This window comes from Pteropus medius, unplaced genomic scaffold (assembly GCF_902729225.1).
Source record: "Pteropus medius unplaced genomic scaffold, Ma_sr-lr_union100, whole genome shotgun sequence".
In the NCBI taxonomy this organism is placed as follows: Eukaryota; Metazoa; Chordata; class Mammalia; order Chiroptera; family Pteropodidae; genus Pteropus; species Pteropus medius.
In genome coordinates this window covers 49,775,381-49,847,469 of record NW_024340849.1, presented here as the reverse complement: position 1 = coordinate 49,847,469, position 72,089 = coordinate 49,775,381, and the positions used below count along the sequence as shown (strand labels likewise).

The 72,089-nt window shown below is 39.6% G+C and overlaps 2 protein-coding genes across 6 annotated transcripts in view; one reads left to right on the top strand and one right to left on the bottom strand.

The window, feature by feature from the left end:
- SPIRE1 (spire type actin nucleation factor 1) overlaps nt 1-35,746 on the top strand; it is a 195,359-nt gene extending 159,613 nt beyond the window's left edge. For 2 of the 4 annotated variants that reach the window (XM_039846272.1, XM_039846293.1), the window contains 9 exons: nt 1-119; nt 7,956-8,046; nt 22,296-22,438; nt 24,785-24,958; nt 29,153-29,290; nt 29,878-29,948; nt 30,501-30,528; nt 30,624-30,760; nt 32,350-35,746. The exon at nt 1-119 is cut by the window's left edge and continues 54 nt beyond it. In XM_039846272.1, the coding sequence (XP_039702206.1) occupies nt 1-119; nt 7,956-8,046; nt 22,296-22,438; nt 24,785-24,958; nt 29,153-29,290; nt 29,878-29,948; nt 30,501-30,528; nt 30,624-30,760; nt 32,350-32,608 (1,160 nt within the window). In that variant the 3' untranslated portion in view covers nt 32,609-35,746. The remainder of the gene's footprint in view (nt 120-7,955; nt 8,047-22,295; nt 22,439-24,784; nt 24,959-29,152; nt 29,291-29,877; nt 29,949-30,500; nt 30,529-30,623; nt 30,761-32,349) is intronic. The other 2 variants (XR_005649344.1, XM_039846281.1) reach the window with 2 other exon arrangements.
- Nucleotides 35,747-49,696: 13,950 nt separating this feature from the next.
- PRELID3A (PRELI domain containing 3A) lies at nt 49,697-66,570 on the bottom strand. Of its 2 annotated transcripts, XM_039846258.1 has the most exons (7): nt 66,284-66,570; nt 58,463-58,631; nt 57,450-57,539; nt 55,509-55,579; nt 55,298-55,400; nt 53,490-53,577; nt 52,304-52,384 (listed from the first exon to the last, which is right to left on the bottom strand). In XM_039846258.1, exons 1-6 carry the CDS (start codon nt 66,313-66,315, stop codon nt 53,524-53,526), a joined length of 519 nt encoding a protein of 172 aa, XP_039702192.1. In that variant the 5' UTR covers nt 66,316-66,570; the 3' UTR covers nt 52,304-52,384; nt 53,490-53,523. The 2 variants fall into 2 exon arrangements, with proteins under 2 accessions (XP_039702181.1, XP_039702192.1); XM_039846247.1 differs by lacking the exon at nt 53,490-53,577 and having other exon boundaries at nt 49,697-52,384.
- Nucleotides 66,571-72,089: the final 5,519 nt, after the last annotated feature.

Sequence of the window (72,089 nt, the reverse complement as noted above, 5' to 3'; positions counted from 1 at the left end):
GAGGTTTAACGTCACAAACGAAAGAAAATGGGTTACGTGTGGCACAGCAGGTGCCAGCGCAGCGGAAGAAGCTTCTCAAAGCTCCAACTCTGGCTGAACTGGACAGCTCTGACTCCGAGGTGAGGCCCTATGGGGTCGGTTCACAAATCTTGATTCTAAATTCAAGATGCTAACTCTCTCTGACCCAGTTTACTAATCATGTTGCTTCAATTATTCCTTAATCTCATCCCATTTTTCAAACAATAAAGTTAGGATTAAAATTCATTTGTTTAGTAGGAAATAAAACAGTGAGTTACTTATTGTTACTTAGGAAAGACCAGTATTGCACCCATAGTTTATAGAATAAGTTTGAAATATTGGTATAGTCTTAGATTATAGTGGGGTTAAAATAAGGCAATAATTTTCAAACATATTATCTTAAATATCTTTTCCTTTATTTTGGGGAAGGAAAAAGTAAAACATTTTCATTAAAAACAGTTAATACTGTATTATAATTATCCACTTATTTCTTCTCTCAAACAGACACACACACGCACACATACACACGCACATACTAAAGGTTGTTCAACAGATAGGCCTCAGAAAGAAAACTCTGCTGGTGTTCTCCAGATTTCATCTTTCAAGGACTGCCCTGTGCGAGAAAATCTCACATCCTTCCCGATGCTAATGCTTCCCAAAGTTCTCAAACCTCTGTCTGCAGCATTGGTATTGTATATCTCCACTACCCGATCCTCAAAATCAACTCGTGTTAAATAAAATCATGTTCTTGCCTCCCTTCTTCCTTCTCCCTCTCCCCCTCCAAACCAAATGACACACACACTAGCTTCTCATCTTCTGTTTGCTCTCTTGGTAGCTGGTTCCATCTTCTCCACATTTATCAAAAGTAGAATATAAGGAATTATTCTTTAAGACCTCTCTCCCTAATCCAGGAAATTTCAATAATAACAATTTTGTTACTAAATGTTTTTCAGACATTAAGAATAATAAATATCCTTAGTACTGTCTGACTTCAGTGCGCACTCTCACACGTGCCGTTGCTCATCAGTCCTATCTTACCTCTCCTCTTCCTAGCTTTCCCGATTCCATCTTGCGCACACCAACAGAGTCTGTCATTCCTGCTTGAAACCTTTTGAAGGCTCCCTGCCACTTACAGGATTAAGTTCATGTCCCCCAATAAGATGTGTAAGAGCCCTGGTGATCTGATGTCTGCAACACTTCTCCCTGCCTCAGTCTATACTTCAGCCACACTCAACCATATGTTCTTTTCTGCACATTCCTTCATTCCTCAGCTCTTTGCTTAGCCATGTCTGCAGTCTACCCTCACTCCTAACTCTTGTTTATCCTTTAACACTCAGCGTGTACCTCACCTCCTCTTTTCCCTGATACCACTGACCCATTAGGACTCTCTTCTCTGTGATTCCATAGTAAACTTCCCATCTCTCTGTGATCTTAAGGCACTTAACAGCATAATGTCATTGTCTATTTCTCTCTTTTCCACCAGCGTGCAAGCTCCCTGAGAGCAGGAACTGTGCTGAATTCATTTTATATCCCCAGTTCCTAACACTCAGTAGACACTCACATAGTTAAATTTATACTAACCTTTGAGAACAACAGTTTAAATTAAAAAGACATCTAGCTCTGCACTGTCCAGCATAGTAACCACTAACCCCTGTGACTATTGAAATTTAAAATATATTAAAATTAAATAAATTTAAAATTCAGTTCACTTGTAGTTCTTAAGTGCTTAATAGCCATATGTGGCTAGTGGTGACCATACTGGATGGTATGAAAGACAGTGCCACCCTCACAGAGATCTGGTTTATGGGTACAGGGAGCACTCTTCCTTCACACCCACTGACCCACTTTTAACTCCTTTCCTTATCCTTTCACCTCCTGAGACAAGACTATACATCAGGCCATCATGAAATTATCAAGCAGCCTCTACAATCTTCTTAAGTTGTTCTTTTTTTGAAGATACAGCACTAAAGTCCCAAATCCAGATCTTGAGATGATCTGTTAGACACAGTTCTCTTAATCAGAGGGAGGCCATTTTTGCACATTTACCCATCATCAGTTTGAATATGAAGCAAGAAATAAGGTGCCGAAATGAGAAGTGTTAGAGCTAGGTTTCAGCTGACCTTTGTCATGCTACTGGTTTAAGTCTGGATGAGTCATAGTTCCGTAGTTAGTGGTAGTGGAAGTCTGAGATTCCTAGAACAGAGTGAATGATCTTAGAAAAGAGCCTGGAACTAAGCATTTTCCTCTCCCTCTTCAATTTAAAATTGATATTTTTAAGTACTAAAGTAGACTAGTCAAAAAAAATGTAGACTAGTCAAAGATACTAAATGTGGGAATGCCAATGTTCCCTTTTTTAAACTTCTGAATATAACGTTTAAATTCTAAATATGTTTAAACTTTAACATAATCAGAAGCCTTCATTTTTAAATAACTATATTTCAAACTTGGGCTTTGTAAAAATTGAAGTTTTAGTAGTTTCTGCTGATGAAATTTGGCTTTAGTTTAATAGTGGTAGATTAGTTGTGCTCATCCTAGAAAGCTCTCTTACCTGTAGCTGCTTTAAGATTATCTATCAACTGATTAAAGCCAACTCAGAAGAATGTCAGTGGTAAAGCCTGATGGTTGACTGACTGTTTCTATAGACGTGAAAAAGCACCTCAAACTCAAACCAGATTTCCTTACAGTGTGAATCAGTAGGGACAGTAGTCCACCTGGAACCTGTCATGGGTTCTGGCTTTGGCTGTGTGGACAGGACACAAGGACAGGTCCCTCATCTTGTCAGACATTAGTGTCCTCCATCCAAGATCTTTAGGTCTCTTCCAATTCCAGAACTTGGCAGTTCTACCCAGAAGTATGAACACAGAAAAGATGTTGAGGAATTATGGTTTTTCCAAATTGATGGATAAGTATTCTTTCCCCAGCCTAATAAATTCCTGATGTCAGGGAATTCCTAAACCAAGATTGATTTATCTCTGGTCATATTTACTCACTAATAAAAATGACCACAAATACAGTTAAATACATCCCACGTCACATTACCCAAACTGTCTCCACTCATATTTTATAGTAATGTTATTCCCTAGTTTTTATATATTCTGTAACTCTTCTTCTGTTTATTCTTTTCACGAGTTTCTTTTTTTTTTCTGGTGACACTCGATTTTTCCCATTCAAATATTTATTGAATGCCTTCAATGCCTTCAGTAATAAGGAAGAGACAGAAATGTGATGACCCTTGTCCTCCATTGCTTATAGTCTAAATGGAAATAAAAAACATATACCTAAGAATCATTTCACATGTTTAGTGAGCGCCTGCAGCCTACCTACCAGGCACTGTCCAAGGCTGTGTAGTGCGTGACATAGTGTGCCACCGTGGGAGCTGTGGGGCTGGAGAAGTCTCATGGAAGAGGTGGGACTTGGGCTGTAGAAGCAGATGAGCAGAATAGCCTGACAGAGGCTTTCTACTTTGTTGTGTGACACATGCTCTCCAGAGTCACTGTAGGTTTCTGTATTTCTCCCTACTGACCTGGACTTTCCCTGAGGGCAGAGGTACAGTCTCATTCAAACCTCTCTTTATGTCAGCTGTGCCAACTTGTCTAACGAATTCTTGGCAGAGTTTGCACCGTAAACAAGATTAAGTCGAGGCTCAGAGTTATAGTTAGAGGAGAGCACAGACCAGTTAAGAGGAATCTCAGAGAAGGCTAGTCTTTTTCTTCTATCCTCTCAGTTTTATCACCTATTTCCCCATTTTTCTTCCTTCCCTCCCATTAATAAGTGTCTTCCAAACCTCTTTTTAAGCACCAAAACTTTTTCTTCACATCAAACCTATAGAAGTACAATGTCAGTAAAAATGAAGGGTGGAGACTGGAGCCCTGCCCACCCCACACCCCGCCCTTGACCCCCCTCCCCAGTCTTCGGGGTCTCCGCTAAGACCTCAGAGAGTAGTGTGAAATTCCTTTTCCATTCTAAGAGGAAGTGTTCCACTAGGAAATTACAGCACTCAGCTAACACTGAACTTTTCACCAATAAGTCTGCCTGCCTCCCCTGCTCCTTGCACAGGATGCTTTGCCCACCCTCCATACCGAAGCCCTTGTAATGATTGAAAGAGAGACCAGAACCTCTCCTTAGGGAAGAAGCAGTGATGTTTCCAGCTGAAAACTGAGCACTTTATGCCCTCCTTATGTAGGAACTGCTATCATGCATGTTTAAATGTCTCCTATTAACTTAGCAGTCTTGTCTCAATAGAGATTTTTTTTCACGTTTTAAGAAATACCTTCCAGCCGCTAAAATACCAGCTGTATGGTAAACTCTTCCGTAAACGATCTAATTTAATTTTCTCTTCCATGGAGATTTCATGTTAAGAGAGATCTTCCACCATTCCAGTATATCACTTCTGCTCACCTATACAGGCATTTTTTATTTGATTACATGATCCACCAGAAATTTCCTATTCCTCATTGCTGTCTTTGATGTTTAACATAAACTGGGTCCAAATTATCACAAGGAACAGTTTGCCGTTTAAATAATCCCTATTTAGTTCTGAATTTCTTGTAATCAGTCAATATATTGTTATAAATCAAATATTCTTATGAAATAGAATATTAATGTATTTACTTTATCAATATAAACACAACTACTTTATGTAGAAACAAAAATTCCTTCTTAATAATTTTAAGAACTTTGAGACACTGACTTACATTTTAATTAATGCTTTAAGTTCGTAGTGTAATCAGGGAAATACATTTTTTTCCTTTTTGTCAAGAACTCCAGTTGCAAAACCAGCAAACCGATTTTTTTCTCTTAGTTAAATAATAATTAAATAATAAGCATTAACTGCCAGCTGGACTTGGTGTCTTTTGAAAGTTTCTAGTTGTTAAACTTGACCATTTGTAGTAACCCAGAAACCTCTTCAGGTCTTTAAAATAGGTTATCTAATCTGCCATTCGCCAGAACTAGAACTAACCCACAGTTTTTGCTTTAAAGAAAATATCACAAGCATTTTTCCATCTCATTAAATAACTTTTCAACATGATGTCTGATCTCTGTGGTATTCCATCATAAAAATTGATCATATTTTATTTAACTAGTCCCCTATTTTTGAACATTTAGGTTATTTCCAGGGTTTTTTTTTTTTAATATTATAAATAACAGTATTATCGTGAACATCCTTATGCTACATTTTTGCTTTGAATATTTCTAGAAGTATATTTCCTAGGTGAAAGAAGCATATTTTTGTAGCTCTCAATACGTATTGCCAAGTTCCTGAAAGAAAACTGTAATACCTACTGTTTCATTGACCTAACTCTATGCTGTACTTTAGGTATTATAAATTTATAGTCTTCACAAACACCTCAGGAAGTATCTATGACTTATATTAAAAGATAAGAAAACAAACAACAGAAAAGTTTTGTCTTTGAAGTTAGACTGTTAAGAAGTAAGTAAATGATTTGAAATCCAAGTCTAACTTCAAAGTCTGCATATCTCATAAGCTTGCTAATATTCCAACTAGCAGTATATGAGAAAGCCTAAATTTTAAAAAATTCAAAACTGAAAAGGTCTTTAGATATTTTGTCCAACATCGTTACTTTTCAGTGAGAAAACTGAGCCCCTAGTAGAGAGAGACTAAGTATAAAAACTCACATAACTTTTAGTAGCAGAATCCCTACTAAACTAGACCTCCCAACACCAGACCTTATTTCCATTACTCCTTTTCTTCTTCTAAGAAATCTAACTTAAGTGTTTCTTGCTTCTCTTTGTTAACCTCAGCTAGCTTATCCCAAGTAACTTTTTTAAAATGAAGGTAAACTTTGACTAGAGCCATATCAAAGTTTTTAGTAGGAAATCTAAGTAAAGGAGTTACATCTGAGCCTTCACTGGGCTTTTTTTTTTTTTTCCAGGGAAAAGGAAGATTTTCATTCCTGTTAGGTGCCCAGACTGGCCTCTGAGACGATTCTGACAGCCTTTAGTGATATTACCACCCTTGGAACAAAGCAGCAGTGGAGCAGTGCCAGTTCTGAAAGTGACCTCATTATAGCCAGGATCTGGTTAAGAGTCACTGGTCAGGACGTAGAACCAGAAAAGGTTTAACTTAGTGAGTGTCAGAGACTAGTAACAGATAAGACAATACACAAGCAAATTTTGAAAACCAGGCTAGGCAGTAGAAAAAATTGATCCAGAGATTTCAGAGCCCCTTCAAAATCCCTCAGGCAGGCAAAAAGTGTTTAGTCAATGGAAATAGATGTAACAGGGCAAGCAGCAAGCAGGAATCCACACACACACATTCTCTCACTCAGGAGATCTGACCTCTAAAAGACTCCTGGTTCCCCTTCTGGGTGTGTTTGTGATTCCTTCAGGGCAGGAACTAATCCTGGTGAAAATTAGTTTTCAAGTAGTCAAAAAATTGAATGCAGCTGCCTGAGATGGGCATGCAGAGACAGAGGACCATCAACAGCTTCTGAAAGGTCCTGTATCATGCCACTGTCCCTACAACTTTTCTGTCTCCTACAGACTGACTTGCATTTGCCTCACCTGCCCCATGACAGGCTCTTGGTTGTTCACAAAGGGAGTAATTCAAATGAGTAAAAAAGAATGGGGTGACAGATGTGGACAAGTCTCAGAGTTCTGTAAAATTAGGCTTTAAAAAATATTTCTAGGGAAGGTGGGCTAAAGTATCTGAGATAGGGGAATGTTTCTGCTGCTTATATCAGAGTAGCACCCACCTCATAATTATTTGGAAAGTGCTGTGTATGACTCCTTTTTTCTTTTCTTAAGAGATATTCTTGGTTTTTATTTCCTTTTGACCTTCCATAAGCAGAAGGAGGTCATTCTAATTGCTTGCTAGCTTTTCTAGAAACTTGTGTGACCTGTACGGTATCTGGGGTTGAGACTTTGCTTACATTGTTTGATTTGTTCTTCATGGTAACTATCAAGAGTGTGGAGGGCACTGTTCAGACCTTATCTGTCGGAACCGTATAGTTGGTTTACACAGCCTTTTTTCTTCTTCTGTTCTTTGGCCAGATCTTTTGAATTGTAGCTTATTTGAATGCTTTCAACAGTAGGTTTTAGGTGAGGTCAGTTTGTAGTGAATGGCTAATTCTTTCAGTCACCTTCACCAAGCAGGTCAGAGAGAATTTTCACTCTTTGTCTTACATAGTCATAGATTAATATATTAACCTAATTTTATTCTATATTTAAAAATATTTAGTTTTCTATAGATATCTTGGAAATAAGTTGTCTTCTTATTTAATATATAGTCCCTGTCATAGAGTAGGTAGTAAATTTTTCATGAATAAATATTGTACTTCATTTTGGTATAGCCTAAAACAAATTAAGATCTCTTCTCATTGGTGATAAGAATTTAAATTTTATTTGGCATAATGTAGCTACTTTTCTAGATTCACATGGTATTTCATGAAATGTTTATTTTCATCCACTCATTCAAAAGATATTCATTACATACTTAGTGTTGGGTTTGGTACTAGGTAACAATGAACAAGACGTGGGATCTACCCTCATGGCGTTCCCAGTCTGTTATAAATGTGTTAAATATTCCCCTAATAATAATATTAACCACTATTTATTATATGCCAGCTAATGTGTTAAGCATTTTGAATGCATTTTCTCATATAATCCTTCCAATAAACTTGTGGAAAGATGGTATTATATACCCATCTTTTACAGATGATGAAACTAAGAAACTTGCTCAATGTCACATCACTTTAATAAGTTCAAAGCCAGGACACAAATCCAGACATATATCTAATTTTAAATCCCTTCTAGTTTGTCTTCTGCTTGTCTAGAATTTTTGACATTATAATTTGATGCCTCATGGTAAAATAAATATTTAATAGCAAAATGTTATTAATTAGCAGAAGAGCACTAACAGTAAAATATTATTAATTTGTATAAGGAATCTATTTCTCTGCCCATATTTTTCTCAGGAAGAGACTCTGCACAAGTCAGCCAGCAGCAGCAGTATGTCTCCCTCCTTCCTTGAAGACCCCTTACTGGAGGCTGTGTCCATGAGGAAGAGTGAGTATTTATGGCACAAAGAACTAGCATCAGATACCTTAAAAAACACACTTGTACTGAAATAGGGAATCCCAAAGTGCCTTGTGATCATTTGGGGTAGAAAGAATTAAGCCTGGAATTTCACTAGTCAGGAATAGAAATGTTCAGTTATATTCCTAGTGTGAGATCATGAGGTAAGGCTAAACTGATAACTGGGCCTCAGGTTCTTAACTTAGATCAGTCAGCTCTGGGTTTACAGATAATAGTTATATGGAATAAGTCAATTGTCTGTGTGAGGTTTTCCTTAGGTTAGTTCCTCCTTCTTTGAATTTAAGCCTGAATCCTAAAATAATCTCACTTGTTATCACCTCCACACACAGGTATGCATATATGCATACCCACATACATATGTAGATAGTAAAAATACTTTATAACTTCAGAATATAAAGTTAAGTGATTTCTAAATGCTTTTAGTATTCTTTTTAATTTATAAGATCATTATAAAGGATTAAAAATTATGTATTAAGGTAGAGGATTCTGGGAAGATGGTAGACTAGGAAGTATCAGGAATCTTTCGTCCCACCTAGATAACAATGTCACTAGCAGAATCTATCTGATATAACTATTTTGGAACTCTGGAGTCCGTCGAATGCTTATAACTTCCAAAGAAAACTTGGATGGTAAATTGCAGTTAATTTTAGCCAGCTCTTAGCATAGAAGCAACTCTTTATCCCCCACCCCCAGCCACATGGCAGACAGTTGTGTACTGTTCCTGGAGCAGCTTATACACAGCTTGCAGGAGCCAGGCTGGGCAAAAAATCCTTGTCCGCCAAATACTGGGAATCTCTGCTCTGATTGCTGTTTCTGATTCCAGAGGTGCAAGGAGGTGGGCAGCCATTGCATTTTTGCTAAACCCTACTCTTACTCTAGCTCAAGTGTCTTCTAAGGAATTTAAAGGTCTGGTACCCTATCCCTTTCATTTTTTTTCTTTTTCTCCTTTGTGAAACCAGACATTATAGATTAGGACATTAAAAAGCAACTGCATATGCAGGGAAAATTAGAGAGTGACTAAGCATGCCCAGGGAATGGCTCATAAAAGACCTGAAAAGATCTTAAGTTTACACTTCAGGCTGATCCTCAGCACAGAGACATCCTACAACAGCAAAATAATAAACAAAAACAATAACAAAAAAACAGCAAATGCTGGAGAGGAAGGAGACTCTCATTTCCAGAGTTACCACATTATTAGATTCAAATGTCCAGTGTTCAACAAAAAAAATCACATGACATATATAGAAACAGTAAAGTATTGATCCATTCAGAGGGAAAAAAAAAATCAACAGAAACTGCCCCATAAAAAAAGACCTAATAGCAGATATACGAGACAAAGACTTTAAAACAACTGTTTTAAAGATACTCAAAGAAATAAAAGATGTGGAGAAATTCAAGAAAACAATGTGTGAACAAAATGGAAATACCAATAAGGAATAGAAATCCTAAAAAGAAGCCAGAAAGAAATTCTGGAGCTGAAAAGTACAATAATTGAAATGAAAAATTCACCAGAGGGATTCAAATACATATTTGACCAGGGAGAAGAAAGAATCAACAAACTCGAAGATAGGACAATGGCAATTATTGAGTCTGAGGAGCAGAAGGTAAAACAATTTAAAACCAGAGACTAAGGGACCTGTGGGACACCATCAAGTTGACCAGCATATGCAGTATGGGAGTCCCTAGAGAGGAGAAAGGAGTGCAAAGAATATATGTGGTAATAATGGCTGAAACTTCCCAAATTGATGAAAGGCATAACTATAAATATTCGAGAAACTCAACTAAGATGAACTCAAAGCAACCCACACCAAGGCACATTGTGATCAAACTTTCAAAAGCCAGAGACGAAGCATCTTGAAAGCAGCAAGAACGAAGTGAATCATCACATGGAGGATCCTCAATAAGATTTTTAGCAGATTTTTCATCAGAAACTTTGGAGTCCAGAAGAAAGTGGGCCAATATATTCAAAGTTTAAAAGAAAAAAAAACATCAACCAAGAATCCTATATCTAGCAAAACCGTCCTTCAGAGGTGATGGAGAAATCAAGACATTCCCAGATAAGCAAAATCTGAGAGTTCAGAACCACTAGACTTTCTCTGCAAGAAGTGCTCAGTGGAGTCCTGCAGGGTGAAATGAAAGGACACTAGAGAGTAACTTGAAGCCATATAGAGAAAGAAAGATCTCAGTAAAGGTAAATACATGTGCAGTTATAAAAGCTAATATTATTGGAACAGTGCTTTGTATAGCACTTTTTGTTTTCTACACGATTTAACAGGGGTCGCCAAGCCCCAGGCCATGGACCAGTACATGGAATCGGGCTGCACAGCAGGAGGTGAGCAAGGGAACAAAGCTTCATCTGTGTTAGCAGCCATTCACCAAATATAGCATCACTGCTTCAGTTCCACCTCAGATCCTTAAGCATTAGATTCTCATAGGAGCAGCAGTCCTTGGTGCCGAAAAGGTTGGGGACTGCTGATTTAAGAGACTAATACATTTAAAGAAAAAACAATGATTAGTGTAAAAGCTAGTATTACTATAACTTTGGTTTATAACTCCAAATCTTGTTTTCTACATAAATTGAGAGACTAATGCATTTTAAAAAATTATTTGTCTATGTTATGGGGCAGACAATTTATAAATATGTAATTTTGTGACAGTAACAACCAAAAATGATGATGTATAACAACAAAAAATAGAGCTGTATAGAGCAGAGATTTTGTGTTTTTGAAGTTAAACTGGTATAAATCCAAATTAGAATGTTATAACTTTAGGATGTTAAATACAATTTCCATGGTGACAACAAAGAAAATAGCTATAGAATATACACAAAAGGAAATGAGAAAAGAATTTAAACATTTCACTACAAATTCATCTAAACACAACAGAAGGCAGGAATGCAGGAAGTGAGGGACAAAAGGCTATAAGGCATATAGAAAACAAATAGCACAATGACTCATCAGTAATTACTAGAAATATAAATTGATTAAACCCTTTAATCAAAAGACAGAGATTATATAATGGATAAAACATATGATCCAACTATATGCTATCTACAAGAGCAGGGATTCAAAGACACAAACAGATTGAAAGTGAAAGGATAGAAAAAGATATTCCATGCAAATAGTAACCAAAAGAGAGCTGGAATGGCTACACTAAAATCAGACAAAACAGACTTTAAACCAAAAGAGGTTATAAAAGACAAAGAACATTGTATATTAATAAAAGATTCGATACAGCAAAATATAATTTACACACCTACTGATAAACCATCAAAATATATGAAGCAAAAAATGACAGAATTGGAAGGAGAAATACACAGTTCTATAATAATGTTTGGAGACTTCAGTACCCCACTCAATAATGTATAGAACAACCAGACAGAAGATAAGAAAATAGAGGACTTAACACAATAAACCAACTAGACATAACAGACATTTACAGAACATTGTACCCAACAACAAAATACACATTCTTCTCAAGTGCACATGGAACATTTTCCAAGATAGATGGTATATCAGGCCACAAATTAAGTCTCTGTAAATTTTAAAAGACAGCATACAAGTATCTTCCACATGGATGGACCTAGAGGTTATCATGCTGACTGAAATAAGTCAGACAGAGAAAGGTAAATACCATATGATTTCACTTATATGTGGAATCTAAGGAACAAAAAGAACAAACTAATCAAAAACAGACTCACAAATATAGAGGATAATCTGGTGACAGCCAGAAGGGAGGGGGTTAGGGGGTGGGATAAAGGGGTGAAGGGTTAAAGAAGCACAAATTAGTAGTTGATAGATTGTCATGGAGATGTGGAGCATGGCATAGGGAATGCAGTTAGCATTAATGTAATGGCTAGGTGGAGAGCCAGAGGAGAGAAAGAGCAATTAGGGGGATTGTTTTATAAGCTATGTACTGTACTGTACATAGCTTTGTAGTGAGTACTGTATACTTGAAATTAATAATCTAACCAATGTACTGTATACTGGAAATTAATAATAAAATAATAAAATACTTAGGTTTAACCAAGGAAGCGAAAAACTTTTTTCATTAAAAACTATATAAAATTGCTGAAAGAAATTAAAGAAGACATAAATAAATGGAAATATATTTCATGTTCAGAGATTGGAAGTGTTAATATTGTTAAAATGTCAATACTACCCAAAGCAATCTTCAGATTCAGTGCAATCCCTATCAAAATGTCAATGACATTTTTTGCAGAAATAGAAAAAAAATCGTAAAATTCATATGGAATCTCAAGGGACTCCAAATAGCCAAAACAGTCTTGAAAAGGAAGAACAAAACCATAGAACTCACATTTCCTGATTTCAAGACTCACTACAAAGCTACATAATCAAAACAATGTGGTATTTGCATAAAGAGAGACATATAGACCAATGGGATGAAATAGAGAGCCCAGAATAAACCCTCACATATATGATCAAGTGATTGACAAGTGTGCAAACATCATTAAATAGGGGAAGGACAATCTTTTCAAGAATGGGTTGGCGTGGCTCCATAGTTTAGTGGTTAGCACGTCTGCTTTACATGCAGAAGGTCCTTGGTTCACGCCCCACGTGGAGCCATGGACCATACCCCAGGTGCAACAGGCCCCCCAAGTGCGCGAGTGTGTGAGAGGATATACCCCGCCTTCAGAGATCCGGTTCTTAAGGGGAAATGGCAACATCCATAGGTCAGGGGTGGAAGTGCGGGGGAAAGGAATTAAAGGGGGAAAAAAAAAAAAAGAAAGGGCACTGGGAAAACTAGATATCTACATGCAATAGAATGAAGTTAGACCCTGACCTAATACCATATACAAAAATTAACTCAAAATAGATCAAGGACCTAAATGTAAGACCTAAAATAATAAAACTTTCAGAAGAAAACATAGGACAAAAGCCTTAGGACAATGGATTTGGCAGTGATTTCTTGGATATGACATCAAAGGTACAAACACAAAAGAAAAAATAGACAAATGGAATTCATGAAATTAAAACTTTTATGCAACAAAAGACACTATCAACAGAGTAAATAGGCAACCTGCAGAATGGGAAAAAATATTTGCAAATCATATATCTGATAAGGGATTAATCTCCAGACTATATAGAGAACTCCTAAAACTTAACAATAAAAAAACAACTCAATTCAGAAATGGGCAAAAACTCAGACAGTTCTCCAAAAATGTACAAATGGTGAACAAACACATGAAAAGATTCTCAATATCACTAATTATTAGAGAAATACAAATAAAAGCTACAATGAGATATTACCTCAACCCATTAGAATGGCTACTGTATGTTAAAAAAAAACAAGTGTTGGCAAAAATGTGGGAAGGTTGTAACTCTAGCACACTGTTGGTGGGAATATAAAATGGTACACGTGCCATAGAAAACAGTATGGTGATTCTTCAAAAATGTAAAAATAGGATCCTCTTGGAAGATGGTGGATTAGGTAAAAGCAGGGTTCGCCTCCTCCCAGGTCCGCATTGAAATTACAACCAAATGATAAAATAATCGTCTCGGAGAATCCTGAAGTCCAGCTGATGGTAACACCTACATCTGATAATAGAAAGAAGGAGCCACATCGAAGCCAGTGGGAAGGCAAAGTCTCAAATCAGGCTGGACCCATACCCGCGGGTGGTGGAGGATCACCAGAAGGGAAAGCAAGGCTGCAAGGGCTCCACTGAAGGAGAGGAGGGGTCTTTGCCTCATTTGGAGGCTCCCCATCCCAGGATCCTAGCCCAAGGAAGAGCAGATTCCAATAGCTGTAAAAACTAGAGGGGATTCCGGCCATCTGGTGAGACAGAAGGAGACTGAAACCCTAGATGCCCCTTTGAAGGACCCATACACAGGCTCTCTCACCTGTGGACACCCACCCAGGACACTGGTGGTGGGTCAGAGGCTCATGCAAGATTCATACTAAGAAAGTCTGCATTTCCTGGCTCCAGAACAAGGGCTGGAAGGGCAGGCACCATTGTGCCTTAGTCTGGCCCCATTTCAGGCAATCTACAGACCATGCCTGCTTGGCTATGCAGACCCCTCCCACAGAGCCATTAGGAAGCTCTGGCCTGAAGAAGTCAGCCAGTCCAACCCAACCTGCAGATTTCTCAGAGCTTTTGTTGCTGGATGGCTGCCACGCCCCGCACCAATTCAGGGCCAAGCATTCACAACTGTAAGCTCGCATTTCCTAGATAGTTTCAGGCAGATCACTGCTGCCAACATGAACTTGGGTGGATCTTGGGGATCTGTGGGCCAGTCCCAGACAACAGCTGGTCTTGATGTGATCGGGGACTTCTGCAGGAACAATGGTTACCGAAGTTGCAGCAAGTTACAGCAAGACGAGTATGTATTGATCTGACTGCCATTGTCTCCCTGAGACCTCACCCCACCCTACCCACAAATTGCCCCAGGTGGCCCATTGACAGTGAACCTTCACTGCCCTGCCCCGCACCGCCCCACACACACACCTTATCTCCCATTCCACACAGGCAACAAACTTTGGCCAGCACAGGGTCCTCACTGCACAGAAATCAGTTGCAGACAGACCCCTGCTGCCTGCAAAAGTTGCAGTATTGCATCTGGGGAGCACAGGGGTCTGTGGGACCACCACAGACAGCAGCTGGTCTCACTGTGATCTGTGACTACTGCAGGAATGTACAGACACAGAAATTGTAGAAAACTGAGGCTATTGGCCTGACCGCCCTTGACTCTCTGAATTCCTGCCCCATCCAATACATAAAGTGCCCGCTGCACATTGATAGACAGCTGCCCCTGCCCTGGGGTGGCGCATTTAGGCTCGAGGTGCACAGCAACTGACCTTGCTATGATTGGAAACTTGTACAGGGAGCCACAGAGACAGTGCTGGCATGTAAACTGGCATTGCAGTAGCAGGGGAAATTTACTAAATAGACCCAAGAGATTCCCGGGGTCCCTGCACCACCCAACACAGATATCACCCAGAGGCTCTTCCAATTTTAGAGACTAAGAGCAACTGATAGGCAGTGTCAGACCTGGAGGAGCACTGGGCTCTCTGCTAAACTGCCCTAGGTCAGAGACAGGATAACTGGACCGCTGCCTATAGCATTGTCTCTTTCACTTACCAGGCAACAGCATAGGCAACAGCCATCTGTGAATCTCTTTGTAGTTCCCACCAGGTAGCCCTGAGCAATCAAAAGCAGCGGCTGACCTTGGCCTACTGGGGAGTCCCTCACAAGGGACCACAAAACCAACTCAACCGGAGGCTGGCACCAGCCCACAACAGAGCAACTCCTGACTAGCCCCATAAGCAGTATGCACAAAGGGTGGTTGCAACAAGTACACAAGCCTGCTAGAGCAAATCTCACTCAGTAGGGTCAACCCTGACACAGCAGCTCTTACCCTGTGGGCGCAGCCAACTTCCACAATTAGCCTGAGCGTTAATCCTATCCACTGATGTACTAACAACAAGGCTTGGCGACAACAGAAGATCATACACAACCCACACAAAGATCATGACCAGAGCCCCCAGGACAGGAAATCAAGGAGAGTGTGCCACTGGGCCACACAAGACGCCTTCCACATTAGGCCATCTAGCCAAGGCTGAGAGATGAAACAAATATTCCTGACAGGTAGAAATGAACACAGGGAGGCTAATAAATTAAGAAAACAGAAACATGCTGTAAATGAAACAACAGGAGAAAACTCCAGAAAATAAGCTAAATGAAATGGAGACAAGCAACCTACCAGAGATAGAGTTCAAAATAATGGTTATAAGGGTGCTCAGTGAACTTAGGGGAAGAATGGATGAGCACAATGAGAACCTCGACAGAGAGATAATAAGCATAAAAAAAGGACATAGAAACTATTAAAAAGAACCAGACAAAGATGAAGAATACAATAACTGAAATGAAGAATACACTAGAAGAATTTAACAGTAGATTGGACAAAGCAGAAGATCAAATCAGCAAACTGGAAAACAAGGTAGAATACAACAAAAAGAAAAAAAAAATTTTAAATGAGGATAGTTTAAGAGACCTCTGGGACAACATGAAGTGTAACATATCCTCATCATAGGAGTACCCAAAGGAGAAGAGAGAAAGCAAAGAATTGAGAATTTATTTGAAGAAATAATGACAGAAAATTTCCCTAACCTGGCAAAGGAATTAGATATATAAGATCAAGAAACACAGAGTCCCAAACAAGAAAAATTCAAACAGACCCACACCAAGACGCATCATAATTAAAATGCCAAAGGTCAAAGACAAAGAATCTTAAAAGCAGCAAGAGAAAGTCAACTTAATTACTTATAACGGTACTCCCATAAGAACATCTGCTGATTTTTCAATAAAAATTTTGCAGTTCAGAAGGGACTGGCAAGAAATTTTCAAAGTTATGAAAAACAAGACTCTACAACCACAAATACTCTATCCAGCAAGACTTTTGATTAAAATGGAAGGTGAGATAAAGAGCTTCCTAGTCAGGGAAAAGCTTAAGGAATTCATCACAATAAGCCAGTATTACAAGAAATGTTAAAGGGTCTTCTGTAAAAAGAGAAGGGATAAAAAGAAAATAGAAATAACAATTACAAATAATTAAATAGCAGTAACTATGTATCTATCAGTAATCACTTTAAAAGTAAATAGATTAAATGTTTTAATCAAAAGACATAGGGTAGCCAAATGGATAAGAAAACAAGCCCCATGCACATGCTGTCTACAAGAGACCCACTTCAGATCAAATGACACAGTCTGAAAGTAAAGAGATGGAAAAAGGTATTTCACGGAAATGGAAATTTTTTAAAAAGCTAGGGTAGCAATACTTATATCAGATAAAATAGACTTTAAAACAAAGGCTATAATAAGAGACAAAGAAGGGCATTACGTAGTGATAAAGGGATCAATAAATCAAGAGGACATAAACCTAGTAAACATATACACACCCAATATAGGAGCAGTTACATACATAAAACAATTATTGACTGACACAAAAGAAGAGATCAACAGTAATATACTCATAGTAGGAGACTTTTACAGCCCATTGACACCAATGGACAGATCTTTCAGACAAAGAATCAACCAGGAAACAAGAGGCCTAAAAGACACACTAGACCAGATGGATTTAATAGATATTTCCAGAGCATTTTACCCCAAAGCAGCAAAATATACATTCTTCTCAAATGTACATGGAACATTTTCCAAGATAGACCACATGTTAGGACACAAAACAAGTCTCAATAAATTTAAGAAGATTGAAATCATATCAACCATCTTCTACGATCACAATGGTATGAAACTAGAAAACACACTAACACATGGAGGCTAAATAACATGCTATAAACAGTGAATGGGTTATCAATGAGATCAAGAAAGAAATCAGAAGATACTTAGAGACAAATGAAAATGAAAACACAATGACTCAAAACCTATGGGACACAGCAAAAGCAGTCTTCATAGCAATACAGGCCTACCTCGAGAAACTCATAGCAATACAGGCCTACCTCAAGAAACAAGAAAAAGCTCAAAGAAACAATCTGACCTTACACTTAAAAGAACTAGATAAAGAAGAGAAAAAAAGCCCAAAGTGAACAGAAGGAAGGAAATAATAAAGATCAGAGCGTAAATAAATGAAATAGAGTCTAGAAAAACAATACAAAAGATTAATGAAACCAAGAGCAGGTTCTTTGAAAGAATAAACAAAATTGACAGACCCTTAACCAGACTCGTCAAAGAAAAAAGAGAGAGGACTCAAATAAATAAAATCAGAAATGAAAGGGAAGTTACAACTGACTCCACAGAAATACAAAGGATCATAAGAAAATATTATGAGCAATTATATGCCAACAAATTGGACAATCTGGAAGAAATGGACACATTCCTAGAAACATACAATCTCCCAAGACTGAGTCAAGAAGAAACAGAATATCTGAACTGACCAATTACCACCAAAATAGAATAAGTAATCAAAACCTCCCAAAAAACAAAAGTCCTAGACCAGATGGCTTCATAGGTGAATTTTACCAAACATTCAAAGAAGAATTAACACCTATTCTTCTCAAACTATTCCAAAGACTTCAAGAAGACAGAAGGCTCCCTAACTTCTTTTATGGGGCCACTATTACTTTGATTCCAAAATCAGGTACATTACAAAATAGAAAACTATAGGCCAATATTTCTTATGAACATTGATGCAAAAATACTCGACAAAATATTAGCAAACCAAATTCAGCAATACATTAAAAATATCATACACCATAATCAAGTTGGATTTATTCCTGGGGTACAAGGTTGGTATGATATCCGCAAATCAATTAATGTGATACACCACATTAACAAATGGAAGGATAAAAACCATGTGATCATGTCAGTAGATGCAGAAAAAGTGTTTGACAAAATCCAGCATCATTTATGATAAAAACTCTCAGCAAAGTGGGAATGGAGGGAACATACCTCAAAGTAATAAAAGCCATGTATGACAAACATACAGCTAACATCATACTCAATGGGGAAAGGCTAAAAGCATTTTCCTGAAGATCAGGAAGAAAACAAGATTCCCACTGTCACCACTCCTCTTCAACATTATATTGGAAGTCTTAGCCACAGCAATAAGACAAGAAAGAGAAATAAAAGGCATCCAAATTGGAAAGGAAGAAATAAAACTCTTGTTATTTGCCAATGACATGATACTATATAGAGAGAATCCTAAAGATTCCACCAAAAAATTGTTAGAACTGATTAATGAATTCTATAAAGTAGCAGGTTACAAAATAAATATTCATAAGTCAGTGACATTTTTATATACCAATGATAAACTTTCAGAAGGAGAAATTAAGAAAATGATCCCATTTACGATTGCATTGAAAACAATAAAATACCTGGAGATCAAATTAACCAAGGAGGTAAAAGACCTGTTCTCAGAAAATTATAAGTCATTGAAAAAAGAAATTGAAGAAGATACAAATAAATAGAAGCATATACCGTGCTCATTGGTAGGAAGAATCAATATCATTAAAATGGCCATACTACCCAAAGCAATCTAGAGATTCATTGCAGTTCCTATCAAAATACCAACGGCATTTTTCAGAGAGCTAGAACAAATAATCTAAAATTTATGTGGAACCATAAAAGACCCCGAGTAGTCATGGCAATCTTGAGAAAGAAGAACAAAGTTGGAGGTATCACACTATCTGATATCAAACTATACTGCAAGCCTACAGTAATCAAAACAGCATGGTACTGGCATAAAGACAGATAAATTGATCAATAGAACAGAATAGAGAGCCCAGAAATGAATCCACGCCTATATGCTCGCTTAATATATGATAAAGAAGATAAGAATATAAAAAGAGATAAAGACAGTCTTCAATAAATGGTGTTGAGAAAATTGGACAGATATATGCAAAAAAAGAGAAACTGGACCACCTTCTTACATTGTATACAAGAATAGACTCAAAATGGATTAGACTTTAAGACCTGAAACCATAAAACTTCTAGAATAAAACATAGACAGTAAACTCTATGTAATTTCTTTTCAAATATATCTTCCAGGGCAAGGAAAACAAAAGAAAAAATAAACAAATGGGACTACATCAAACTAAAAAGTTTTTATACAGCAAAGGAAACCATCAACAAAACAAAAAAACAACCGACTGATTGAAGATGATATTTGCTAATGATACATCTGATAAGAGGTTAATATCCAAAATATATAAAGAACTCACACAACAAAAAAACAAACAATCCAATTAAAAGATGGGCAGAAGACCTGAACAGATACTTCTCCAAAAAGGAAATACAGATGGCCAATAGACGTATGAAAAGATGCTCAAGGTCACTAACCGTCAGAGAAATGCAAATTAAAACCACAATGAGATGTCACCTGACACCTGTCAGAATGGCTATCATCAATAAATCAAAGAACAAGTGTTGGCAAGGGTGCGGAGAAAAGGGAACCCTCATACATTGTTGGTGGGATTGCAAATTGGTACAACAACTATGGAAAACAGTATGAAGGTTTCTCAAAAAATTAAAAATGGACCTACGTTTTGACCCAGCAATTGCACTTCTGGATATTTATCCAGAGAAAACCAAAACAGTAATTCATAAACCTCTATGCACCCCAATATTCATGGCAGCACAATTTATAATAGCCAAGATATGGATGCAACGTAAATGCCTATCAACAGACAATTGGATAAAGAAGTTATAGTTCATGTATACAATGGAATATTACTCAGCCATTAAAAAAAAAATGAAATCCTACCATTTGCAAATCCTACCAATGACATGGATGGACCTAGAGGTTTTTATGCTGAGTGAAATAAGTCAGACAAAGATAAATGCCATATGATTTCACTTATATATGGAATCTAAGGAATGAAAGGAATAAACTAATCAAAAATAGACTCACAAATATAGAGGACTATTTGGTGATGGACCTGAGGGAGGGAGATTGGAGGGCTGGGATAATGGGGTGAAGGGTTAAAGAAGTACAAATTGATAGTTGATAGATGGTCACGGGGATGGGGAGCACGGCATAGGGAATGCAGTTAGCATTAATATCTTGGCTAGGTGGGAAACCAGAGGAGAGAAGGAGCAGTTAGGGGGATCTTTTTATAAACTATAAATATCTAACCAATATACTGTATACTTGAAACTAATAAAAAATAAATAAAAGGTAATGAGTTTCCAATTTTAAAAAAGAATGTAAAAATAGAATTACCATATGATCCAGCAGTTTCACTTCTGGGCATATACCCAAAAGAATTGAAAGCAGGATCTCTAGGAGGTATTTGTATGTCCATATTCATAGCAACATTATTTACAAAAACTAAAGCATGGAAGCAAAAAGTGTCCATCAGTGGAAGAATGGATCAACAAAATGTGGTATATCCATACAATGGAATATTATTCAGCCTTAAAAAGGAAATTCTGCAGTAGTTTGCAACAGATAAACCTTGAGGACATTATGCTAAGTGAACCAATGCAATTCCAAAAAAGCAAATATCGTATGAGTCCACTTACATGAGGTTCTTAGCATAGTCAAAATCATAGAGACAGAGGGTAGAATGGTAGTTGCCACAGGCTAGGTGAGGAGAGAATGGAAAGTTATTGCTTAATGGGTATAGAGTTTCAATTTTACAGATGAAAAAAGTGATGGGGGTGGATTGGTAATGATTGCATAGCAATGCAAATGTATTCAGTACCACTGAACTATATGGTTAAAAATGGTTAAGATGATAAATATTGTGTATTGTTCTGCCATAAAAGAACTTACTGAGAGAAAAAAAAAACTTGTTTATTAAGATATTCTTAGAGCATTAACTTGGTTTTCTATATATGTGAAGGTTTATATGGTTAAAATTCTTTAAACAGCATTGTTTAAACAGATTATATCAAAACAATAGGAGCTGACCTTGGTTATTATCTGTAATTGGTATTTGGCCAGGCCCATCAACTATGGTGGAGACCCAATTAAATCTGTATCTTTTCTTGATTATGGAAATTTTGTTGTTTTCCTTTAGTGATTTCTCTTGATTGAACAGTCAAAATAGATGGATCGTATTTAACTTTGTGTTGTCTTTCAGTTTCCTCACCCACTGCATTGAAACAGCATTACTGTTTGCAGAGAGAGTAGGAAGAAGTACTAAATAAAACTCTGGCAGCATAATTTATTTCTAATGATCTTTTTTATGTTTTCAAAATGTGATTCCAGAACCATTCAGACCCTGAAACATTCTCCTGTTAAATCCTGTCCCAAAATATTTTAGGCAGAGGAGAGCAGTGGTATAATATTAACACCAAAGCTGGAATTTATTTTTTGAAATTTAAATGGAGCTTGATTTAAACCTAAGGATAGAATGTCTTGATAAACATCAAGAAGGAAGAGGTTTCATATTTTATATTTAAAAAGGAGAATGTAAAAGAGAACACCTAAGAATTTTGGTATGATTTAGGAGTCTTTAGGTACACGGAATGCATATTTTTGCATGTTTTTTAAAATAATGCCTAAGACTCTTTAATTGCAAAATTCTGTGGAAAAATAGCATGAGGGCATTTGTATGTACAAATCTGAGATTATGCTTACATTGTGTTTTACATATGAATTTGAATAAATATTAAAAATACAAAGCAGTTTTTACTTTTTCCTTGCAATTTCTGTAGCAAGTTTTATCTTACAAAGACACTTCTATAACAGTCCTCGCAGTAAGAAAGTTCATTTTAATTTGGTTAATTCATTTTTTAGCACCTCCAAAATTCTTGCCTATATCATCAACACCCCAGCCAGAGAGACGGCAGCCACCCCAAAGACGACATTCCATTGAAAAGGAAACACCTACTAATGTGAGACAGTTTCTGCCACCATCCAAGCAGAGTTCCCGATCTCTTGTAAGTAACTAAAAGACTGCATAGTAAGTTAAGGATCAGTTAGAGGACCTAGAATCATTAGCTTTCTTCAGACGATGATTAGGAGAAAAAAATTCTAAAGGTTAGAATGAACTTTAAATAACTTTAGTATTTCTTAATAGCTAAAGAAAAACAACCCTAATAGCAACCTAAATGAAATTTGACTATTCTTTGTTCATTTAAAGTACCTTTTTTTTTTCCAGAAAATTTATCAGTGGTTGCAAGTATGAATTCTTTAAAGAAATGCCTCCTTTCTTTCAAAGGGTAATAATCCACTTAAAAATTGTTAAAACTAATTTTAAAAAAGCTTAGCAAAGCCTTGCTATAGTAGGCTATTTTATTAAGGCAGAAGTACCAGGAGAGAATTTTGATCCATTAAAAACTATTATTCATTGTTTCAAAGTATGTTTTGTGATATTAGAGCCAAAGCTGCTGTTTGGACTGGTTGATAGTTTTTGCTGTTTTCCAGAGACTTTCAGATTCATGTTGTTGCTATTCATTTCTCAGGAAAGTGGGACATAGGACACAAGGCTCTGCCTGGAAAAATAGATCCACCAGCCAAATGAGGTCTGCAAAGATTCTTTTGTAGCACCACTTGACTTTAGAAATATTTGCAGGAAGATGCAAGGCTTCAATCAATAATTCTACTGGCATTCTCACATCTAATATTTTTTCAGATACACAAGAATAAAAATCACTAGAATATGCTTATTCATATTTTTAGGCATATCGTGATGAAGCATCATGGCTTCAAATGAAGCAATAACAGATGCCCCTCCTTCAAAGTAGAGGGAGGTAGGTAGTTATTGTGAAGATTCTAAGTTTGAATGGAGTTTACAGTATTGAGAGTTGATTAGTCATCACTGTTCTCAAACAATGCAGTTAAGGAATTAATGATTTTATGGCAATTCCTGACAGGATTCCTCTTAACCGTTAACTAATTGCCAAAACATTGATACGATATTTGATGAAATATCAGTGGTTTAGCAACAAAAAAACAGAACTCTAACCAGACAGGTTCAAACTTTAAAACCGGAAGACTTTTGTTAATGTGAATGAATAAATTATTGCTTTAGCAAAATGTATAGTTATTGTCACAACTTAAAAATATGTAAGACGGAGCTCCTTTGTGATTTTTTTCACAAGACCAATAATTAGGAGATTCTTCTCTTCACATGGCTTTTCCTAGAAGCCAGTTTATCATTTAGGTGCATACCTGGCTTTGTAATCATAGGACATCATTGTCGAAGTTAGACTTCAATTTTAAAATTATCAATCAATTATCAGATCAATTACAAAGGAGTTTCAGATAGTAATAGAAGTTTTGCCAAGAAAGACTATCGGTGCACATCAAGGGCCCATGAAGTATTTTTCCTAAGAAAGGATATAAATAGCGTGCGCTTCATCAGACTGTGAGTTGTTTTTTGGTGGAGAAGAGAGCAGAGTAAAACCAATCTATAATCACGGAGAAGGGTGTCAATGAAAGGCAGTGGGCAACACCTCTGGACAAGACTGGATGGTTGATGTTCAGGTTCCACATAGAACTATGCTCCCTCCAAGTGCCTCTAGGTACCAGCTGAGACAAAATAACTTCCGGGGCAAATAAAGACTTTTCTTGCTAGCAGTTTATCTTGAGAAATCCATAAAATCACACATCTCTGTGATAGTACCCTCTAGCTTGGTAAGTATTGTTTTTAAAAGTATGATTTTTTAAAAGTATGATTTAAATTTAAAATTTTAGCTATATGTTAGAAATAAGGAATCATTTTGTGATCCCTCAACTGAAAATGGCGGAAATGTCTTCATTGTTAATCACGTATTTCTCTTGTATCTTCCTCCCTTTTCTTAGGATGTTTAAAAATGTATTTTTTTCCCATCATTTGTCAAATGAGAGTGATTGCCCACCTCAATGAAAGGCTACTCGTCATTAAGTACCTTCCACAGAGGAAGCATTTGCCTGCTTGGTGTACATTCCCATGCTCTTTCAGGCACAGCAGGCAGTTGCCTGTATCCTGCATCCGAGCAAGCCCGATTTAGGAGTCTCAGTGTTCACTGGACAACCAAGTTAGAAAATTTTAAGTTCAAGTCTTTGCTGTGTGAACTCTAAGATTCTCTAGAGTTCATGGGTTGATTACCGCTTTATACATATGGATGCAGATGTTGCCGTGAACACACATATGGAATCTACCGTTAACATCCTTTGTGGTGTTTTTTGTTTTGTTTTTCTTTCATACTTTGTAATCACTATTTGTAGGTCACTCGTGTTCAGCATTTTTTCTCCTTTTTTCTTCCCCCTGCCATTTTCTTTTTCCCTTATCTATTGTTCAGGTTCCTAGGATAACCAGTGTATGGCCAAGGACGCCTTTCCGACCACTTTTTTCTACCATACAAACAGCTTCTCTGCTCAGCTCTCATCCTTTTGAAGCAGCCATGTTTGGGGTAGCAGGGGCTATGTATTATCTATGTGAGAGAGCTTTTACCAGCAGGTGGAAATCCTCAAAGGTTGGCCTCTTTCTGCTGGTTGTGGGAATTATTTCACTTTCTCTGTCTCTTTGACAGTGATACCTCAACTCGTGCACTCTGCAAGAATTAACAGCTTAGATGGACACTTTGCTTCTGATCGTTGATTCCAATCTTTTGTAGGATGTATAGATCACACTTTGATCTCAGTTGAGAGGAAAATAACTTTGAAAGGACAACAAACTCAAAATGCAGCATTAGATTATAGGAACCTGTGAGTGTGTGTCTCTTTAAGTGACCTAATTTTATAGGAGAAACACTGCTTCCTTTTCCACATGCAGGGGTACTCTGAGAGCCCACGGGGTGCTTTTTTCCCAGAGCCTTGCTGCTGTCAGAGCAGTGTTTGCTACCTCTCAGGCTAGGTTGCCAAAGGGGACTCCACCTCCCATAGAGCTGTGTGGTTGCCTGTGTCTCACACACCCTTCTGGGAGCTTCAAGGGGCTGTGTACCCATAGCATATGTCTCCCCTGGGCTCAGAGAGTCTTTCTCTTCCCCAGCACCTTCCATAAAGCTGCAGTTATGATGATCAAGGTGTTATGTGGTTTTTATGACAGCCTGTTTCTCTGTAGAAAGAGATTTTAAGGTTCTTTTTATTGATGAGGTTATTTTAAATGATTCTGCATTTTATTATTGTTTTTAAAGTTTACATACAGAATATGTTTTTTAAAGAAAGTATAATAATTTCCAAACCCAGTGAAATAAAAAGCCCTGGGAACATAGTGAAGCTCCCCCGCCCCCGGCGTACCGCATACTGCTGACCAGTGTTGGCAGCAGCCTTGCCTCTTCCACCTCATACATGGTCCTGGCTCTCTGCAGTCCCTTATTTATTAAACACATCCTTGACAAATGAATTGGCATCTAGCTTCTTTGTTATTCTTTATTGCCCATCTTGGTTTAGAAAAGAGATTCTGAATATAAATGAGAAAGAAATCCCTTTCTCTGTTTATTTGTCATGAATTATAGGATAAATCTCTGTTCTTTTTCCCATATTTAGATCAGGCCATTTTGTTTAGTACAGGTCAGGTGCAGGGATGAAATTTTAACTCCTGTCACTCCTACTGCTTTACTGAAGATCTGTCAACACTTTTATTATCAATCCTCCCCAAACAGAAATATCTGTATAATAAATCCACATATTACTTTAGGCAAAGAATTCACTTTGAGTTTTAAAGTTGAACTTGGAAAAAGAAAAGTAATTAAACTTAATAGTTGCTATTTTTATTTAAATCTGACTTTAGTTTAAAAACTCAAAAAACAATGGTTGTATAATATAATATTCAAATAAATATCTGCTACTTATTTACAAAGTTTTTGCTAATCAAGAACTCTACATAAAATATGACTATTCCCACTTCTCTGTGGCTCAGTAACCGGATTATATTATACTTTCTAATTTCTTTGCTGCCTGACTGTGACCCCTTTTGAATGGTAAATATAACCAGAATTTTCAACAGAAACTTCACAATTTTAGTGACATACATAAAAGTAATTTCTAAAGGCACATCTGCTCTATAGCATAGTGTAATCATTATTAAAACACTTTAAGATTTAGCTTCCCTTTCCTGAATTTGAAAGTCACAGTGAAGCACAGAGAAGCAAGAGAATTAGAGTTGTATGGATCTAGACCTTATAGTCCGCATCTCTCCATGAAAATGACCTTAGTGCTTGCCGTAGGAGTGACTGAGCCCAGTGTCACCCTGGGGAAAGGGGCTTTTACTCACGGTTAAAACCCTGAGTGCTGTTTACATTTTGGAGCATTAGTATCTCAGCCTGTTAAGGTTTAATTTGGCTTTGGGGATGTTGACTCAATATTTTTTTTGTCGATTAAAAAAATGAAAACTATTTTAGTAACTTTATTATTTTCTTTCTTGTTGCATTAAAGTTTTGTTGTCCTTGGGAAAGCACCAGAATTAAAACATTAGCATTTGTCTTGTTGGAGATTATTTTACTAAAGGGTAATCTGCTTGAAATATTAAAACAGAACAAAAACACAAACAAAATTCACAATTTCTTATTATATCCTATGAAGTACTAGATTTGTGTATGATTCAAAGTAGTAAATTGAAAGTACGCTTGACTAAGTAAGCCCTCGTGTGACTTAAGACCGAGAAGAGGGAAGTACAAGCTGTCAGGGTTATTACATGTGCTAGTGTACCCCTGCAAATAAAAAGGATCCCATCTACCAGAAATATCTACCAGCCCAGGCATCTGAGTTGTAAAGGTAATTAAATTGTCACTATTTACCATCTTCAGAGCTTGCACAGCAACAGATCTCACTATTAATTATCTGGTTATTTGATGGATTTGCATATTATTTTGTTCCAAGTCAGCAACTATGTCACGTAGTTAGATGTCAGAAAATGTACCACAGTCATACTCATCACTGATGAATGAAAATTACCATAGGAAAAGTTCTCATGAAATATGTTCAGTGATGGAAGGAAATTTAACTTTGGGTTGTCAATACACAGCACAATGTACATATGACATATTATTGAATTGTATACTTGAAACCTACATAATTTTATTAACCAGTGTCACCCCAATAAATTTAATTTTTAAAAAAAGAATATGTTCAAAGCTAAGAAAAGCTGTCATTCAGATGTGTGCAGCCAAAAATACTTAACTAATGCACAGTTTTAATGGCCTAACCTTCACAGAGGCAGTGCCTTGTTCCATTTGACACTATGCCCTTTTCTCAGGGTGGAGCAAAACAGAGTAAATATTGGACATACCAATTTAATCTTATTATTGTTTTAAAGCTTTTCCCATTAAAAGAGAAAATTATATGTTAGTGATTTATTTTTAAAAGTATTTTAGACATCTTATAGCAAGTGATATAATCTTTCTGAACAAACTATCCCCCACCCTCCAAATACTAAACTCTTCATCTTAAAAATTTATTTGCAAGATATTTTCCAAAACATTTTTAAGTATATTTAACCTTCGTTAAGTTAGCTTAACAGAGACAATTTTGTATTGATTTTTAGTAAGAATCAATAATTCTTCGAACTACTTTTTTTAGTAAATGCTAATGTTTGTCCAGTTTGCAACCTAGATTTGTTTTTGTTTTTCTCCAATTGAAAGACAGAACTGAATGTTAAAACTGCATAAACAGGCTGCATTCATAGTCATGCGCTTTCTCATTTGACTTGTTTGATTCCAGAATGCCTGTGAGCAATGCTATTGGGGGGAGGGGGGGCGGGTAGGGGAATTATAATGTGTTTGTACTGTGAACATTAAGTTTCAGTGTCACTACACCACAATGGCCCTTGTGAAGCCTGGCCCAGTGTGAATGCACAAGACTGTTCTGTCTTTCTATTAGATCCACCAATCAAGAGCAGGGCCAGATGGGGAGCAGATGGGCATGGGATTCTTTATTCAGTGGGATCAGTTACATCAACATCTTCCTCAGCTGTTTTTAGGGAAACCATTAATGTAAGACAGCCAACATAAATATTTGTTATGCAATTCTTCTGATTTTCTCCACATCTTTCCAATGCTGACTATGCATTCAGCAGTGGTTTAAAAGTAATAACAGGAATCTGGAGAACTGTAGGATAGCCTGTAAAGATTGCTTTTGGCTATAAACTGCACCAGTAGTTACATGTTCCAGCTCCACTTGTACCATTAAGATTTTTCAAGGTGTGCTGATGTAACTTACCACTAAATAATGCTTCTCAGTATAAACTACTAACCACCTTCTTTTGGCTATTCTGGGTACCACAAACCAGCTTTAAAAACAGTACCAATGTTGTTGATTTGCTTTTTATCTATTAGCATATAGTGTACAACACAGCACTAAGTAATGTCTACGATTTCCTAAAATCATAGGAAATGACTGACAAATTTGGCTTAGAACAACAAAACTTTTTTCAAGACACATAGCTCAACTTAATGTAATAGAGATACTTGAGGGAAACTAATTCAACAAATGTGAGGAACTTTCACTAATTGGAAACTTCAGTAGGCTACAGTGTTTCACGTGGTCCACAGTTTTCTCTCGTCTGTTGTCTTAGTGTAATTAGAAACTACGTGGTCCCCAGAGTGAGCCCGCTCTGTGTTCGTTGGGAAACTTTTCTTCTCTGAAGCTACTAACCAGGTATTTGATCTGATTTTACAATGCCAGAAAAGAGGGGTGGGAGTTTCTTATTCATGTGAAATTTTGAATTTCAGGAGGAATTCTGCTATCCAGTGGAATGCCTAGCTCTAACTGTGGAGGAAGTGATGCATATTCGTCAGGTCCTGGTGAAAGCAGAGCTGGAAAAATACCAACAATATAAAGATGTCTACACTGCCTTGAAAAAAGGAAAGGTAGAGCTGTTTAAAGTTGATTGATCAGCAGGGTTAGCAGAAGGGTCAGTCACAGGCATAGTCTCCTGAGGGAGCCATCTGCTAGCCAGATGGTGTGAACTTTTAGGGGATGTTAGGAGGTAAGAGACTTATTTTCCGGTAGACAGTACCTGTTCTGCCTTGCTCTCAAAAGGGAGTATTTTTGTTTCTCCCTTATAAATCAAAAGCTGTGAAAGGCTTAAAACAACCATAATAAATCATGGTATGCCTTCATAAAACCATGTCTACATTTAGTTGATATACTTGTAAAGGACATATATCTGAGAAACAGAGGAGACTTTCAGAACCTTTTTTAGACTGCTTCCATGGTGGTGAGACTCTTGAGAGCTGTGGTCTTTCCTTACTTTTTAAAGTAGAATTATAATTAAAGATAGAGCCAAAGTATAATTGTCACAGAGCCAAACATAAAAACAGATTTCTGCATTCTCTTCTTCCTCTGTTTCCTGAACTTTCCCAATGGATAAATGTAAAGCATATTTAACTATATTAATTAGGAAGTTAACTGTTGGCATTGCTTTTTTTCCTTCTTTCACATTTGTATTTTCTAGCTTTGCTTTTGTTGCCGAACCAGGAGATTTTCCTTCTTCACCTGGTCTTACACCTGTCAGTTCTGTAAGAGGTAAGATTTTTTTTATAACTGATGGCAATAGGCAAAGAAATAACAGTTGACTTCATTGTTTCATCATTTTTCTACACAGAAACAATATTAGAAATAATCTGTTATGACATTGTGTTATACTCATGGGTTAGGAATACTGATTTCTTCAAAAGAGTGGATCAAATAATTATTTCATGTTAAACCTGGAACATGTTTTTCTGCATGTATTTCTTTTACATAACCAAGATCATTCTAATAATAATATGTCATGTTTGAACAACAACAAAAAAAAGTAGATGTGATTGTCATATGCCCCCTGGATAGACAAATAAGAAAATTCCAAACAGATGTAAGTTGATTCTTTTATAGGAAACAGTGCAAGAGTTAAGTTTTACAGATTGATTGTCTTTTTGGCAATCGACAGTTGTATCAATTTGTTATATTCTGATAGAAGAACCAGAGAGATTTTGCAATTTATCGTAGAAATTCACAACCATGCAGCCATTGGCTTCTTTAACTCTCCAGTTGCATCTATGGTATCATGCCAAATAATACTTCTGATTTTGTATACAGGCCGGTGTGCTCACAGTGTTGCAAAAAGGTAAGCTAAGCTTGGCGAAATTATAGCTTATGTTAATTTTAATAGATTGCCTCTTTAACAGTATTGCTCATTCTTAGTTTTATTTGGGATAATAGATGCGGCTGCCCTCCAAGCCATACTCTACTCTTCCTATTTTTTCATTGGGACCTTCTGCCTTGCAAAGAGGAGAAAGTTGTATGAGGCCAGAAAAACCCTCCACCGGCCACCATCGACCACTTCGGAGCATTGCCAGGTGAGCAAGGGGCCTAGATCTTAAGAGCATCCTTTGTAAAAGAAGAATGCTCCTTTTGAGGACTGTGGTGACATCACATGGTTTTAGCTCGAGGGGTTTGGGTAGGTAGGTTGGTTGGTTGGTTGGCTGGCTTATTTTTACATAGTTTTGACTTGCACACAAATCTCCAAAACTTCTGAGATGTAACTTGTCAAGGGATAATGGTTAACTACTTGAAGGATACTTTAATCTCAGTTTATTTTTATTTCTACTTTAGAAATAATTACTTTTGTGTGTCCTTTAACAGTCAGCTTTAAATCTGCCCTTGTTTTCAGTGGAGTTGAAAACTTAAATGTAACAGTTTAATCTTTCATTCTTTAATTTTAAAAGAAAATCTCTTTAATCCTATACTTACAACAGTCTACAATAACTGGCTTACTTTCCTATTGTAAAGGCAGAAATGAAGCTTTATGCCAAGAGCTGGCAATTTAAAAGAAAAAAGTTGCCTGAATATCAGTCTCTTTGCATTTAATATAGAGTAAGTTTAGTGTTGGTACTAAAGAAAGATAGTGTCGGGCTAGCTTAAGTCAGACACTGGCAGGGCCAAAGAAGGTTAAAGTTTGACACACCAGCCACCCATTGGAGGGGTGGGTGGCAGACACTGGCATTAGTGCCAAATGCTGGATGGCAGCCACTCCTGCAGATTACGGTTCTGTGGACAATGAGACAAGGAAGCTATCAGCCCAGCAGATGACTTGTGCCTAAGACTGCTATCCCTATACTTTCAACTCTCTGCGGAGACACTGCTGCTCCACGATGACTTCTGATCATGGATTGTCACCTGCGGGCTCAAGGCAATGCAAATAATAATCTGTTGTTCTTTTCTGTACTTACCTTGAACCAATGTTCTTGTTTGTTTTAATTAAAATAGTAATGAGTAGGTGAATCTTAGTTATTTCAAAAAATTAACCAAAACATTTATTATGTTCATCTAGTTAACTCTAGCTCTCTGGAATCCAAATAATCAGTTACCCAAATATAGATAATTGTTGAGGGAGAGGCATATTTGATAAATATATAAATTATAAGAAAGCTGGTTTAAAGGTAATTTTTCAATATGTGTTATAAGATTGAGATAAAATTACTTAAGTTTCCAATAGTCTGACCTACTATCTACAGTTAACTAATGTTCATTAACTATGACATGGGGTTGCTGGAGAAAGAACTTGAAGTTCTTTCTGATTCTTCAGTAGGACATTAGTAACTAAAGTGAAACTTCATTTCACTTTAGTTGTTAAAGTTATAATCCCTATATATATGTGTGTATAGTAATAGTCTGAATATCCTATTTTCCAAACATTCTGGAAGAGATGCTAAGAGTTTTCAGTATTTCTTAATAAAACATGTTCCTTGGTTTATTTTTTAAAAAATATTTTGAACCTCATCTCCAGTTAGAAATTCTTCTTTGGAAGAACATGACATGACTAAATCACTCACCATCCCATAATGTTTTGGCAACAAATTTACCTTTTTACACGTATTTTCTTAATATTGCAGTAGAACTGTAAGTAACAATACTGAATGATTTAAACATTTTGCTTTTTTTCCAGGTTCTCCCCAAAATCTAAATCTGTGGACAAACCAGATGAAGAACTACAGTTTCCCAAAGAATTAATGGAGGACTGGAGTACTATGGAGGTGTGTGTGGACTGCAAAAAGTTCATTTCAGAAATCATCAGTTCTAGCCGGCGTAGCCTGGTGTTGGCCAACAAAAGAGCCCGGTTAAAAAGGAAAACACAGTCATTCTACATGTCCTCACCAGGCCCCTCGGAATACTGCCCTTCAGAGAGGACTATCAATGAAATCTGAGCTGTGTGCCTTTCAGTTGCTTTTGTGTTCAGAGTCGGCATTAACACGGAGAACACTGAGCTGGACTGTCTCTCCTCCCTTGTGGTTTTTGTTAATCGGCTCGATTTGCATTAGATCAGGTTTTTGCTGCATCACATTGTTCCACAGACTGCTGCGTTCATATCAATCGATAATACATGACAGGTCAGCCAATTGCTCGTTTGCACTGAGAGGACAATAGTTTGAAACCTGCTTTTGTGTGTGTGTGTGGATTTGGAGACCAGAAACTTTTCCTTAGTTCAGTTCCTTACTGTTCCTCAAATGATTTTCTGACTAAGGCAAAAAGCTTCTCATGTGAGAAATCAGCCTAACAAAGATGTCGATGTTAGCACAGTTCTAAGCAGTAAGTCATATTGGCACTTCCACCGGACAATATTTCTATCTAATGCAAGTAGTGATCCAGAGCCCTGCCACCTACCAGATACCTGGAGGCGGGGCCAGACTGCTCGTCGTCGTCTCACAGCGCAAAACCTGGAAGGATTTGCTCATACTGTCAAACTGATTTCAAAGTATTGTTGCTCTGAGATGAAAACTCTAGGAGGGATTTTATGCCTGCGTTTTAGTGCAAAACATCTGAATAAGCTGTACACCCAAGTGGGTGACTATTTCCTCTGAGCTGCTGTGTTTGCCCCTGTGCAGTGGATCAGTGTCTCCTGAGTGGGTGACAGGTTTTCATTCCCTATCTTGCATGTATTATGGTTACTTGTCATTTTATAATGGAGATCTAAGAATTAAAGTTTTGTGGTAGTTTCTGGACAAAGGAAGGCTAAACATTTGCCAAGAGCTGAGTGTATTTCGGTTAACGACGAAAGGGTCACGACAGCATAGGGTGCCAGCTGTTGGCCACACTGCAGGGAATGCGCTGGCGTGCATATATTTTCAACTACACTTTTCATAACTTTATGGTGTAGCCATCATGACTAAATCAAGCCACCATTTGGTACGTAAGGTCTCAAACTGAAATTTATTTATTTTTATAAATGAATTTTAAAAGAAAAAACATTACCTACTTCTTTTAAAACTAATAATTAACCTGCTGATAGGCTTTTTGGATGCTTTTTGCACAAATTTTCTTTGTAAACAACTTGAGTGAGTAGGATAGGTTTATGATGAAGGTAGGTTGGAGGGTAGCATTGTAAACCTGACATTTCTCAGCTCGTTTGGCTTATATCATGGGCTTTATTATTTTCATATGCTTAGAAAATGACCAACCAATCAAATTGCCATTAATGTTTGGAAAGTCAGTTAACGCACATGCACAATAATCTCCTAAAAGCTATAGAACACATCTGTAGTCGACACTATGACAGCACCGTTTGATAAAAGGCATGCCAGTTGCATTTCATAACACATCAAAATATGGTAACATTTCTATATAAATTAACAGTAATACCTCAAAACTGCTCTGGTAGTAGTTTTTTAATGGATTGAAATTTAAAATTTAGTAAATGTCCTAAAATTACTTATGAAATAAACTTTACCAATTGACTAAAATAATGCATGTTAACAGTTTGTATTTGCATGTGAAAGTAGGCCACCAGAGAACCCTTATTTCGTATGCAAATGTTTAAATTATTTTAAAGACTCTTGTTTAAGAGCTTTAAACATTACATTGGGTGAATCTCAGTTTTAAAGTTTTCTAGGGCACTGTTTGAACTCTTTTGGTTTGGTGAGAGCCACACCCTCCGAAAGCCTGGGCTTAATCCTGCAAACGACTACCAGGAAGGGTGCGAGGCAGAGGGAGTGTTATCTGTAGATGTATATTGATATGACCTAGGAGAGTGTGCTTTTTAAAATAATGACTTGTTTACCGTTGTTATTAAAATGTGAGAAACTAAACCCCCAAAATGAGAATTTTATTTACGCTCACAAGGTAAATATCTAGCACATTTCAGTCTTTGGTGTCACTTCTTTATAAAGACTGATTTGAGCATTATGATCACCTCTCACCAGAGCATTAGAATGTAAATTCTTCAACAGCATTAATGAGGTTTGCCAAGTGCGTTAAAGAGGTCACTTGTATGGTGTGTCTGCATGAGATCCTGTGCAGAAAGTAGTGTAAGAAAAGGGCATATGACACAGTTAAATTTATAGACATTCGATTAGCATCACTTTTTGTTGCCAAAACAATTTCTTGCATTTAACCTTCTCTTATCCATGACATGTACCCAGCACTTCAGCTAAATTAGGTAATTTCCAGAGGGTAGTTCACTAACAGCTTGTGGAGTGTAGTCTTACCATCTTTAGCCTAGTCTGACCTTAGGCCTATCTTCCTCTTCATACTACTAAAATAGCATACCTTTACAGTATTCTTCTTTGTCCTGGTTTCCAGCTATTTGGCATTACTTCTGATAGCTGGTATCAGTTGGAACCTGATGTGTCTTAGAACTTGTGTGCACACTGAGCAGTCCTCCCTATGTGAATCCTCTCTCAGCTCAAGCTTTCCTTCTTTCCCATACCTCCTGAGGTCACCCTGTTGGGGGATCTTTGTTTCCTTCCCCGTGACTTAACTTCCGGTCAGTGTCAGAGTAGCTAAGAATGCTTGTAAATACTGTAATATATTTATTAATATTTAAAATGCATTCATTCAGTGGACAGTTTAAATTAACTCTTCCAAGACAAGTAAAAATTAAATAATTGATAAGTACATCGACTTAACAGTCTTACTAGATAGAGTTCAAGTCTTAAGTCTTTCAAATTAAACAAGAAGGTTGTTATGTAGGAGTTTTTAAATGATCTTACATTTGAGATTATGTGATTAGCACCGTGCACTCATACCATGAATTTCTTAAGGCTTTTAGTTTTCTAACCGTATTAATAAATATAGGACTGGATTTCAGGTGTCACAGAGGAGACATCTGAAAGTTTTAAATTATGTTGCTATTTGCTAAAGCAAATTTTTGCTAAAGCAAAGTAGCAGAAAATTTTGTACATGTAAAACTGTTGAAGAGCCATAGAGAAATGTTCATACTCACCGGACTTGTATGAAAGTCAAGTTGGTGTTGGTATTCAGGGTGACATGACAGTACTAAATGTTTTCCATTAAAATCTTTTATTTTAAAATTTATCTAGGGAAAAATAAAACGCCTTTTCATCATACCTTCTGCATTGAGTTTCTGTTGTGAAATGGTGATGTCTTTCGGTAACTAGCTGTCAGAAACTCCCTAGGTTGGGAAGACAGGATACTTTTATTATCAGCAGCTTATGATCACTTTGAGAAATATAATCTAACAGGGACCACACTGGAAAAATAATCAAAAATGGAGCCACCACCATAACTGCTATGTTACCAAGCAGTCACGACTCCTTTTTTACCTCAAGAGGGTAGGAAATTAAAACTCTGTAAATAGTACATAACATTTTATTATATAACAAGTCATATATATGGAGACAAATTGTATGTAGAAAGATCATAAAGCTTTTGTATGTTTTATAAAGGGAATTCCTCAAGGAATATATTTCTAAAATGTCCCATGATAAGAAAATGTATTGTTATTGCACTTAAATTGCTTGAGAAAAAAATAGGAAAGTTAAACCCAGAATGAACTTAGGAAAGTTCTTATGTTAAATAAATAGAGAGCATCATTTAAGGTATTTACATATCTTAAATATTACACAATACTGAGTTTGACATTCATACACACAAGCTACTCCCTTATTTGCCAGATGTATCTTAGGATCTCCTTCGCCTGAAGTTTCTCTGTGAGATGTGTATGATAACATTTCTGTGTACGTCCAGCTGATAATCTAAATGTGCACTGACTTTCTCAGGCTAAGTCAGAGTCCTTGCCTCCTGCCTTCTATTCCAGCGATACACTTTGGAGGCCATAAAGGAGAAATCTTTGGGTAACCTGTATTTAGCAATATCTTTCTTTTTTTCTTCTCAGCCCCAGTGGAGGAAAAAATAGATAGTTATAAGTGATCATTGTCTAGAATTTCATAAAGAGAACTTTTAGGAAAGGGCCTGATTGCACATGTGTTTAGAGACCCCAGTTCTGCCTTCTCTGCAGAATGTGCATGTACGTGCAAAAGCACACACACGTTCATTATAAAGCTCATGAAGGGTAAGCTCCTTCTTCCCTCATGTCAGCCAAAGACCCATCTCCTAAAATATTTAATAGCTAAAAACCAACTTAATATAAAACTCTGCCTACACTAATTAAATGTCTAGGCGCAATTACCTAGCAGACTGAATTTACACTATTATTTTGGCTCATTCCATTAAAATGTATTCGATGTACAATTTACGTATTTAGAATAGATCTTACTGTGCAAAAAAAAAAAAAAAATTCCACAGCTCTGTTTCTACATCAGAATCTTGGATTTTGAAATTCCATTGGATTTTGATACCAGCAAAATCTGAGCTACTACAGTGTTATGGAAATAAAAGGGCTTCAAAACTTATGGGCCACAGCTCTCAAAACGTGGGCTTTGAAAAATGGGACATCAAGAAGTTGTTTTATGTCCCTGGGGCTTAAGAACCGAAGAATCATCTTGATGTTTGAACCTATGCCATGTTCAACACAACTCAGTGTTCAGATTTCCTTTGCCACCCAGAGTGTCAGACACTGTCAGATGTGTACTAGTAATGCTCTTGCAAGCTGCGCTAATGAATCTGATCCTCTGTGAACTGAAAAAGGGAAAAACGCCCTTCCCTTGTGTGTAGCCAGCAGGGAAGGACAGCCTCAAGCAAGCCTGCTCACTTGGAGTTTGCCCTTCTATATGTTCTTTTTTGTGTTGGCGTTCCCTTTTGACTAAAGGAATCAGCTGTCATTCCCTGGCCTACCTTCCCCTGGTCCTTTTCCCTAGGGCGAGCAGAGAATGTCACATCCCAACTCTTCCCAGGAGTAGCAGTGTTTAGGAGAGTGAGAATGCCAAAAAAGAATTGAGGATTTCTGTAGGGCTAACCTGAATATCAAGGCCCTAAGCAAACGTTGTATTAACACTGAAGGAAAGCATGTGGGAGAAAGAGAAAGAAGGAACAGCAAGATTCTTCTGCACACGTAAATTTTCCAAACGATGTAGCTACTGCAGTGTAGTATCTAAACGTATAAACAGACAAAAAAAGAATAACTTCTACTTTTCAAAAGTAGAAGTTTCTTCCCCTGAAGAAACTTTGATTTTAGACATCCCAAAGAGAAAAGAAGCCTAAGAATATTTCAGCTTGTCCACCAAGGAAGGGAACATGATGACATTAAAAGTCCTCTGGGTCATCTTACCACAGTCAAGGTCGTTTCGGAAGTCAGATCCACAGAAGTTGGACTAAGCACCGTGGGCATAACTGGCTGGACATTGCCACCTCCAAGTGACTCTTGTGACAGCTTAAAGTTTCCTCCAGGTGTAGCCAGTTCCTATGACACCTTCATCATAGGAACTGGACCTCTCTCTGTTCCAAAATGTTACTAGCAAAAATGACTTTTTAAGACTCGGGAGCTTTCATCTTAATAACTGAAATAAACTAGCCTATAATCAATGAGGCAGATTCTTTTCAGCAGTATACCTGGTTTCAAGTACCTGAAATGGTTCTAACTAAACTATGCTAAACAGCTATCTGACATTGGGAAAGTTCTTTAATATTTCTGGATTTCAGTTTCTTTCATTTAAAAGCAAGGGACCAACAAGGTGGTCTCTAAAGTCACTCTTTTCTTTCTAAACAATTTTTCTGTCTCGATGACAAACCTGATTATGTATATTACATGAATGCAAGAAAAAGTGTAAAATATGCTGCATTTATTAGAAAATTTGGGAGGCAAATTCAGTTTTATGAATTGCTGTAAAGAACCTGAGTCTACTTCCCAAAATTAAAAAGAAAAACCATGGAAAGATGAGTTGACGTATATTAAAAACAGACACAAAAATAAACCCCTTTGCACCAGCCATTTTGCGTCAGCAATTTCCAGTTACCGGCGGTTCATCTCCCAGCCCCGTGCAATGGAAAGACCTTGTCTATCTTGGCAAGTCTTTGTTCCCACAGTGTGATGTGTATTCCTGTTGGAGATAATGAAAGGAAGCAAGTAGCTGTAGGGGCAACTACATATAACAGACTATTTTAATTGCATTAAAAGGAAATAAAAATATAGATAACTCCTGTCATCCAGCTTAGTCTAAAAAATAGTTACCACAGCTACAGGGAGTCCCTGATATATACGCCTCCCATGGTACTAGTGGGATCCCCAGCCAAGAGGCTTGTCTCTTTGACCCTCAATGCTGTAGACTCCATCATTCCCTGAGCTCTCTTCTCCACCAAATTTGATCTCTGCTGTTGACTTTTAGAACTGAAAGTGATCCAAAAAGACATTTGGTCCACCTGCCGGTAAATGGCAAGCCCTCAGCTTTGTTTTAAAATGTCCAGGATCAGGCAGACCCTTTTCTCTGTGAAGTTCCATCATCAAACAGGCCTAATAGTTATGAAGTTCAGCCCTCATGTAGTTTATTGCCGTCGTTTACTCCCTGGTTCTGCCTCATGTGGCTCTACGCATGTGCCTACTCTCCCTTCCAAGTGGCTGCCTTAAATAGCTTCTTAATCCTCATATCTCTCTGGAACACTACCTATTCCTACATCCCACTGCACTTAGCACCTAACATCCTACTACGTCGTTCCATGAAGGTAGAGATCTTTGTCAAATTTCCTCACTGCCAATCGTGTTTCTGGAAAAATACCTGGCATGTAAGAGGTGCTCAGTAAATGTGGAGTGAATGAATGAATGAATGAATGAGCGGGTTCAATATAGAAATGAGAATAAGAAATATCAAGATGTCTTCTAAACAATTGACACAATTTGTTGTCTGTGTTCATTAACAGATAAATGCCACATAGAGCCCTGTGTTTTTCCTTTAACTCAGGAGTACAATTCAAAATCAACAAATCACTGCAGCCCTGAAGTGGCTGATTAGAAGAGAGAGTCAGCAGCTCATGCCGTTAGCATGGTTGACTTGGAGCTTGCAGAAACCCTACTTGCCAGTCTGAGTTTCCTGCCTCACTCTTGTAAATGCCACTCACTTCTGCTTCTAGAGCGCCTGGGCAGAATCGCTGTGCACAGTTCTGCCTCCCTAATCCAGCTTTTTGCCATTAAAAACTTGACATGCAGATGTATAGAGACCCTGGAGATCTATATTCGAAGCAGCTACATAAACATACAAAGTATATTTTTCAGTACTGAGTTCATACTCATTAAATTTTACTATTTTTACAGTATGGTAGTTAACTCTTACTAGTAATCATAACATGTTGATTAAAATGTATGTACCAACTAGGCTGAAATATAAAAATAAAACTATTTCAAATTTTTCATATTAATACATTTGGCCCATAAAAGAAAATAAAAATGTGATAGAAGCTTTATGATAGAAGATATTCTGTGCTGTGTGTTACTATTAGTATATAATTTAGAAAATATTTTGGTAATTTTCAGTAGCTAATAATAGCTACAAGTTATTGAGCACTTACTCTATATCAGATACTGTGCTAAGAATCCTCAGTCACATTATTTCTTTTTAATACTCAGCTCTGAAGTAGGTAATATTAACATTCCTCTTTTACAGATGGGAAACAGAAATAGCAACAATATCATTTACCCAAGGTCAAACCACTAGCCCAGCATCAAACTTGAGGTCTCTCCCCTTCCAAGCTGTACTCATAACCATGCTGCATTTCCAGCTGCTTTTCCTAACTGCTGTGATTCTGAATCCAGCCTCAAGTTGCAAAGCATGTAATGAATACCCAGAACTGTGCATGTAAAGTAAAACATCTCATCTTGTCTCCTAAAGAACTTTAAACTTGCCAGGCAAATATATATAGGAACAGTTAAAGTCCAAGGCAATATAAACCTAGGAATTTATAGTAAGCTGTGAGCTGGTGTCAGTCAAGGACAGCTTCATAGAAGTAGATTTGAAGGTGAGTTTAGAGGAGGGAGAGGACCCAGTATATCCCCAAATACAATCTGATGACCACCTGTACTGGAGTCGTCTGGGCCAATGCCTAGGCCTTGGTTCTGACTTTTTCCAAAAAAAAGAATGAGAACCCTCTCTAACCTTTTAATCAAGGAAGGTTATGATAGGATTATTTTTGAGTAATTTGATAAGAAGCAGAACAGAATGAAAGGGAGACCAGTTAAAAGGCAATTGTACAAATTTAGTATAAGGTGAAAGTATTTGTTATCTATTGCTATGTAACAAATTACCCCCAAACTCTATGGCTTTAAACAATAAACATTTATTATCTCACAAGTTTCTATAGGTCAGGAAATCAGGAACAGCTTTAGTTGGGTGGTTCTGGCCTGGGGTCTCTCATGATCTTGCAGTCAAGATGTCAGCTGGAGCTGCAGGCAGGCGAAGACTTCACTGGAGCCAGAGGCCTACTTCCGAGATGGCTACTCACACAGCTCCTCTCTATCAGGCTTCTTCAGTGTGTGTCCTCACGACATGGCAGCTGGCGTACCCCACAGAGCAAGTGATGCAAGAATGAGCAAGGTGCAAGCTGCAGTATTTTACGACCTGGCCTGGGAAGTCATACACCGTCATGGCATATTCCGCAGTAATCCATTGACCCCACAGGTCAGCTCTGCTCAGTGTGGAGGACTACATGTGGGCCTGGTCACCAGGAAGCAGCCTTCTTGGGGGCTGTCTTGGAAGCTGGCTACCCCAGGTGGTAAGTACCCGAAGCAGCCTGGGACAGTGAAAATGAGAAGACAGACTTGATCTGAGACCTTTTATAGGAATATTTGCTTTCCAAATGGCTACAGAGAGAGCAAGAGGAAGAAGTCAAACAATAAGTTTTCGTATTTGGGATATGGAAGTAGCATTAATTAGAAATGAGGGAAAGGAAAGCAGTTTGGTGGAAGGGACCAAATTTAGTTTTATTTATGTCAATTGAGAGATGTAGTGGAATCTTTAAAAAGGTCAACTTAACAAACTTCTTCTGTCAAGGGCCAGACAGTAAATATTTCAAGCTTTGGGCCTCTGACAGTCTCTGTCATGTACTCGTCTGTTGGTGGGCTTTAGTTACAAACTTTAAAAATGTGAAAATTTTTGCTCAGGCTGTAGTTTGCCAACCTCTGCCCTAAGCAAACTGTCCTATAACAGCAGAGAACACAAGCACAGACCCTGATGAGAAGTCAAGACTGGGAACCCAAATCAGTTCCGATGAAGCCGATGTTCCTAATTCCATCCCCGCCTGGCAGAGTGCTCTGAAGGACTCCACAGCCCAGTGAGGCCCAGCGCCAGTGGCTGCGGCACTGTGGGCCGTGCCCTCGCTGAGGTGTCACGTGGCTCTCTGGGTCAGCCTTCTGAGGAGGGCATTTTACAAATGAGGAAGCCTCAGCCACGTGATCTGCCCAGGTTTACTCCTCATGCCTACGATCCACAGCTGGCTCACAAGGATACCCTCCTTAGCCCCTAAAGTTACCAGAATAACCCTGCCTCTCCTTAGGATACTGAAGCTGTTACAGAACCTATGAAAATCTGTTCTTAATGTATTGGGCATTCACTCAGGCTCAGTCATAAGTAGAGATCTTCTAGGGAAGACATCCAGGAAAAAAAAAATAACAAAGAAACTCTTAACAGACACCCAGCAGTTAACTGCTACTTCAAAGCGTGCCTGCTCTTTTCTAAACAGAGGACAGAAATGTTGTCACCCACTCTTTAGAAGCCAAAAGCCACTGGCTCAAATCAGACAGACACAGTTTTAATAGTTGGTTCTATGCCAAATGGGTGGAAGCGTCTTCAAAGACTCTTCAGAGCCATCACTCTCCTACAAGAAGTGAAGCCTGACTCCAGAGAGCTGGCGATCCGCCCACAGTCACAACGTGGCAGCAGTGGCCTAACCAGCAGCAGGCACAGACACGCTGTCCCCAGGAACGCCCGATGGGCTCGGAGCCCTGGAAAGCCCGGCTCCCAAGGGAACCTGCCACACTCCTCTCGAACATCATCCACTTTTGGTTTCTCTGAGAGTTCACACACTAGTGCATTCGACTTTCATTCCTACCAAACTCAAGGGCTGCAATCATGTAAACTGGAAATGAAGGAAAGGCAACAGAATTCTGGATTTATTTCTGTTTTTGGCAAAATAATATAACCTTAGACCAGTAATATGACATTATCAAAATACCTAGTTTTTCCCGATACTCATTTCTTCTCAGAAAAACTAAACTGGTTGGTTTGGTTACAGCATAAGTAAGGAAAACTGTATCACAGTTCATATTCAGAAACTAAAATGAAGTAGGTTTTATGTTACTTGCTATACGTATATCATTAAAAACTCGTCTCCTAAATTAACTCTAAGGGCCCTGGTCAGTGAAAGATAATGAAAGCTATTAAATAAATTAAATGTGCATGTGGAACGGCTGTGATGTCTGTAGAACAGGAAACTTCAGTACTGGCCAGTCAGCAGCAGAGCACCAGGCCCCATACCCAGCACTCCATGGAAGAGTCAGTGGCCCTTGGCCTGGTGAGCTCCACTGACCTGGCAGAACCTCTGGCTCCAAGGCCAACCTCAGGCTCTAATGTTTAAAACCACTGTGCCATCCCTCTGAAATAGCATTTCTGAGAAATCAAAAGAATATTCATGGTTTAATATCCCAGCACACTTGAGGCTCGAAACCCACAAGAATCTTCTATTTGAGTGTGGGAAGTTATAGAGTATGAAAAAGCCATTCTCTTCTTATGCTGATATTTTGGTTTCTAGGGAAGGGATATCAAAGATTTAAATTAACTTCTTGTTTAGTAAACAACATTTCCACACAAAAAAACAAACGTAAGTCATAGGCCAAGATGTAGCAAATTCATTCCCTTTCTAGAATCCCTTTCCTATGTGTCTAGGCTGCACTAATCGTGATTTTTCCTTCTGACAAACCAAGTGTAGAGCAAGAGTGTCCACAGCCTAGGGTGGATGATGAATGCCCATCGACTTGCTGCTCAACCTTTGTCTCCGTGTCCTGGGTGCAGGAAGCCCGAAGATCAGGTGCTCCTGGTGCTTCATGCTCTGGTGCAGGCCAGGGCTAGGAGGCTCTCCTGCTCTGCGTTACATGGGCCACTCACCCACTCCAAGGCCGCGTGACCCTGTGGAGAGAACGGCACTGAGGAACCTCCCAGGGGGCTGTGTCCACATGTCAACGAGTGAGATGAAGGCCTCTGTCAGGTGCCATCATGCTTATGTTCTAACACCTCTGCTAGAGGGCATCTCAGGAAATGAGACCACCCTCCGAGTGATGGCAGTACCTGCTGAACATCAATGCCACAGTGATATTGACAGATATTCATTATGAAGCGATACTATATTAGTAAAGTTGAGCTTTCGAATATTTTCTCAAATTAGAAATCCAGGTTAAATTTCACATGGCTGCCTGCACCCAGCTTTCATGATATTTTATCATACATTCGCTTATGGTGAATTGCAAATAGAAAGAGTTATATAAATAAATATTGAATCCATTTCTAGACCAAATGAAAGTTACAAAGCCAAACAATTTCACACTAAACAAATTTTGAAAATAATCACTATTTCTTTGTTACTTAATGACTGACCCCCATCAAGAAAGATATATATTTTTATTCCACTTCACTCCACCAAAAATTTGAAGTGGCTAAATAACTGACATTTACAACTGTCCTTGCTCTAAAAAGCAATCTTCCTCCTAAACTACACTGGGACCTCTGTGCACCTTAATCATTGTAGAGGATTCAAGCTCTACCCATTCTGACTCACTTATCCCTGCTTTAAAAATGTGGTTTCCAAAACCACAAATTTCCAGATTTCCCTGTAGAATAGAACTCCCTACATGACAGTTTTTAGACCATTACCTCCAAGAGGTTATACAGAGTTACCTTGAGTGGAAGTTGAACAAGAGGCTGTCACTGGAGAAAGGGCTCAAACATTGTCCAGGGAGATGCACGCCTGTGAAGAACAGTCTGCAGTTTGCAACAGACTACCAGATGTTTACCCTGTACCAAGTGCCTTTACAAATCCAGCGCTTATCTGCAAGGAGCCCTCAAATCTTTCAGCAGTTAAGACCGGTGCTGTATAACTAATCCTTAAGAAGGAACTTTTCAAGATAATGTTGGTTAAAAGTAGAAAAAAGACACAAAACAGTACATACAGTATGATCTCATCTGTTTAATAAAAGAAAGAAAAGAAAACATCACACATACACTTCCATATGTATAAAACATGTCTGGAAGCTTTTGTAAAAATCAGGAGTCAACTGGCAGAGGCCAGTCACTCTTCCTTTACAGGTGAGGCCATTACTCTAACACAGAAACTCTTATACTTTTTTTAAACCATAAACATGGATTGCTTTCATGTATTTTTAAAATTAGTCTTGTTTATTAAAAGTGAACAGAACTTTGATTTTTAAGATGGTGGAAAAAAGATCTTTTGTCCTCATCTCTGAAAAATCCACAAAACGATCAGGAGAAAAACAGAACCACAAACCAGAAAATGCAGAGTCAGCAACCTCCCAGTCCATCACTTGAAGTTGGAAAGCAGAGACAGGAGCAGTGACGTGGCACAGTGGGTCAGACACAGCCGTTTGGAGCCTGGGAAGTGTCCAGAGCGAGGGCAAGGGATAGGCTGAAGGGAATGATTTCACAGCCCAGGCCCTAAGACCCCTGGGTCCCCACACGTACATCCCAAGAGGCTGAGGAGTCTTGTCAGGAGAAACTAAACCACTCTAGAGAAAAGGTTACTGGGAGTCAAGGAAAAAGCCACAGGACACCCTGCAGTGACAGCTTAGAGTGAAGCCCGGCATTCATCGAGCCTTGCTCTCCCTGGGACTCATTTCATTATGGTTGTCAGCGTGAACAGACATCTGAGGAGAGCTTCCAGGATGGTGAGATGCCAGGGACATGGAGGCACAGAAGAAAGCTTCTTCACGTATATTTCTGCAGAGGAGGGAGGACACTCCATCTTGTGAAGCAAGAACAGGATGTTATAATCAACCAAAATGAAAATTAGTGAAAGAGTTAGAAGATAAAGTCCAGGAAACCTCTTGGTAGAAAAGGAAAGTATTAGAAAATTACAAATTTTCTAATTTGTAATTATAAAATTACCAGGAAGCTTAACATATTATTAAGAAGACTTCCAGAAAAAGAGAAGAGAAAAAAGAGTGGAGAAGTTATCAAAGAAGTCATTACCAGAACCAAGGGATGACCAAATTCCCAGCACTATGATGTGTTTTATGTCTGGTCGACCTGATCTCGGCTGTATGTATGTATGTACATATGTAAGTATGTATGTATGTGTATTTGTTTAAAACTATGTATCTTCTTTTCTACTGAGGTGAAATTCATATAATTTAACTGTTTTAAAGTATACAACAGTAGTATTGAGTACATTCACAACATTGTGCAGCTGCCACTTTTATCTAGTTCCGAAACAGTTCCATCATGACAAAAGGAAACCCCAAACCTGTTAAACAGAGTCTCCCCATCTGTCCCTCCCTCTACCCCGTGGCAAACACCACTCTGCTTTCTGTCTATATAAATTTACCCATTATAGATATTGCATGTAAATGGAGTCATACATTACATAGCCTTCTGTACATGGCTTCTTTTACTTAGTGTAATGTTTTAAAGATTCATCCATGTTGCAGCATGTATCAGTACTTCATTCATGTTTATGGCTGAAAAATATTCCAGTGTATGATTTTGCCATTTTGCCATTTATCAGTTGAAGGATATTTGGGTCATTTCCACCTTTTGGCTCTGAATGCTCCCATGAACATTCCTGTACAAGTACTTGTTTTCAATAGTTTTGAATATATAACGTTTTGCATTACCACTAGCATGAACAAAGTTTCCAGTTTCTCCATATCTTTGCCAATGCTTGTTATTTTCCATATCTTCTTTGGAAAAATGTCTTTTCGGATTCTTTGGCCATTTTTATATCGGATTCTCTCTTCGTTGTTGACTTGTAAGAGTTTATATATTCTGATTAGTAGACCCTTTAACAAATAAATGATTTGCAATGTTTTTCTCCCATTCTGTAGTTTCTTTTCACTTTCTTGATAGTGTCCCTTGATGTACAAAAGTTTTTAAGTTTTATAAAGTCGAATTATCTATTTTTTCTTTTGTTCTTCATGCTTTTATTGTCATATCTAAGAATCCACTGCCAAACATGTGACCGTGATATTTACACTAAGAGTTTCTTCTAAGAGTTTTCTTCTAAGAGTTTCATAGTTTTTGTTCTTATATTTAGGTCATTATCCATTTTGAATTAGTTTTTGTATGTGGTGTGAGATAACAGTCCGACTTCATTCTCCTATATGCAGATATCCAGTTGTCCCAGCACCATTTGTTGAAGACACTATTCTTTCCTCATTTAATTGTTTTGGCACCCTTGTTGAATATCAATGGACCATAGACAAATGGGTTTATTTCTGAACTCTCAATTTGAATCCATTGATCTATATGTCTATTTTACACCAGGCCTACATTGCTTTCATTCAAAGCTTTCTAAGAAATTTTGAAATGGGAAATTGAAGAGCTCTCCAACTGTGTTCTTCTATTTCAGTATTGTTTGGGCTATTCAGGGACCCTTAATATTCCATATAGATTTGAGGATTGGCTTTTCTATTTTGTGAGGGTGAGGATGGGGAGCTGTAGGAATTTTAATAGAGATTGCATGTAGAATGTTTTAGGTAATATTGCCATCTTAACACTATTAAGTCTTCCAATCCATAAACAAGGATGTCTTTCCATTTATTTATGTCTTATTTTGTTCAGCAATGTTTTGTAGTTTTCTGTATACAAGTATTTCACCTTCTTGTTTTAATTTATTTTTATATATTTTATTCTTTTGGATGCAATTGTAAACTGCATAGTTTTCTTAATTTTCTTTATAAATTATTCATGGCTAGTGTAAAAAAAAACACAACTGATTTTTATGTGTTGGTCTTACACCCTACAATTTTGCTAAATTCCTTTATTAGCTTTTTGTGGATTCTTTAGGATTTTCTGTATATAGGATCATGTCATCTGTGGGTAAATATAGTTTTACTTCTTTCTTTCCAGTTTGGATGCCTAATATTTCTTTTTCTTGTTTAATTGTGCAGGCTAGAACTTCTAGTATAATGTTGAATAGCAGTGTTGAAAGGGGGCATCTTTGTCTTGTTCTTAATTTTATGAAGAAAGATTTCAGTCTTTCACCATTTGAGTAGGATGTTAGCTGTGGGATTTTCAAAAATGCCTTTATCATGTGGAAGCAGTTCCCTTCTATTCCTATTCCTAAAATATTTCTAGAATTTCTATTTCTATTCCCAGAATAGTGTTTTTTTTCCAATCATGAAAGGTAATAAGTTTTGTTAAGTGCTTTTTCTGTATCAGTTGAGATGATCATATGGGTTTTTTCCCTTAGTTCTATTTCTAAGGCATACAACATTGATTTTTGTATGTGGAAGCATCCTTGCATTCCTAGGATTAATCTCACTTGGTCATGTTATATATCTTTTTAATTAGATTCAGCTTGGAAGTAATTTGTTGAGGATTTTTACATCAATATTCACAAGAGATATTGGTCTATAGTTTTATTTTCTGGGGTGTCTTTGTCTGACTTTGGTATCAGGGTAATACTGGTTCCACAGAATTAGGACGTATTCCCTCCACTACTTTTGGAAAAGTCAAAGGTTGGTATTAATTCTAATTAAGATTTGGACTTTGTTAGGAGATTTTTAGTTACTGGTTAAGTCTATTTACTTGTTATAGATCTGTTGAGATTTTCTATTTCTTCTTGAATCAGTTTCGTTAATTTGTATGTTTCTAGGAATTTGCCTATCTCATCTACGTTTTCTAATTTGTTGGTGTATAATTGTTCAGAGTATTCTCTTATATCCATTTATTTCTGAAAGGTCTATAGAAATGCCTCCACTTTCACGTGTTTTTTTACTTTGAATCCTCTTTTTTCTCGGTCAGTCTAACTAAAATAATGGTTTGTCAATTTTGCTGATCTTTTCAATGAACCAAATTTTCATTAATTCTATTGTTTCAATAATTCTATTGTTTTCTATTCTCTGTTTTATCTCCTCTCTAACTTTATCATTCTTCCCTTCTGCATAGCTATGGGGTTAGTTTTTTCTTCATTTTCAAGGTTCTTAAAGTCAGGTTAATGATTGAGATCTTTCCTCTTTTTTAATGTAGATGTTTGTAACTATGAATTTTCCTCTAGGCACTGTTCTCACTGCATCCCATACATATTCATGTGTTTTCATTTTTATTCGTCTCAAAATATTTTATAATTTCACTTGTAATTTCTTCTTCGACTCATTGGTTATTATTAGATGTTTTTAAAATTTCACATATTTGTCAATTTTCCAGTTTTCCTTATGCTATTGAATTCTAATTTCATTTCATTGTGTTCACAAAAGATACTCTGTATGATTTCAGTCTTCTTAAACTTGAGATTTGTTTTTGGCCTAACAAATGGTCTATGCCATTTCATGTGTTCTTAAGAAAAATATGTATTCTGCTGTTATTGGGTGAACTGTTCTATATATGTCTGTTAGATGTCTGTTAGATGAAGTTGGTTTAGTGTTAAGTCCTCCATTTCCTTATTTATTTTCTGTCTAGATGTTCTATTCATTATTGAAAGAGGATTATTGAAGTCTCCAACTATTGTAGTTTTATCTATTTCTCCCTTCAGTTCTGCTAATATTTACTTCATATCTTATTGGGTTATATAGTTTGGAGTGTATATTATCTTCTTGATGATTTGACCTTCTTATCAATATGGCCTTCTTTGTCTCTTGTAACAATTATTGATTTAAAGTCTATTTTTCTCCCTGATATTAGTATGACTACCCATTTCTCTTCTGGTTACTATTTGCATGGAATATCTTTTTCCCTCCTTTCACGTTCAACCTATTTGTGTCTTTGGATCTAAAGTGAGTCTTTAAGAGGCAGCATATATAGTAAGATCATGTTTTTTTATCCATTCTGCCAACTTCTGTCTTTTAATTGGTGAATTTAATCCATTTACTTTTAAATTACTGCTAAAGCAGCACTAACTTCTTACATTTTGCTCTTTGTTTTCTACAAATTTCATATCTTCTTGTTCTTGAATTCTTTTCACACTGCGTTATGTTGTGTTTAATTTTTTTTTTCTAGTATACCCGTTTGATTTCCTTTGTTTCCTTTTCTATGTATCTTTTTAGTTATTTTCTTACTGGTTACCCTGGTGATTATAATTAACATCTTAGATGTATAAAAATCTAGTTTGGATTGCTACCAACTTAGCTTCAATAGTGTATTAGGTTTCTTTAAAGAAACAGAATGAGGAGAGAGAGAGAGAGAGAGAGAGAGAGAGAGAGAGAGAGAGAGTGTGTGTGTATGTAGATTTATTTTAAGGAGTTGGCTCACATGATTATGGAGGTTGGCAAATCTCGAACCTGTAGGGTCGGTTAATTAAAATTCATTAACCACTTCCCAGGTTGGTGTAAGTATTTGATTAGAATCCAGAATTCTACAAAAGTTGATTCTGTCATTTTTTTTGCCAGCTTACTGATTGTTTCATTGGAGGGACTGATCTTAGAGTGCCCACCTTTGCTATTTTCCATGATATCGCTACTTATATATTTTTTGAACTTTAATTTTGAAATTATTATAGAGTCACAGGGAGCTGCAGAGATGGTACAGGAGCACCCTATGTATCCTCCACCCACTTCCTCCCAATAACATCTTACATAATTATAGTACAATATCAAAACCAGGAATTAAACACATACAACACAGTGAATTTTAAAAGACCCTTTCAAACAAGGCTTACTCATATGAAATTTCACAACATCAGGATAAAGAGATCCTAAAAGCTTTTAGAGATGGGGCGGGGGGTGGGGGAAGCCACAAACGGAGGATGAAGAATCAAAGTGGAAAACAATGGAGCAATGCCTTTGAAATTCTAATGGAAGGTATTTTTTATCTAGAATTATATGTCCAGCCAAGCTATGAATGAGGTATGAGAACAGAAGAGGCATTTTCAGATGTGCCAAGTCTTAGAAGCTACTACGAGATGTCCTTCCCCAGTTAGTGGTAGGAAAGAGAGAAAGGAAGGCAGGGAATCCAGGAGACAAGGGCTCCAGGAAAGGAGACAGGTTGAGAAAATGCCCAGGAATGATGACAACCACACAGCTGCTTGGTCAGGGGAGAGTAAGATTGGGCTTCCAGGAAGGATGTCGCCAGGGAAACTGGAAAGGTGTGTACTACCTAAGAAGTTTGAAAATATTGCAGGGTACTACAGAGAGTGGGTAAAGAGTGTGGAAGGACTCAGCCAGGGACTTTTAAAAAATAAAATTAAATAGACGAAAAGTATTATCTTCAAGGGAAAACAGTTATATAAGAAAGAAAATGTAATTATGGCATACTGTTTGGCTTGGTAATAAAAGTAATGTATTTTCAAAAGTATGGAAACTCTGTGCTTTTAACCATAAATTATGATATAGCTATTTTGGGGAAGATGAGAAAGGGAGATGTAAGAGAGAAAAAATAATAATCTACCACAACGGGAAGTCAACAGACAGTGTCTAAAATCGTTGACTCAAGAACTGGCAGAATTCACTTATTTATTTAGGAATCTATAAGTAAATGGCAGAAACTGCCAAAAGAGTTGAGAATCCTTTCAAAGGGTCAAACCTTGCTTTGTAGAAGGTGTAAGAGAAATAGTTTTTTCCATAAATCTTTTAACTCTATTTTACCTTAAGCTATGTGCATAAAATAGGTTGATAAAAATAAAAATGAATGTAATTTCATTTTGGATTGGAAGTACTATTATCAAATAAAAAGCATTGTCTAAAAAAACAGTGAAACATTGTTCTACCCATCCTTTACAGAAGAGATCTTCTCTACAGTATTTATAACTTGAAACATACTGAAAGAGATTTTACATTTTACTTTTGAAAATGGGAAAATTAAAACTCTCAATTACAAGTGCCTTGAAGCTAACAGGACAGCGGAGTCCTTAAAATCATAAGCACTACTGCTGCGACCTCATAACAGTGGCTCTCCCTGTGAACAGGTCTGAATAGCGAGAAATGACATGGGCCTTCAGGACTTGGGGTCACTGGTCCCAGGAGGACAGGACAAACTAGTTGCAGGCCAAGGACGGAGATCTCACGGTACTGTCAACCACACGTGTCACCGCCGGGGGTGGGTGCCCTTACTCTAGCATGTGCAGATCTGCGCAGCGATGAGGGGGAGAAGAGGGTGCACGGCAACGACATCTGAAGTGACAGATGGTAGCCAGATGGGTGAAGACAGTGGCAGTGAAGACTGTCAATTAAGGGACATGGGAGGGAAATGGGGAATAATCTGAAAAAAGATATTTAGTAAGATCCCAAGAGTTGGCCAGAAAGAGCTGAAAGCTGTTGCTAAGGAGAAAATAGACAAAGGCACAAGAACAACTGACTAAATGCTGGCATGCGGGTGGCGGTGCTGTGGGCATAGCCAGCATCCCAGACCCTGGCTCAGCAGTTGTGACAGCGGAGTAGCAGGTCATGGCCCTCATACTCCTGTTAGAGGTCTTCTTCCTCTGGGTCTCACTCTGTAGTGGACTAGAACTCTGCCTGCACCTTGGCCTGGCCTCTGATCCTGTGAGGTCACCACAGAGGAGGCTGGTGGAGGCTGTGAGCAGGCTGGTGGCAGATCCCAGCAGATTCCACATCTCTCTCAGACTGGGCCAGTGAACGTATTCAGGACTCGCTTCTTTCTTCCTTTCTTTCTCTCTTTCCTTCTTCTTTGATTTTTTGGGTGAGGCATCTGATTAAAGATTGAGGCAATTTAGCTCTAGTGTATGAGGAAATAGAATGGGACAGAGTCCACATCTCAAAGTGACACTATCGCATATACCACAATCCCCACACAAACCATGTTCACCCAGCAGGCAGGCTGTCTACATGTGGTCACCTTAGTAGTGCATCCATGGAAGAAAAGAGACCCAGCAATAGACCATGACCTTGAGTTCAAGATGACGGTGTCTGGCAAACCTAGGCTTCAGTGACTTAAGCAAAATCAGTAAGAAGCTCTTAAAGAAACCTGAACCACACGGCTCTCCTTTGCTGACTGAGGCACAAATGTGTACACAGATGCTGCAGGCAGGCAGGGAGACAGACAAACCGACCATGGGAAGCAGGGCCCAGTGCAGCACAGCAACAGCAAGTCAACAGGATGAGGAGTTTCAAGGCAGGAGTGTAAGGGTTCCCCAAACAGACGGCAGCAGGAAACTCTTGACTCTCTTCTGAGATATGAGGATGACTGCTGACCAATTAAGTGTCAAATCAGTTCTGACAGTCCAGTCACTGCTTGCCTAAGAAACCAAGGGATGTTTGTGAAGCTCAAGGAAATACTGAAAATGGCTTTTGCCACTAAAAGGAAATGGCCAGTGGCAGCCGCATGGCTGGACACTGGCTCACAGTGAGTGAGATGTACTGACCTTCTCCCCAGTACAGTGCTGGTGCAAGGGCACAGAATGGTCTTTAAAAGCACATGGCAAATATTCAAATCCTACTGCAAATGAAAAAAATCCTCCCATTAGCTCTTTAACACTGTCTGGCTCTCCTGATGAAAGCCTCTTTATCAAGCACAAGTTGTAGGAAATGTAACCAAGTGCTTCATTAAAGACAGCATAACAAGTGTTCAGGTTTCCCTTGAAAATAAATCCTGCCATGAAACAAGGAGATGAATTAGGAAGAAGATGAACCGCATAGCTTTTTCTCACTACCAAGATGCTAGATGCTGTGGAGCACAGGGCTAGAGACGTACGTGCATGCATCTCCATCTTGTAAACACTCTCCAGCACCGCACATCATGCACATGGTTAGCAAGTTGCTAACTTCTCTACCAGGTTAAAGAATACTGTAGTTACCACTGTTTATCACAAGGTGCAGATGTGGAACCCGTTAGCTCACAGCGCTTTCCGAATTTTCAATTATCCACTCAATAGCAGCCCACCCCTGGAGCAACACAGAAAGATTTCAACATGGTGTAAGAAATCTGCCACTCACTACAGATGGCAGCTACAAGCCTGTCATTTAAAGACAGAAGGAAAGTGCTTTAGTTTTACAGAAGACACAGCAGTAACCATTTGTGAGCAACTTTTCCGTGTAAACAGGCGGTTTCTCAAGCCCAGAAATAAGGTACTACGTTATTCTGCCTAAAATTCTCCCAATAGCTTGGGCTATGCTGACACTTGCACCCCTCATCCGCACTGTCACCTCCTGTGTGCAGGACAAGGGGAAGCAGCAGCCACTTTTCACAGCCTCCTCTATGTGTCGTCCCTAAGCTCTGGCCCCTGAATCCCCAGATGACCTGCTTCTCCACCTCCATCTCCATCTCCTCTGCCCCATTCAGGTCGCCAGCTGTTCCAAGCACTTCCCCAACTGACTAGGGATACTGTCAAATGGTAACTCTAGCTACAATGAAGCAGAAATTCTCTATCAGGCCTTCAACACAGCAACCCCTCCAATAAGTGAATAAAAGAATTTTATTTGGCTGCACTGAGTTTACCCTGACTTTTCTCATAAAAAGTCTGATGCGGTGTTGGCTTCACCCAATATTCAGTTCCTCCTCTAATTTTTTTTTTCACAAACATTTAGGGGCCTGCCCAAAGCCAGACCTTGGACACACAAGGGTCAGTAAGGTTCTGTCTCCTCTCAGGGGGGGCTCACAGTGGGGACAAGATGTGTGCTGCTTTGGGCGCTGCGGTTCCCCTGCCTTCCTGGAACAAAGCCAAGCTACTGCATGTGTTTCTCAAGTCTAAATTTTCTTAAAAAAAAAAAGGGTAGATTGGTCAATCTATTAGTGACTAGACTAAACGCCAACCATTAGTGGTTTTCCACTAAGTTGTGACTTAAGCAAGGTAGTAAGGGAAGTACAGCTTAGAGAGCATCTAAAAGATCTCATAAATGATGAAATGAAGCATCACTCTGACAAAAAAAAAAAAAATCCCCAGGATAGAAAGGAGAAAGGGAAGAGTCAGGGGTGGTGGCAAAGGGAGAACAGCCAGGGGAAGATGTTAGCTTGTGAGGTAAGCTAAGGTAAAAAGCCAAGGCTCTGCTCAGGTGAGCGGCATTATCTTGAACTTCCACACATCCAAGCTCTCTTCATCAACTCTGCTGGAGAGGAGGGCAACCTGGACCCCGTGAGCAGTCTCTGCCTCACTACGACCGAGCCCTCCACCCAGGAGTCCCGGGGAGGACAGCCTCCTAGGTCCATCCTTTTTCCTCTCGCCTACACCAAGCTCACGCCCCAATCCTGCCAGAGGGAGATGCAAGGTGGCAGCAGACTCCAGGGAACCTTTGCAAATGGAGAGGTTCCCAAAGCCACAGAATGCCTGTTAAATATGGAATGACTCAAAATCCCAAATATCCTGCCTGACATTGTAAACACACATCTTTTTGATGTGCAGTATTTGTTTTAGTAACTGAGCCTATGATATTTCTGTTCTTTGAAGTGGTAGGTTCAAACTGCTGGGTTTACCCAGCATTTTCTCTTTATATGGGTCAGCCTCCCTTGCCACTGGTTTTAGATGTAACAGTGGAACATGCTGTGGCATTATGAGCTCAACCAGACAGAGGGCCCAGCACTCATAGGATTTAGGGGATTACACATTTCACCCCCTTCTTCTGCACTGAACAGCTAGAGCACATGCAGGGGCTAGATGGAGATCCATACCTTCTTTGCATTGGATGATATCGTGTTAGCCATTAAACTTTCTAGATAGCTGCCAAGGCTGATCCCCTTCACGGTGATGATGGCTTCTTGTGTGAGCACAGTCCTACAAAAGAACAAGAAGCAGAGGGCTGAACAGCCCTGGGAGAGGGGAGGCCCCACCCAACCCTGACCCCAGGGTTCACTGTGTCAATGCCAGGATGAGATGACGTACATTTCAGGGTTCTCTGGATGTGTTGTGTACACCAACCTCTCATTCACCGACACCAAATTTGTAAGTGTGATCTTAAAAAAAAAGAAACAATGGCTTTAGGTTCTATTTCTCTTGCATTTCTTCCCAAACCATCTTCCTATACTCTTCCATCCCCAAATCAGCACTTACTGGAGCCAGAACAGAAGAAACATTAAGGCCCAGCAGGCACCACCACATTAAGGCACCGGAAAACTGCATCCTGGCTGTGGTACCTGACAACTGTCGCCTGCTCTCTCTCCATAACCCACCCAAACCTGAGCTGGGCCTGGCCTTCAAACGGCAGGTATCTCTCACTTTTTGAAAGTTCTCATATGCTTTTAGGAAAGATCTACATCAGTTCCCATTTTCACTAGCTGAAAGAAATCTGAAGAGGATCTTCGCATTTATAAAAAAAAAAAAGTGAAAATAGCATTCGGTGTTTGTTTTGCAGCAAGTCATTATGGAGGTGGTGAGCCCCCCGAGCAGCCAGAGTGGCCCTACCAAGCATTTTTCCTGGGTGCCATACTCAGCACGTCAGCAACAAGCCACCACAGCTGAAAACTGTGTCTGTGAGTATCTATGCTTTATCTCCATTTATTTTGTGCAGCCATTAGTAAGATGTGTCCTAAGGCGATTACTGCTTTGCTTTACACCATTTTAGTTTACGAAAGGTTTCATAGGAATAGTCTAGTGTCAGATAGTGGGGGAAACCTGTTCTCTCAAACTGCCAAATCCTCAGCAGCAAAGGACAAAACATTCCTGGGCTAGTATGCAGGTAAATGAACAAGAAGCTTCTGACCCACTGGGGAAGACCCCAGCTCTGGGACAACCTGCCCTGGAGTTTCACATGATAGAGCCCTGAATGCACACAGACCATGTGGCTGCCACATTGGTCAATGCAGCTCATGATTCCAGCAAAGCGGTTATCCAGGAAATCTCTTTCCTTCTATTGAGCCCAGAGAAATCAAAAGTCTCATTGGTTACAATTATCACAGTGTATGAAAATATTTAACAACATTAACAATTAAACTCCGATTAGCTATTATTATTTTATGTGCAATATTTTTATGACAGGCATTGTATTTTATAAACCTTATTTTCCTTCATAAATCCTCATACCAATATTATGAGATTTCTTTTTTTTTAGACAAAGAATATGAGACTCAGAAAAGGTTAATAAGTAGCATATGCAGTCATACAACCATTCAGTGATAATTTCAGGATATAGGTTCACATCTGACCTACTCCAAACATTTCCTTTCAACTAGACCTCACTATAGCATGAACCATCCCTCTTCACCGGCAACTAAGCTTTCTTGAAGGATGAAGTGGAATTTTCCAAGTAGAGGAGAGAGAACAGAACATGTAAGTTGTCAGAAATGGCTAATGGGGGACACCTGCCAGGCCACCTGTGAATTTACACAGAGGGGTTATATAGATCTCTAATCACTATGCTGTACAACTAAAATTATTATTGTATGTCAACTGTAATTGAAAAAAAATTCATTGAATTGTACAGTGTAAATATGAGCAACGAATTGTCTATTATATTTCAATAAAGCCATGAAAAAAACTCATCTCTGCTGTTGGAAGTCAGAATAGCAGCTATTTTGGAGGGAGGCAGATACTGGAAAGGAGCACAAGGGGGACTCCTGGGGGCTGGTCGCATTCTGTCTCCTGATCTGTCTGCCAGTTACATAGGTGTGTTCGCTTTGTGGTAATTTATCATTACGTGCATTTTTCTACACATTTATTATACTGGAATAAAAAGATACTACTATACTTTGTAGTATAGATACCACTATTCTACAAAATATTACGAAATAATTTCAGCCTTTCTATTAAAAACAAACGATCACTTTGACATTATACACCATCACCAAGAAATATCAAGCACCCTTCTCATCTTAGAACATTGCTTACATTGGTGGAACAAAGTTCCATTTTCTTTTCCAGTGGATCCACAACAGAATGTTCTTTGATGTATGTCAAAGTCCTACTGGTTCCCAAAATCTAAGAAACAAAGCAAAACTAGCACAGTGATGTGTTAGATTTTTCATTTTGTAGCATCAAACACAAAATACCGTTTCATTTACTAAATCACTTATCTACACAGCAGCGATGAACAGTCCCTGTGCAGCAACTTCAGGTGCTTCGGTCTTAACAGGTGAGACAGACATTAAACGAATGAATTCAGTAGAGTTGAGTATATGACAATAATAAATGCTTTCATAAAAAAGAAAACCAGGTGGAGGAGGAGAGCAGGGAAGGCCCCTCTGCCAGTGGCAGGGCCAGGGAGGGTGCCATGCGAAGTGCTGGGCTTGGCAGGAGGGACTGCCACGTGAGGAGGCAGCCAGAGGGCAGCCATCTGTGAAGCAAGGAGGGGCTGGAGCAGACCCTTACCTCACGGCCTGCTGACAAAACCACCACGCCGGCACCTTGCTCTCAGACTTGCAGCCTCCAGAATGGGTAAGAAACAAAGGCCTATGGTGAAAGCCCCCTATCTGTGGTGCTTTATCATGGCAGCCTGAGCAAATTGATACAAGACTGTGGAGTGAAGAAGGAGAGGATTCAGTGGTGGCAGGGGCTGAGAGTGGGGGAACAGTGCCACATGTCAGGAGATGTGTCAGGCCCTATGGAGATGGGTAGTTAAATGAAGTTTACAGAGAAACAGACCATCTCTTGGGATTCCCAGAAATCCCAGGTGGACACTCTTAGGGAAGGTTGTCATTTCCTGCAGGTGGGAGCCAGCCGGAGTGAAGAGAGTACAGCCTGATGATGCAAGTATAGCGAAGATGATGCTGGTCCCAGAAGGGGTGATGTGGGTTTGGCCAGGGCAAAGCAGGTGTAGCTGAGATGAAGTGGGTATCAGAAGAAGCATACTGATGTAGCTGGGTGCTGGGGGTGCCAGCAGGGGCAAGCAGCTGTGGGCTCACCGCTCTCACGAGGCGGGGCAGACCCCACTCGGTACTGAGGAGGCGCTGGCTGTGAAGCCGGCCACGGCCGTCCACACTGCGCTCCAGCACATCGACTCCCACGACACAGGGGTTCATCGGGTTCGGGTACTTCCTCATAGCAGCCTTGATGACTGTGTCCCATGGGTGGCTGGGAGGAAAAATACAATAATCAGGCCATCCATATGATTTGTAAAGTGTCCCAGAGAGGCATGGGAGCCAGAGATGGTGCCACAAGTAAAATGAAAATCGATGTTAGTACTGCTATTAAAGTTTTTGCTTTTGGTTTTAATTCAAGGTATATTCAAACAAATATATCTGAGGAGTTTGGCTCCAGGTCCAAATCCTGCGATCCTCAGAGCAGACAAGGGGCAATCAGAAGCCTTCGCCAGCAGGCCTCACCAGGGACCTGGGACACGGACAAGATCTTAGGCCTCTGGCTGCTATGCTCATCAAGTTTGCATTCCTAGCCCAGGTATTCAATGGAATTCAGAGGCTTTCTCATCACTGGGGACCCTTGCCCAAAGCACTTTCTCTCTGGCTCAGCGCTTTTCCTGTCCCAGCACTTTCTCTTTCTCTTGCCCTTCCTCCAGTCCATAAAGAGGGGGTTCTGGGACAATTCTCCCCAACCCCTGTCTGTCGTGCTGTTCCATGGAGGGGACAGAACTCTAGGGAGTAAGCATCCTTTTTGCCTCTTGCCTGAACTGTTGCAGTGAACGAAGGCTTGGCCATGACTTCCACTTGGGCTCCTTGTCCTAAGTGATCAACTCAACACTTAGCAACTCAACACTATTATAACAGAAAAACACACCTGCCTTATGTGTATTTAGAACAGGCTACTGCTCCCAGCTACTGATGTGCTATGAAAAAGCAACTACTTCGTTTCAACTTCTAAGTGGTTATGTGACTTGAAGTGGCCACATATTTTTTTCTGGTTATAAAAATATGTGTTCAGTTTCTGAAAAATAAAGAAATATATGAAGAAGTAAAATCACCCAGAACTCCACTTTTCTAAAGGTAACCACATTCTGTGTGGGAGTCCCCAAGGGTGTTCCATGCTCTCCCTGAGGCTGCTCCAGTAGGATGCTACTGTTCCTTCTCTGGCCCCGAGCCCTTGAGGTGAGGGGGTGTATACCTATGTCCTTGTTTTGTTTCCTGCCATCAGAGGTCCCAAACCAGGTGCTCACTGCTCTACTGCTTTCCCAAGGTCTGTGCTCGTTTGTGCTTAGAACCTCAAACACAAGTCTGGTGGGAGGCAAGTCAGGCACCATCACAGGGTATTCAGGGTGGACCTTCCCCCACAGAGCTTATTGTACCAATTCTTCCTTCCTTCAGGTTGCATGTGCTCCCAGGAAGCATCTGTGCCCCCTGCAAAGATAAGTATGTCTTGATGACACCATCATTTTTCCAGATGTACCCAGACATGTTTGAACAGTATGTGTAGACACAGCCCAGACTCGAGAACTAGACACAGGTGCACATACACACACACACAAACACACTTAAAAAAATTAAACTGGGATCATGAGCAATATATGGGCTTATCATATGCATTTTATATTTAACTGATGATGAATATTTTTCTATATCTTGAAGTTACTTTCAGAAATAGGATTATAAATAGCTGCACAACAGATCATCCTGTGGATATTTATATTTAACCACTCCCTGATGGCAGATTATTTAAATTGCTTCCAGTTTTGCACTGCAAAGACAGTAGTGAACATCTGCGTACACTAGCCTTTCAACATATTTGGCCTAATTTTCCTTTGGACAAATTTCTAGAAATGGAATTACTAAATTAAATATCAAAGATTGTAAACATATTGAAGGGTTTGTTCCATATTTGATGTCCTTTTTAAACAGTATAATTTATTAACTATTAATCTACTTTATCCTCATAAAACTCTTATCCCAGGTCGAAAAGTTAGGAGGAAGGCCAAGACTAGAGCCAGGTCTCCTGGCTCCCTACCTTATGATCTTCCCATTATATTCCATGGTCTCTAAATTGTTAGAGCCTGATCTAGAATCTGCTCTCTAAACAAAAACAAACAAACAAAAATGCTTTTTTAAACCATGGAATCATGTTGCTAAGTTAATGTGTTCACTGGCTTTAGCAGAAAGAGATGAAGAAGCAGAGATGTGGCTGGTTGTGATCACTCTGTAGGATGCAGAGTGAGCCTTTTCCTCTCTGAGGAAGAACCATCAGGGACATGATCAACCCAAGACCCTAGGAAAGAAGGATAATCTAGAAATATGTGAAAGCAGAAAGGGTCCTCGTTACATAGGCGGACCTTCTCAATGAAATAATCTGTGAGCCTTGTAAGTCAAGTTCCTAAGGGTTGTTCTCATAAAAACCAGTAATTTTAGCAGAATAGGTTATGCCTTCTAAAATTACTTAAAACTATCTAAAAGTTGAGGAAATATTTGTATTAAGCATGTCTTACACAATATTTCTTTTATATAGACATCTTGCATCTTTCTAGCTAACAATTTAAACTAAATACAAGTTGCTTAAAATACTCACATAATAAATAATTCCACCAATTGTAGCAGGATAACCACACAAATTAACACTGACAGAACAATGGAAGAAAAGGGTAAATTAATAATATTTTATAAATAACAAGGTTTAAGCACAGCAAATCAGTATTATACAATTCTCGGTTAAATAGCCTGACACTCATTTAGTTGTTGAAACCTGAAAAGTATGGAACATGAAGTGCTGGAGAGAATGTGGGAATATGGAAGACGTGAACAGCTGGGGGATACAAGCCACTCTACCTGAGGTAATTTACCTAGAGACGGTGAGAAGGTGTGACCTGTCGGAAAGGGCTCTTGGCTGCCAGGGTTAGGCACACGGGAACTGCTGAAGTTAATCCCCAGGAGAAGCAGTCCATGGCCATGGCTCACGGTGGCCATCCCCAGGGCAGGAGGGCTCTGTGTCCCTCTGCAGGCGACTACAGAGAGCACAGTGCTGGTCCTAGGAAGGTAGGAGGATTCATTCCAGGTTCCACACTGGGGAGTGGGAAGGAAAAAACAAGGCCTCTCTCTTCCTAACAGTGAGGGTATCAGAAACACAAAGTGGGGTGAAATTATAGGATATCTGAGATTTGCCTAAAATAATACGGAGGAAGGAGCACTGGGTGGAGACGCATGAAACCAGACCGGCTGCAAGAGGGTGACTATCAATGTGGGAGATGGGACTGGGTTTCACTATTCCAGTCTCCACTTCTGCATACTTTTGAAATTTCCATAATAGCAAGTTAAAAAAAAAAAAAAAAGATGGAGGCTGAGAGAATAGGGTGAAGAATTTAAGAAGTACCAATTAGTAGCTAATGGATGGATGGTCATGGGGATGGGGAGCATGGCATAGGGAATGCAGTTAGCGTGAATACATTGGCTAGGTGGAAGGTCAAGGGAGGGAGGGAGCAATTGGGGGGATCGTTTTACAAACTGTATACATGTGTAACCAATGTACTGTATCCTTGAAACTAATTTAAATAAGTAAATTTAAAAAAATGCATTATGTAAAAAAAAAAAAAAAGAAGAAGAAGGCAGCCACAAACAAGTCAAAGTGCTCTTGCACCCTCCCCAAAGCGACTCTAGGCCCAGACCAGTAGTTCTGAGTGTTGTCCACACACTTGGAAGTTCACAGGTGCTTTCAGGAGGTCAACAAGGCAAAAACTGTTTCACAGTGAACTAAAAGGTGATTCGTCTTTTTCACCCTGTTGACATTATGTTGCAAAAGCAGCAGCGGCCTCGCCCCACAAATTAAGGTCAGGGCCCCAAACCATGCTCGTGGTCACAGCTCACTGCTGTGCGCTCAGGAAAACCATGCTGGTGTTTCTTAAGACTATCTGTGATGAAATAGTAGACTGATTTGTTTGATTACATCCAGACCCCTGAACACTTTTCTTTTAATATTCTGAGAGCCAGGGCCTAGGAAGAAGAGAGTGCTTCTGCTGCGCGGGAGGTGCATGGTGGCCAGGGAAGCACTGGGCAGCTAGCTGTTCAGGCGGTGGGCCCAGCCACTGCTCCTCTCCATGTCTACTGCCTCTACTTAAAACAACTCAGGGGACAAACTCCTATTCAGACTGAGATATTTGGCAGACATTCTCTCAAAAATTAATAAAGTGAACCTTCATTCTTATGTCAAGGAAAATAACTGATTGCATTTGTTGCCAGAGATAAAATTTGAGTTTCAAGTGAAAATTGGAATTTCAGAAAACTTCTATTTGCTCCCATGAGCCTAATGACCGCCCTATACTCTAACCTGGTGAACCCACATATGAACCCACAAATGAGCAGTGCAAGATGCCACAAAATCATACCTGGGTGAAAGATACATTCAAAGCACAGAAAAAGCCAATTGCTCTGCTCATTATAGTTTCAGATTTTACACTACTACTGCCTTGAGAAACTAACACTTGCTTTGTTACAGTAGCGAAGAATAGCCACAGTTACTTTAAAAGATTATTAAAATACTCCTATCTTTTCCCGCTGGGTTTTATTCATATACTTCAACCAAAATAACAGATTGTAAAACTTAGAATGCATACACAGATATGAGTATCAAGCCATCTTCTATTAAGGCAGACATTATAGAAATTAGCAAAGAATAAAAATAAAACCTTAAAAACAGTGCTACTCTTCTTACTAATTTGGGGGGATTTGGGAAAGTATAGGGTTTAAAAAAAATGTTATTGATGTTAATGCAATGGGTTTATTGTTAATTTTAATAAATTAAAAACATTTAACTTCTCAGTTTTAATTTCTAATATGGTAACTATTGATAGCTATAATTCGCATAAACAGAAACTGTTTGGGGTCCTCAATATTTTCTATGAGTATAAAGAAGTCCTAAGGCTGAAGAGTTTGAGAATTGCTGGCCTACATGGTTCCTTGAAAAGTAGACCAGAAAGATACACAGGGTGGTCACTGCAGTACCATTTGCAATAAGAGGGAGAAACTTAATGTCCTTTCAATAAGAGAAAGGATAAATTGTAACAGATTCATACAATAGAATATTATATAGCTATGATATATATATACATATGTGTATGTTATATATACATACATGACACACACAAATCTCAAAACCTTACTGTTGAGAAAAAAGGATATTGTCAAAAGAGCTATACAAGATGATCTCATTCTATTTTAAAACAACAACATTACATATTTTTTATGAATAAACACACACACAAATATAGTCAAGTGGAATATACATCTTCAGAAGGATAACTCTAAATTCATAATTTTGTCTGCCTGTGGAGTGAGGGAGGGTTGGAGTATAGCACTGGGGAGGTACTTCAACTCTTATCTGTAACGTTCAATTTCTCCTATTTTAAAAAAAAGTTGGGGGGAGGGGCATTCTTACCCCTGCTCACAGCTAGAAAGCAAGCCTACTTATCATCTCCTAAGCCCTTACTTCCCTGAGATGGACATTACCTACTAGAGACCTTTCCTAGTAGCTGTTGGAATCCACAGAGCATATGGCCCTGAATCTCTGACAGAAATCTACTTTTGTTGGCTCTATTCTTGAAGATTTTATAGGTCTACCTGAAACCTAAGTCAATGCTGTGAGGATGAAATGTATAAACCTGTCAACTTTTAAATGCTCCTTTCTATATTTTTATATTTTAGTCCTACATTTTTCATTACTATTTAGACTATCTTAAATCTTGCCTAGGTAATACACTTGCTAATTCAGATGGCTTTCCCAAAGGGTTCTCCACTTCTGTAGGCATGTTTATATTGCTCTCTGCTGTGCCTGATCTCAAGTCCCTGGGGTTTCTTTGGGATGTGGACAAAGGAAAAAATCTTACTATGATCAAAAGTTTTGTGCTAATTATTTCTTGCCTTTTCAGAGCAAATGTATTAATTTCCAATCAAACAGTCATTGACAATACAACAAACATATAAAAAGAAACAAGTATAAAAATAAAATGAAAGATCTGTGACCCTCAAAGAAAAAAAAAATCAAGAATTTCAATGGACTAAGCAAGGGAAACTCTGCAATAAGCCCAGCCAGAAAGCCAGGCTTCCCATTTGGTGCTGTGCCACGGTACAGTACGACATCATTTGCAAGCCATCAGCCACAGAGGCCTACCTGAAACTGTCCTCAAACAGCCGCACTCCAAGGTTGTCAATTTTCATTACGGCCCTTTGCTTTTAACTTCAAAAATCAATGGCAGGGGATAACTGCCTAGTCCACAGCAGCTTGAGGATTGACTAGAATTTTTTTGGTGGGTAGCCACCCTCATTTTGAGAAGGCATCTGATTTCCATGAGGTTTCTCAGCCCCTCACTGAGTGCCTACTATGGTGCCTACTGGCAGGGTGCCAGGGATACCAAAACGAAGTACTGATACAGGCCACCACACAATGAACCTCAAAAAAAATTATGCTAAGCTAAAGAAGCCAGACTGAAAAGACTGCATATTTATTACATTTGCATATTTATTACATTTACATGATATGTCCAGAAAAGACAAATCTATAAAAACAGAAAGCAGACTAGCAGTTAGCTGGGGATGGTAGTGGAGAGTGACTGCAAATGGGCATGAGGGGGCTTTGTAGGATGATGAAAATGTTCTAAAACTGGTCTGTGATGACGGTTGTACACTCTAATTTGGTAAAAATTGTCGAATTGTACACTTTAAGTGGGTGAATTTCATCAATAGTGACTTTTCACAGTTGACAATTCACTTCTGCTTGTCAACCAACATTTCACCAACTTCTAGGTGAAGTTGTCAACTATTCCACGATAAAACATCCCCTCTGCCCAGGCATCTACAGTACACAATGGCTTAACTTCTCCCCTCGGCATCCAGATGGTGCTAGTTGTGTCCCATCCTTGGGAGAACTGTGAGAAGAATCATTCTTACTGGGGCTTTCACTGGGTTTCTCAAGGAATCTGTTGAGAAAGGCTGCAGGCTGTACAAAAATTAACACTAAAATTGCATTCCATCAAGTCTAAAGATTTCATTAAAAATAATGTAGAGGTTTTAACCACCTGATAAATTTTTATTACAATTTTACGTAAAAAGGCCAAAGGACAATTCCATTTCATGCGGTTTTTAAATTTTTTAAATTTATTTTTGAATTACACTTGACGATATTTTTTCAGAATGAATGCTTCTCTAAGTGGGGTCAGGGTATTTAAAAATCTTTATTCTTTTTAAACATATTAAAGAATGATTTAAGAGTGTCACAGATGGATGACTTAAGACCCAAGATAACGCTTAGGTCACAAGGGCACTTTGAAGCAGCTCCCAGTTTTTCACGTTAGCTTGGAGGCCTTCCATGCCCACAAGTGCATTCCACGCCACAGCCTCCACATACCTTGTCCACATCTGGCTTTCTCCTGAGCGCCTGAGCCGCTGCGGACCCTTCATTTTTAAAACGTTTAATGTTTGTGATCGGTCGCAATGCGCACCCTCTGCTCTCCCTAGGACCCCGCGCCCCTTTCCCCAACCGTAACGCGCTGTAGGAAGGACTCGGCCTGCTTCTGTGCGCGCTGTCACCTGGCCGGGTGCTGTCCCAGCCGCGTCCACCCCACCAGAGGAGCCACGCGCGGGAGGACTCCCGGCCCGGCGTCCGGCCACCCGCCTGGCTTGCGCGCCTCGCGCCCTCTAGACAGCTCCCTGCACCCAGCGACGCCCCCGCGAAGGCGCGGAGAGCCTTCGTTTCCCTTTAGGACGCGAGGCCGCGGTCTGGGAGCGGTCAGCCCCGCGCGGGGCGGGACCCCGAACCCCGCGGCGGCCCGAACCCCGCCGCGGCCAGAAGCCCCGCCTCACCCGAACACGTGCTCCGAGCTCCAGACCCTCATCGCCGCGGCCTCCCGACTCCGGCTCCGCTCCGGGCTCCGGATCCCCGCGGCGCGCGCCTCCCGGGGCCCCCAGCCCGCCGACACGTGACCGTGCGCGCTGCGGCGGTTAAAAATAGGGATGCGGGACGCAACGGTGCGGGCGGACGGGAGTCTGCGGTGAGGCGGGGAGGCGCGCGGACAGCGCCCGCCGCAAAGGCGGGGGTGGAGGCGGGGGCTCTTTCTTACAGTTCGGGTTGTCCGAATTCTCCCGAAGCCCTTTCCAGCCAGGCGGGTTTCTAACCGTCGGGAAGTATAAAGGAAAAACCTACCAGCCCCCCTCCACCCACCCCAAAATTCTCCACAGGAGGACGGGGAGAGGAGGAGAGGGGAAGGGAGGACAGCAGACAGGAGGAGAGGAGAGGAAGAAAACAGTTGTAGTATTGAACAAGAGTAAGACAGAATGTGATGCGCTTCACAGGCGGTCTGCTAGAAAGGCAAAGACCGCAAGAAATCACCCTTTTTGCAGAGACAGGTGCAACCCTGTCAGTCACATCCATATTCTCAAGAGAGAGAGGACTTGACAGCACCAGTTAGTTGTCACAGAGAGGTCATCCTAAATTCACCCGGCAATTGCAGCGGCCATTTGTGTTTACTAATTGTCTTTATCCAAAGGGGAAATACATTTCTCATGTCGTTACCACAGGAGGTTACCACAGGAGGTAGGTTTGCAACTCGGACCCAGGTGTTCCCTGGGAGTTAGGCTAACATTTCAAAAAGAGGGCTCCCAGGTCCTTGAGACAAAACATTCCTAGGTTGTAAAACGGGCAAAGGTTCCCTTAGTTTTTAAAAACATTTACATACACCTCAAAAAAGACAAAGAATTTACGAGTTTTCTAGAGTAAATGCCCTAAGAAGAGAGAAAGGAGGGACTCTCCCTTTTCGCCAGGGAAAAATCGATTTTTTCTTTTTAGATTTGTATTTATTTTACCCTACACTACCACAAAGTTCACGTGCAAAGAAGTGAGATGGTCGTTTTAAGAGCGCAACACTCGGCAGAATGAAATAGGCATGAATGCAGGGACCACATCTAACTTGATACGGAACCCGGCACCTCGTGAGGCCCCCGGCACTGAGAGGACACCCGAGCCTATTTGTTCAACGAGTCAGTGAAGTAGAAAGAGCACTGAGACCAGCCAGGGGTTCTGGGCTGGTATCCCGGCTCCACTATCCACTCAAACTGACCATTACCACCTAGGGCTTCACCTCACAGCCACCTTCCCAAGTTGATGCCTACTATCCCAGTTTAAGAAATGAGCCAACCGGGGTTCAAGGAAGTGTAAAATTTCAGTGATCACGCACTGAGGGATAGAGCTAAGGTGATAAGCCAGGCTTGCCAGATTTCCCCCTTGCAATGTGCTACGGGGACTCGCAGTTACAAGCAGGCCAGTCGTTGAATACTTCCTACACGCTAGGCACTATTACTTTGGTTTTTAAAAGCATTATCATTTACAAACAGCATTTTACATACATATGTATTGAGCATGAAGAAATTGAGCTGATGGTGAGAGTGAGAAGACATTGTAAGTGAGACGGTCTGTGTAACTCGCTCCAGGTCTGAGAGGGATGAGCTGCTGAGTTTGCTCTTCTTGCCATGTGGGGAAACTAAGCCCCTCATCAGTAGTGGTGGAGCTGAGGGCCTGAGAACTGGGGTGAAGTGAGGACCCTGCCTTCAGTCCCTGGATGATTACCACACAGTCTCCCTGCTACCTGCACCCGCCTCGCCTTCAGATTAGCTTTACACACAGCTGTGGGTTTTCATAGGCCAACCCCAGCTCAGGTGTCATCACATCTGTGCAGCTACCCCTTTGTAGGGGTACACTGCCCTCCTCCCATCGAAATTTACCGCAACGTATTATGATCAAGTATTATGATCATTTGTTTCTCTGCCTCTCTCACCAGGATTAAAAACTTTTGAGGTCAGGAACTAGGTTATCGTTATTCATGGTATTTCCAGAGTCAGAAACATAGCAGGCACCCAATAAATCAACAATCGTTGAATAGATAAATGAAAGCTACGTCCCTGCTTGAAGTCCTACGCTGGTTGCTCCATCTTCAGTCAAAGTCCACCCTCTCACAGCCTCACCGCACAGGGCTTTGAGCTCTGTTGCAGGGGGTCTGGTCCAGGAGCAGCAGCAGCTACTTTGCCTGGGAGCTTGTTATTAATGGAGGTCCCCGGGCCTCAGCCCCACCACTCAGCATCTCAGAGTGGGGGCGGGCACTGTAGTTTCATAAGCTCTTCAGGGAACTCTGATGCTAACACAGACCCACTCTCGATCCCCTCACCTAACTGGATAAGATGCTTCCTGTCTATGCTGGAGCCCTGTCATCTCCAGACATTTGCCAATACTGTTTCTTCCAGCTGGAATGCGCTCTTCCAGGCTCGTTCTGGAAGCATCTTCCAGATAAAGAAAGCTCAGAAGCATGAAGCAGTATAGTGCTCTTAGGGGGCTGTAAGTCACCTGTGAGGTGGGGTCCCGGGAAGAAGTGGCAGGAGTTGAAGCTAGAAAGGTAGAAAGGAATCATGTCTAGAAGGGCCTTATATTTCAGTATGAGAAGTTTAGGTTTCATCTTGAAGTCAGTAGAGTTTTGACAGGTTCTAGTGTTTGAGATTTCTGAGGCAAAACTGTTCAAAGGACAAGCAAGATCCAGGATGTAGATTTTGCTGGCCGCGGGGCCCTGAAGTGAGATGGAGATGAAGACGCTACATACATAACGGTGCCTTCTGGCACTGCAGCACCTGTTGGTCTGTATCACAAGTGTGTGTGTCTATGTCCCCGTGGGCATCCTGGGAAGGGGGAGCCACGAGCTTTTTATCTTTCTATTCCTAGTGCCTAGAACGTATGTAGTAGGGACTTAACAAATTCATTCCACTCGGCGAATGGAAGGGACCTGTTCCAACCACCTTTTGAGAAGATAACAGGTGACAGTGTGGAAAGGTCGGGTGTTTGTCCCAAACTTGGCTGCACATTGGAATCATTTGAGGAGCTTCGGAAAGTACCTGGAACCCACCAGGGAGGGGTTTTTATTTAATTGGACTGCTGGGTGGCCTGAGCATCACGAGCTTGAAAGCTCACAGGTGATTCTAATGTATGTCTGAGGTTGAAAACTACCAAAGTGGAGGGCGTGAAGGCAGAAGGGGAGCCCAGTCTAGAAGCTGCTGCCCCAGCACAGGGGAAAAATGTACAGCACGGTGGGGATGTCTTGCAAAAATTTAAGGCCTTTATAATCAGTTGGGTTTAGGGAAGAATGTAAAGGACTTCCCGCCCTTCTTCCCTCTTGTCCTATCACGAAACAACTTCTCCATCGCCCCTGTCACTTACTGAGGACCAGGCTGCTTGACTCACAGGGTCCCTCTCTCGACCTGTACCAGCCCCCTCACCATCTCTTGCCTTAATTCTTGACTATTTCAACATCCATGTGGATGATCTATCCAGAAACCTAGGTATCTGATTCCCTCACCTTCCTAACTTTAATTACCTTGATCCCCACTTCACTTCAGCCCTCCACTCCCCACCAAGCCTACTGCCTGAATCTTGTTTATGTTTTGAATTTTACCGCAGAGATCTCAAGCTCTAATTTCCCACTACAGAGACCTTCTACCTCTGTAACAAAACGATGACACTCACATCGGTAAGTGCCACAGGGAAGACCCATCCCATTGGCTTCAGAGCTGAGCTGAGGTCTGAGGACTGGCTCTGGGGCCCACCTGTGACCCAGCGCTGGCCAGTGAGCAGAAGGAGCCTGCTACAATGTTGCCAGGAGAGAGTTCCTTGCTGCCAAGAGTAAGTTCATCAAAAACCATCTCTTCTATTGTTTAGCTCCAGGAGCTCATGTGGCCACCTTGCTACCAGCAGGAAAATGAAATCAGAATCAAGATTGGAAGTGTAAAGGAATGGTCCTAAAAGACATTTCTGAACCTCTTCTCAGCAGCCTGAAACCTGCCTTAGGCAGGACTTGCAGCTATGTCATAATAAATGTCCTTATGTTTCATGCCATTTAAATTTGCATTCTAACCCAAAGCCCCTAACTGATACCCCTGCCCTCTAAGCACAGCCTCTGATCCTTCCTGTGTTTACCAGCACCTGCATGCAACGCCTGCTCTTCAACCGCCAAAGAGGTATGATGTCTATCACCTTTGGACAGAGGTTGCCCAGGTCTAGCACTGTGTAACCGCTTACTAATTGTGTGACCCTGAGCAAGTTGCTTAATTAACTTCTCTAAGCCCCAGTCTCTTTAACTGTAGAGTGGTTGAGTGGACCACAAATGGCTTTAACACCTAGCATGGTGTCAGACACATAAAAACCGCCTAATACTCGTAGCTATGAATCTGATCTGGACCCTGGCCAAATTCCCCTCTTGCCCTCTCTTCAGGCATCTGCTCCACTAGTCTCCCCTTTTATAGTTTCTATTTCCTCTACTCATTGCTCATTTCAGCCCATATGTCACCTTTGATTATAAATATGGCCAAGTCTTCTCAACTTAAACAAAATCTCTGCCTTAAACTGTACCTGTCTGTGGGTCTTTAGAGGAGAACCTAGGACCTGAGCTGTTTCATCCATCTGTACCCCTGCTAATCCCAATAAACCAGGTGAGTTGATTTTTCCTTACATGGGGTTTGCAGAAAGCAAAGGAGCAATCCCCCATCACCCACCACTTAAATAGGAAAAAACATTATTTTTAATTAAATATTAAATGAAACAATGTTCTTATTCCATAGGAATACTTAAGCAGAGATGGAGGCCAGCTCACCCTGTACTGGGCAGACCCACCGTGCGCCCCAGGGCATTCACTCGACACTTACCAATATGACCCATGCTTTGAGGAGCAGCCAAGACAGACACTCACAGGTGGGTGTGCTCGCAGCCAGGTGACACATGGGTCTGATTCAGTGACACCTAGCAGTTCCTTTTTTGTTGTTCAGTTTTATGGTTTCTGTAGAACTGGAAAGATGCCAGTCAAAGGGTGACTGGCCGTGTATCTGTTGGTTAAACCAAGCACGGGATACAGTTGTTTCTCCGATAGCTATCAGGCAGAGATGGGAAGATAGAGTCGGCCATTGGCTGAACCTCTCACTGCAAGGCAACTCTGGATGGGTGCTTGTCACAGCAGATGTGGGAACTAAGGAAAGATTCCCAAGGAATGGCGAATTCAAGAGCAAAAATCACCCCTAATCTTTGTCTTTGGTTGAAATGCCTCTTCTGCATTTCTTTGGCATGAGAACCAGGGTCATATCTCTCATTTCAATTGCATCGAGGCAAAGGCTGGATTAGGCATTTTATACTAGAAGTTGACAGTGGTAAATACCAAATCTGTGTTGAAGCATTGGAAAGGTGTCTTTTGGCTACTACATCTCCCTATAAGTATTATGCAATTATTCTACCCACTTCTCATGTGGGTAGAATAACTTTTCAAAGGGAGAGCCCACGTTTGTTCTTTCCACTTTTTTTTACTACTTATTTATCCCATGACATTCTGTAACGAGCTCCTAAAACTCCTCATTAGAATCATCTGTAACTATCACATTTTCCAATCCAGTCCCCCTTCTTCTAGATCTTTCTACTGTACTTGAACTACTAAGTACTCTCTGTTCAGTCCCCCTTCTTCTAGATCTTTCTACTGTACTTGAACTACTAAGCACTCTCTCCTTGAAAATCTGCTCCCTTTGTTCCAATGACACTCAATTGCTCTGTAATATCCCTTCTCTGTCTCCTTTGCAGATTCCTCTTCCCCTCAGT

What these genes read in the sequence shown, in the direction of transcription:
- PRELID3A (XM_039846247.1), bottom strand. Translation starts at nt 66,315, where the DNA reads ATGAGGGTCTGGAGCTCGGAGCACGTGTTCGG. An exon ending in TGCCCCGCCTCGTGAGAGCG is followed by an intron (nt 57,540 to 58,462) that starts GTGAGCCCACAG and finishes TTTGTTTCTTAG; the next exon opens with ATTTTGGGAACCAGTAGGAC. An exon ending in CATCCAGAGAACCCTGAAAT is followed by an intron (nt 55,401 to 55,508) that starts GTACGTCATCTC and finishes GTTCTTTTGTAG; the next exon opens with GACTGTGCTCACACAAGAAG.